This window comes from Homarus americanus, unplaced genomic scaffold (assembly GCF_018991925.1).
Source record: "Homarus americanus isolate GMGI-L3 unplaced genomic scaffold, GMGI_Hamer_2.0 scaffold39155, whole genome shotgun sequence".
Taxonomy (NCBI): Eukaryota; Metazoa; Arthropoda; class Malacostraca; order Decapoda; family Nephropidae; genus Homarus; species Homarus americanus.
Window position 1 is genome coordinate 10,356,600 of NW_024737042.1, and position 72,089 is coordinate 10,428,688.

Sequence of the window (72,089 nt, forward strand, 5' to 3'; positions counted from 1 at the left end):
TGGCCGTAATGATGCTTGGAATATTTTAATGAAATTTTTCTCAATACTTATTTCAGTACTCGCAAACTATTGGTATCTCAGGTGATTGGGTGGTGTTGTTATGTTTTTCTGGATGTACTTAATTACTGAAATTAATCCCACCAAATTTCAAGTCTGAGAGAAAATCATATTTCGGTGAAAAAACGCGTAAGGGTCCCCCCTTACACGTTTTTTCCAGGGTCGAGACAAAACGCGATAAATGCGATTTTGTTCAAAATGACAGTATAGGTACTCCTGAAGATGCTGGACTTGGTCCTATAATCGAAAGTTCGATTGCGGAATAATTAGTGGCCTTGTCGATGCTGGAATATTTTAATGAAATTTTCTCAATACTTATTTCCTCTATACTCGCAAACTATTGGTTTCAGGTGATTGGGTGGTGTTGTTATGTTTTTCTGGATGTACTTTAATTACTGAAATTAATCCCACCAAATTCCCCAAGTCTGGAGAGTAGTAAATCGAGTATTTTGGGGTGAAAAACGCTAAGGGGACCCTTACGCGTTTTTTCCAGGGTCGAGACAAAACGCGATAAATGTGATTTTGTTCAAAATCACAGTATAGGTACTCCTGAAGATGCTGATTCCGGTCCTATAATCGAAAGTTCGATTGGGGAATAATTAGTGGTCGTAATGATGCTTGGAATATTTTAATGAAATTTTTCTCATTACTTATTTCAGTACTCGCAAACTATTGGTTTCTCAGGTGATTGGGTGGTGTTGTTATGTTTTTCTGGATATACTTAATTACTGAAATTAATCCCACCAAATTTCAAGTCTGAGAGAAAATCATATTTGGGTGAAAAAAAGCGTAAGGGTCCCCCCTTACGCGTTTTTTCCAGGGTCGAGACAAAACGCGATAAATGCGATTTTGTTCAAAATCACAGTATAGGTACTCCTGAAGATGCTGATTCGGGTCCTATAATCGAAAGTTCGATTGCGGAAATATTAGTGGCCGTAATGATGCTTGGAATATTTTAATGAAATTTTTCTCAATACTTATTTCAGTACTCGCAAACTATTGGTATCTCAGGTGATTGGGTGGTGTTGTTATGTTTTTTGGATGTACTTAATCATTGAAATTAATCCCACCAAATTTCAAGTCTGAGAGAAAATCATATTTGGGTGAAAAAAAGCGTAAGGGTCCCCCCTTACGCGTTTTTTCCAGGGTCGAGACAAAACGCGATAAATGCGATTTTGTTCAAAATCACAGTATAGGTACTCCTGAAGATGCTGATCCCGGTCCTATAATCGAAAGTTCGATTGGGGAATAATTAGTGGTCGTAATGATGCTTGGAATATTTTAATGAAATTTTTCTCAATACTTATTTCAGTACTCGCAAACTATTGGTTTCTCAGGTGATTGGTTGGTGTTGTTATGTTTTTCTGGATGTACTTAATTACTTAAATTAATCCCACCAAATTTCAAGTCTGAGAGAAAATCATATTTGGGTGAAAAAACGCGTAAGGGGGGACCCTTACGCGTTTTTTCCAGGGTCGAGACAAAACGCGATAAATGTGATTTTGTTCAAAATCACAGTATAGGTACTCCTGAAGATGCTGATTCCGATCCTATAATCGAAAGTTCGATTGGGGAATAATTAGTGGTCGTAATGATGCTTGGAATATTTTAATGAAATTTTCTCAATACTTATTTCAGCACTCGCAAACTATTGGTTTCTCAGGTGATTGGGTGGTGTTGTTATGTTTTTCTGGGTGTACTTAATTACTGAAATTAATCCCACCAAATTTCAAGTCTGAGAGAAAATCATATTTGGGTGAAAAAAAGCGTAAGGGTCCCCCCTTACGCGTTTTTTCCAGGGTCGAGTCAAAACGCGATAAATGCGATTTTGTTCAAAATCACAGTATAGGTACTCCTGAAGATGCTCATTCCGGTCCTATAATCGAAAGTTCGATTGCGGAAATATTAGTGGCCGTAATGATGCTTGGAATATTTAATGAAATTTTTCTCATTACTTATTTCAGTACTCACAAACTATTGGTTTCTCAGGTGATTGGGTGGTGTTGTTATGTTTTTCTGGATGTACTTAATTACTGAAATTAATCCCACCAAATTTCAAGTCTGAGAGAATATCATATTTGGGTGAAAAAAAGCGTAAGGGTCCCCCCTTACGCGTTTTTTCCAGGGTCGAGACAAAACGTGATAAATGCGATTTTGTTCAAATTCACAGTATAGGTACTCCTGAAGATGCTGATTCCGGTCCTATAATCGAAAGTTCGATTGCGGAATAATTAGTGGTCGTAATGATGCTTGGAATATTTTAATGAAATTTTTCTCAATACTTATTTCAGTACTCGCAAACTATTGGTTTCTCAGGTGATTGGGTGGTGTTGTTATGTTTTTCTGGATGTACTTAATTACTGAAATTAATCCCACCAAATTTCAAGTCTGAGTGAAAATCATATTTGGGTGAAAAAACGCGTAAGGGTCCCCCCTTACGCGTTTTTTCCAGGGTCGAGACAAAACGCGATAAATGCGATTTTGTTCAAAATCACAGTATAGATAGTCCGGAAGATGCTGATTCCGGTCCTATAATCGAAAGTTCGATTCGGAATAATTAGTGGTCGTAATGATGCTTGGAATATTTTAATGAAATTTTTCTCAATACTTATTTCAATTCTCAAACTATTGGTTTCTCAGGTGATTGGGTGGTGTTGTTATGTTTTTCTGGATGTACTTAATTACTGAAATTAATCCCACAAATTTCAAGTCTGAGAGAAAATCATATTTGGGTGAAAAACGCGTAAGGGGGACCCTTACGCGTTTTTCCAGGGTCGAGACAAAACGCGATAAATGCGATTTTGTTCAAAATCACAGTATAGGTACTCCTGAAGATGCTGATTCCGGTCCTATAATCGAAAGTTCGATTGCGGAATAATTAGTGGTCGTAATGATGCTTGGAATATTTTAATGAAATTTTTCTCAATACTTATTTCAGTACTCGCAAACTATTGGTTTCTCAGGTGATTGGGTGGTGTTGTTATGTTTTTCTGGATGTACTTAATTACTGAAATTAATCCCACCAAATTTCAAGTCTGAGTGAAAATCATATTTGGGTGAAAAACGCGTAAGGGTCCCCCCTTACGCGTTTTTTCCAGGGTCGAGACAAAACGCGATAAATGCGATTTTGTTCAAAATCACAGTATAGGTACTCCTGAAGATGCTGATTCCGGTCCTATAATCGAAAGTTTGATTGCGGAAATATTAGTGGCCGTAATGATGCTTGGAATATTTTAATGAAATTTTTCTCAATACCTATTTCAGTACTCGCAAACTATTGGTATCTCAGGTGATTGGGTGGTGTTGTTATGTTTTTCTGGATGTACTTAATTACTGAAATTAATCCCACCAAATTTCAAGTCTGAGAGAAAATCATATTTGGGTGAAAAAACTAGTTTCCTGTACTTCAATTATGTTCAATAATTGTTCAAATGACTAAAAAATATAATATAAAACTTTTAAAATGATTGAATAGTACAACCTTCTTGATATTTACTAAAATGGTAAGGAATTTAAGCCCCAGAACCGATTACTGTATTGGCGGACTAATACGACAGCTAGTGTGCAAGCGAAAACATGTTGAGGGGCGCTCGTAAGGAATTTTATAATCGAGGGATTGCTCGTTAACCGAAGTGAAGAATCTTATGGGAGGTAATTTGTTAACCGGGGCGCTCGTTAACTGAGGGATCACTGTACAGTATAGTCTTCATTTACGCGGTCAATTGAACCCTTGGAGGTCCGCGTAAAGGAGAAACGCGTAAACGAAATAACAGAACATATGGGATTAATTGAAATAGAGACTGGGCCGACCCCTAAACTACACTTTTTACGACACAATAGTACGTTGTAGTAAAAAAACATCTTAATTTTATGATGGTATGCACACACAATTAATATTTAAGAGAAATAGTCGCTGGTTAATGTCCATTCAAATAACGGACTCAACTCCCCCCACCCCCCCTTCCCACTCTCGCTGGCTCCCTCCCTCCCAGAGAAATGTTTGGGAGAAAAGAATAGGTTTTTAGGTTTAGTAATAAATAATACCTCATACTATGTTTAGGATCATATAATTGACATTGCTGGATTCCTTGCAAGACTGCGAATAATTTGAATATAAACGTCGTATATTTTGCACAAAAGATACAATTTTTGCTCTCTAATAAAATTCTTAGATTAGATCTAAAATTTGTATGTCTAATGCAAGTTTTAGCTTGTTTATATTCAAATTAATCACTATCTTATAAGAATTCCAGCAATGTAAATTATATTCTGGCCGGGTAATTTCTATGAATTTTATGAGCTAAAAACAAATATCTTCAATAAATAAACAAATTATACTTCATCCAGACACAATACGTTACGTACGTTGTAGTAAAAATAACATCTTAATTTTATGATGGTATGCACACACAATTAATATTTAAGAGAAATATCAATAATATTAGGTTTTTTAACATTTACTTAGTAGAAGAGATGGCTGGGTACACGGGGATTGGGGTTGGTTCTGAGACAGAGGGCAGATTATTTGGCCCTCACCTGTATCACTATCTGCCACAGAGGCTTGCAGGGCCTCTTTGTCAAACCCCTCAAAGTCCATATCCTCACTATCACTGACTTGGGCTGGCTGTGGCGGGTGAAGAACTCGGTAATGTTTTGTTGACTGGACGACCTTGTGCGCACCCTACCCTTGCCGCTTCCCCCGTAAATGATGGAATGAACCACGTACATAAAAATTGTCGGTCTGGCAAGGTGCCGCATAAATGACCAAACGCGTAAATCAAATCCGGGTAAATTGAGACTATACTGTGTATATAATATATATATATATATACAGTTGAGTCAGGATTTACGTAGTTTTTGTTTACGCGTTTGGTCATTCACGCGGCACCTTGCCAGAATGAAATGTTTTAATTACGCGGTAAATTTCATCATTTGCACGGGTGAAGTATAATTTGTTTATTTACTGAAGATGTACAGTGGCCCCTCGGTTAACGAACTCAATCCGTTCCAGAAGGTCGTTCGTTAACCGAAACGTTCGTTAACCGAAACCATTGTTTCAATGGGTTTTTGGGTAATTGGTTCCAGCTCACCGAAAATTTCCTAAATTCAAAAAAAATGGTAGAAAAGTTCACTTACTTTGAGGTGTGTATGTAGAAGGCTCCTGGATGATGATGATGATGATGGGATTTAGAATGGGGGTGGAGGAGAAGGAAGAAGAGAAGGCATTGGGGTGGAAGAGAAGTCACCCCATGGTGCCATTTCACCCATAAAATTTTAGCTCTCTGGTTTAATTCAAGATTATTTTCTTTAAATCAACGCTGCACTGCATTATATATTGTCAATATATAAAATATATTTCAAAATGACCAATAATTTGCTTGGAAACACAGAAAAAAAGCGTTTAGTTGAAGAGAGTCTCAAGCAAGATGTTACCTCCAGTGAAAACAGAGAGAGACTGACGCCTGTTTGCTGTGTTAAGAGGCTGGATGCCGCGCATTAAACTAGTCACTTTACCTTCAATTTTGTTCAATAATTGTTAAAATGACTAAAAATTGAATATTAAACTTTTAAAATTATTGAATAGTATAAACTTCTTGATATTTACAAAAATAGTAAGGAATTTAAGCCCTAGAACCGATTAATGTATTGGCGGACTGATACTAAAGCTGGTTGCCCGGTCAGTGCAAGCGAAAACATGTTGAGGTCGGTTCGTAAGAAGTTCGTTAAGCGAATTTTTTTTCGTTAACCGAATTGAAGATCCTTATGGAAGGCAGTTCGTTAATCGAAATTACGTTAACCGAGGTGTTCGTTAAACGAGGGGTCACTGTATATGTTTTTAGCTCATAAAATATGTAATTTACATTGCTGGAATCCTTAGAAGATGGTGATCATTTTAAATATAAACATTTGCATTAGACATACAAATTTTAGATGTAATGTAAGGAGATGATGAAAATTAGCAAACATTTAATCTTTTGTGCAAAATATATGACGTTTACTTTCAAAATATTCCCTGTCCTGCAAGGAATCCAGCAATGTCAATTATATTATCCTAAATTTAGTCTGAGGTATTATTTATTACTAAAAATGTAAATATACTGTTTTAACTCGAACATTTCTCTGGTTAGGAGGGAAGGTTGGGGGATAGGGAGGGAGGGAGGGACCCAGCGAGTGTGGGAAGAGGGGGGGAGCGGGAGCGGGAGGTGGGGTACTTTGATTGACAGATAGTGTCTGGGTGAAGTATAATTTGTTTATTTACTGAAGAAATTTGTTTTTAGTTCATAAAATTCATACAAATTACCTGGCCAGAATATAATTTACATTGCTGGAATTCTTACAAGATGGTGATCATTTTAAATATAAACATCTTAAAATTTGCATTAGACATACAAATTTTAGATGTAATGTAATGTAAGGAGATGATGAAAATTAGCAAACATTTTATCTTTTGTGCAAAATATATGACATTTACATTCAAAATATTCCCTGTCCTGCAAGGAATCCAGCAATGTCAATTATATTATCCTAACTTTAGTCTGAGGTATTATTTATTACTATACCTTAAAATCTAGTGTTTTCACCCAAACATATCTCAGAGAGGGAGGAGCCAGCGAGCGTGGGAAGAGGGGGAGTAGAGTCCATTATTTGAATGGACATTAACCGGGGGACTGTATTTCTCTTGAATATTAATTGTGTGTGCATACCATCATAAAATTAAGATGTTATTTTTACTACAACGTACGTATTGTGTCGGAAAAAGTGGAGTTTGGGGTCGGCCCAGTCTCTATTTCAATTAATCCCATTTGTTCTGTTATTTCATTTATGCATTTCTTATTTTACGCGGGCCTCCACGGGTTCAATTGACCGCGTAAATGCAGACTCCACTGTATATATATATACAGTGGGGTATGCTATAACGAACGTAATTGGTTCCAGAATCTCGTTCGTTATAGCATTCGTTCGTTATAGGATTAATCCGTTCCAGGCCCCCAAATACAACCGCTTAACACTGAAAAAATTCTGTGGAAAATGTAAAAAATACGGTACTTTATCTTACCTTAGTGTTATTCAGCATGCAGGTACCCCTAAACACTGGCACATCACTATCACTTCCACTGGGAGTCTTGGCTTTAAGGTCCTCAAACAATTGTTTAGCCTTCTCACAAATTATAGCTTCACTAATGTTACCACCTGCCATTTCTTTCTCCTTTATCCACACTAAGAGTAAATTTTCCATCTCTTCAATCACATTACACCTTGCTTTGCTAAGTCTAAAGATTCCCTTAGCCACTTGCACAGTTTTTAACTCCTCTTTATTCTTCAAAATCGTACATATAGTCGATTTAGCCATCCCATATTCATCACTAAGTTTCGCAATGCTTCTTCCATTCTCACGTTTCTTTATAATTTCTTTCTTAGTTTCAAGGGTTATTAGCTTTCTCACTCGCTTTGGACGACTCATTGTTACAATTGTATACTTGTATAACAAAATAGTTATACAAATAACGCGAATTTCCACATCAAAAGACGAAATTTCAACAATAACAGTGGTGCACTGGCTACACAATGAGACAAAGATGGCGCCTGACGCTCTTGTTGTGGGTCGCGGTACAACAATATTCATGCGCCAGGCGAAATAGTCCGGTATTCATCCGCGTTCGTTGTAGGAGTTGCGTTCGTTATAGCATTCTCAATTTTATAGGTAAAACCATTCGTTATAGGAATATTCGTAGTAGGATCCGTTCGTTATAGCATACCCCACTGTATATACACTCACGGTGGTTCCTCGGTTAATGAACGGTTCGGTTTACGAAATTTCAGTTAACGAATTACCTTCCATAAGAATCTTCAATTCGGTTAACGAACCAAAATTCGATTAACGAAATCCTTACGAAAATCACGTTTTGTTGTGAGCATCAGCTGGTCAGCTGATGGGCTAGTCTGCCCAGTAATCTGTTCTATGTTTACATTCATTTCCAATGGAGTAAATATCAATAAAGTGGTGCTATTTAATATTTTTGCATGTTTTATATTAAAATTATTAGTCATTTTAACATTTATTTAACATCTTGATAACATATGCAGTACAGTCGGTCACAAGGTGTCAGTCTGGCTTTGTTTACAGTCTAGACAACATGTATTTTGTTGGTGTCTTGAATATTTTTGCATATTTCATTGAAATTATTGGTCATTCTGAACTTTAGTTAACATATTAATAATATATAGTGCAGTGCAGTGTTGATTTAAAGAAAATAATCTTGAATTACACCAAGTGAACCTAAAATTTTATTGGTGAAATGACGGCATCAAGCATGGGTCCCCTGAAAGGTTATTTCTCCTCCATCCCCACTTCCTTCTCTTCTCCCTTCTCCTCCACCCCCACTTCTAATTCCCATCATCATCATCAATCAGGAACCTTCTACATAGGTACACACCTCAAAGTAAGTGTACTTTACTGCATTTTTTTTTTTTTTTTCTTACTTTGTATGTACTTTTCTGTGAGCTGGAACCAATTACCCAATATCCCATTGAAACAATGGATTCGGTTAACGAAATTTTCGGTTAATGAACGACCTGGAACGAATTGTGTTTGTTAACCGACGGACCACTGTGTGTGTGTGTGTGCGCGTGCGTGCGTGTACACCTGCTCCATTAGTTACTGTTATATGTATGTATGTGTTGTTGTTGTTCTGGGCTGCATGCTTTGGTCTGATAGACAATCATTATACAGTACTTGAATTATATGTAGAGAAAATTATTTTTATTAAAATTTACTCTTATTTTGTGTAAGTGATAAAATGGTTTCAAAATGCAGGGCCTCAATCGTTTTGCATGATTATTTGGGATAAAAGATTATTACATGTTACATGTTCCGTTTTATTATGTTTACACATAATTTTGATTTATATATTCCATCACAGAGGACACAGGCACAAAAAGGAAGATACATTTAGTAAATTTGACCCAGAAATATAGAAACTAGAACTCAAAATTGGGTAAAATTAAATGATTGTATAATTCTAAACAGTGACTAGAAAACTCCCAAAGACATGCGGTACTTTCACAAGTTAAATGTACGAGTATATTACTGGACTAGTGAACAGATTACAAACCATTCCCAAACAGATGAAAGTAACCTGCCTGATCAGTGGGAACACTTGAGTTAGGTAATAATCTGATGATGCTACAATACAACCAGTAGTTTTGCTCATGTGTAACAAATTAGTTATTCTAAATACCTGTAGTTAATACTCAGAAAACACATACTAGATGTATCATCTAGTTAGGTAACTGAAAGCTACCAAAATCAAAAGATATATATTTTATCTATTAAATAAAAATGCACAACCAAACATCAATACAGTCTGAGATCCCAACATAGAAACATTACACAAACATCAAGAGAAGAGAATATCCCTACAGCTAACAATTTTATAACATTTCCCAATTCAACCACTTGGATGAAGATTAGTTTAATTCATGACACTGACAGTAACAAACTCCACTTATAATACCAAAAATAATACCTGTACAAACGGCATAGCATATGAAGATAAACTCAGTTCATGAAACTACCTTTTGTGTGGTGCTAGGTAGCTAAACATTAGACTGCATCCACTTGCCTACATCCTACCACTTAATTTTTTACTTTGGGTGTATACACAGGAGCTGTGTAGGTAGTTGGATGTCTATGTTACACACAGTCAGTGTAATTAGGAAATATCCAGTTACCTACATGGACTCCATTAATATAGGTACTATAAAAATTGAGAACAATGGGAATTGGCAAGTCCCCTGGATACTATTTTTTTTCTTTTCCACTGCAGCACAAGATGGCTGAAAAAAAAGAGCAAAGGAAGGCTGTCCTTTCATTTGCTGTCATTCACTCACTCCTGAAAATATGGTCTCTCTTATGGCATTCCCCATTCACAACAAAGCCTCGAGATATTTACCATATTTGGTTTATCTAGGGGTGAATGGTTCGAGGGAAGACTGGGATTAAGGTCACACCAAAATTGAATGGCACAAGCATCTAAGAAGAAATGTGAATGAATAAAGCATAACTTTACGAGAAGCCACCTTAAAATACTTTTACACAAAGTGAAAATCAATCGAGTCAGTGGGTAGTTATAGAACAGAAACCAAATTTCCAACTGAGTATTGCTGTTAAATCCCCTAAGTTTCTAGTCAAGGAGATAATGCATGTGTATTCACAGGTGGACTTGATTGATCTAACACTGTTTATAACTTAAAAAGTACAAAAGCCAATCGGATACAATTCATTATCTCCCCACACTGTCAATTATAAAACCAACATTTGATGCCCTGCCAGGTATTATTATCTGGTCTTGGGTTTCAGATGCCTGTCATTACCCCTATAACATGTCAACCCTAAGATACCATAAATGCCTATATCTGGTCATAGATATACTGTATAGTAAATACAACTGGTCCACTGTGAACCCTTACATGATAATGCTACAGTACAAGAACAAAAAGGTTACTCTGGCAACCTGGACTTTGAAAAAAATTCAAGAAAAATCATGTGATGAAAAAGTAAAAAAGAACTGCAACAAAAAATCTACTAAAATGCCTTACAAACTATTAAAGATTCTTGGAAAATATCACATCCACTACAATGCATTAAAACAGCTTTTAAGAATGTGATATTTGCTAATACTGGACTGTGAATGCAACACAAAAAAACAAACATAGCAATGGGGGAATAAACAGTAAATACTGTACTGTATCCTGAACATGGTAAAATAATTAACAAGACACTTCCTTCTGTACATCAGTTCACCTCATTCACATATAAAAGTTAGGAGTAAATGTTCTATCGGGGAGTGCTATTGTCTTTGGCAACAATAATCTAACCACATGATTGTTTATCATACATCCTCAGTCTTTGTGCACTTTTTATTATTATTATAAAAAAAATCTTATTTACCTTGCTTGTGTCTCTTTTCATGATTCCCAATAATAGCACCTGATAATTCCTTGCTCCACTTGATGTAAGATCCCTTTGATGACTGGTGTCAATTTACGACATCCACTCCAAGATCATGTACTGGTAATGTATGAACTAGAGCCTTGGAGGATTCACATTGTTTGAAAATGTATACTGTATAGTATATTCATTCATGCTTAAAGGTCGCACATGTAGACCTACCAGCCGTTCAGAACACTTCACGTAACATTACTTGGAAAGCCCCGAATCACATCAACCCCATGGCTAACAATACTTTTTTAGAGACTGTACATCACAATAGGCTGAATTATGTTTTCTAGCTTGCTTACATTCATTTTCATCTTTTTCTTATCACTTGTTATCCTAAACTTCATTTGTTGAGATTCTCTATACATTTCCTTGGCTCAAGACCAATATTTATTCTAATCTAAAAGTATAGTACCTACAGAGTTTCAAAGACTTCTATTTGTATATCAAAGTGTACATGCTGTGGCCTCTGACAATAGCAAAACTAAGAAAAATTGGAGAATGCCAACACACATTCTTAAAATTACTGTGGAAATTAAAGTCAATTCATTAATACTGTACTGATAAAATTTTCATCAAATATGCTGGGTTAAGCAGATGATGTGTTTACAGCACCTCTGATGACTTAAGCACACATAGTCTTTGGAAAACTCGGTTGTTCCTAAGAAACTTGTTTGTTAGGTCTAGCTACTAAAAATAACTAAATGCATTATTCTGACTTGAGAATATATAAATGCCACCAATGTAATTTCTTCAGTTGGAAAGAATGCTTATATCTTTAAACTAAAATATAATAAATACTGTAAATAAATATAAAACCGACATATGCTTGAGCAAATGTATTAAGTGCAATCTAACTGCATTGAAGTAGAGAGTGAAAAATTCTTAATGACTACTGTATTACTCTTAAAGATTTTAAATATTTGAGCAGCTTGTCACATCGTCCACTTTCAAAGCTACTATGAATATTTCGCCCAAAATTTCCCTTTCCTACAAAAATTTTACATTTGTCAACCATATGCTAAATGTTAAGTACGTACCAAATAAAATCTGACCAGATGTATGCCAAATGGTTATTAATCATTTATGTATAGAATATGATCTCTGGTATCTGTCCATCTTCAACAGAAGTGCCATTGTTGTTGCCAGCAGCATAAGTGAACTGAAACGTTGCACGGTCCCCAGAAGGGCATTCCACTGCTACTTTGCGGACTCCTTTGGTCCCATAGTGTGAATCAGGGCCCTGAGTGTAAAAATTAAAAGAATTAACACCACATGAAGTTAACTGAAAATATCATAACTGTTTTACACAACAATCTTACCCTCTGTGACTTTAATGAATAACAGCCATTACCAAACCATACAACAATAAGATCACTGAGGAAATGCTAAAAATGAGAGATGGATAAATGAATAACTAGAGTATAGGTTATGTATGACAGGAAAAGATACCATAAGAACACCAAAGAGCATGTATAGTTCCACTGTATAAAGGGAAAGTGATTACTGTATAATGAATATGAACATTACAGAGGAACTGAATCTGCTGAGAATAACAGGGAAAGCATGTGAAAGAATCATCAAGACATTTTTGGGTAAAAATAGTGTGTTAATGAACGAGGATGTGTGAATCAAGTGTTTGCCTTGCCAGTTAAGAGGGCACTTGGAAATCCTACATATTGTATAATGCCCACTTCTGACTGTTAAAGTAGGTTGGTGATACGAAGGGCATTCAGCCGTAAAAGTTGTTTCAACTTTGCCTGATGGCACCAAGGGCACCATGTCAAGTAATCATGGCTAACCCACTCGAGTGTGGATAATGGGCCTGAGACAGTGATAATGATGATGATTTATGGATCTGGAAAATACACAAGACAAAGTTGATAGAAAAGCAATGTGCAAGGACCTCAAAATATATGGGACAAATGGGGTATTATTATATGCCTTTTAGAATTTCTATACAGAAGGTGATGCACAAGTCAGAGTGTGCCACTGGTTCCCAATGAAAGTAAGATTAAAGGATTATGACACATCACCATGCTTGTTCACTATTTTCATGGATGAGATAATAAGAGGGGAGCAAGGTCAGTAAATAAATAAAATATGAGAGTAGGGCCAAGGCAACAGGAAGTGCTATCAAGAAGCTGCTAAACCACCTTTATTAAGATTTTAGATGGCATCATTCTCTGGCTGAATGCAAAAAGGACCAATGTCAAAAAATTACAAATTAGACTTTGGTCCATGTAACCCTGATTTCATGGGCCAAAGTCTAAATTGGTCCTATTTACACAGCCAGAGCATTGTAACTGTTTAAGGAGAATTTCAATCGCATGTCAACTACTATACCATATCATTTTTTCCTATCTTTCAGTAGAAGGCAGGCACTGGTCGGTCATATCCACTTATCAACACATCTAAAATACAGTACATAACATTTGCAGCAACCTTGGCAGCACAAACTCATGCAACATCTCACCTTTAATGTAGCATAAGCGGTGTAGTTAGTATTGGGCAACACCTCAACAGGTTCCTTGAACATGACTCGAAATGTGTTCACTGTACCATCAGACGTAAAGCTTGTGTCGTTGCTTGCGCACACCTAAAAATCAATATCACACAAAGGTAAGACACAACATTACAGTAAGATACAGAAATTTAGTTAAAGGAAAATGCGAGATATTAATTAAACTGTTTATCAGACAGATATACACAAGTTTCTTCCATTCTTCAAATCCTGTTTGGTCCACATGTGGCATGATAGTTCCTATGATAAACCTACTACTGCATGCATTCTTGAAGTTTTGAGCAAAAACTCACAGAAAAAACAATTTGTGTCATTGTGAGGTGTTTCACTAATTATCCTTATCTGGGTATAATATTAAGTTTTGCCAGAATATCTTGCAGTAATATTTAATGATTGTTAATTTTGTTTTGTATGAAAATGGCATTAACATTTGAGTAAGAAATAAAAAAAATTTGCTGAAGGTCAGTTACGTAAAAAACAGATTGTAGACATGGCTTAGTTATCAGTACTGCAGTTCTATCTGCTGTAAAATGGTCAGTTCCTCTCTATAATACACAATCTAATTATTAGCTTTATACCATAACTAACACTGAGGGAGGAGGGGAGGTAAGATGAATTAAAAATTCTATTCTTCATTTCTATGACTCAATTATTACAAATTCTACTGCTGAAGAAGGGGTAAACTTGGCCCTCCCTCAGGAGATGTATTCAACAACAGACTGTACTGTATGACTTGCAGAAGCACATGTTACCTGCGTCAAAGTATAGTACGGTACTGTACAGTGGTCCCTCGGTTAACTAACACAATTTGTTCCACAGAGTCGTTCGTTAACCGAATCCATTATTTCAATGGGATATTGGGTAATTGGTTCCAGCTCACAGAAAAGTACATACAAAGTAAAAAAAAAAATGCAGTAAAGTACACTTACTTTGAGGTGTGTACGTAGAAGGTTCCTGGTTGATAATGATGATGGGAATTAGAAGTGGGGGTGGAGGAGAAATCACCTTTCAGTGGACCCATGCTTGATGCAGTAATTTCACCAATAAAATTTCAGGTTCACTAGGTGTAATTCAAGATGATTTTATTTAAATCAACACTGCACTGTGCTATATATTAATTATCAATATGTTAACTAAAGTTCAGAATGACCAATAATTTGAATGTAAAAATGCAAAAATATTCAAGACACCAACAAAATCGATGTTCACTCCACTGTAAACAAAGCCAGACTGACGCCTGGTGGGTGGGTCAAGCGGCTGATGGGCGCACAAAAAAATAGATCCCTGTACTGTACATATTATCAATATGTTAACTAAATTTTAAAATGACTAATAATTTTAATAAAAAAAAACGCACAAAAATTAAAGAGCATAGCTTACTTGATATTTACTCCATTGGAAATGAATGTAAACATAGAACAGATTACTGAATTGGCAGACTAGCCCATCAGCTGATGCTCACAACAAAACGTGTTTGTCATAAGGATTTTGTTAATCGAAGTTTTGTTCGTTAACCAAATTGAAGATCCTTATGGGAGGTACAGTCGGCCCTTAAACATAAGCCGGGGTTAGGTAACAGAGATACCCGTGAATGTTAAAAATCCGTGTACTTTTGCTGCCACCCCCACCCCCCTCCCCTCAAAAACCCCTGGCCCCCCCATGTCCTTATTTACCATATATACCGGTGTGTAGTTCGAGTTATTAAGACCAAATTATTTGGCAAAAAATTGGGGGTCGACCTCTAAACGGGTTATAGTTTCGTTAAGTTGAAAAATATTTTCCAGTAAACAATGGAAACGACGCACCAACGCACCACCAGCTGTGAGTGTTGGTACAGTTGCCAGGGCAGATCTCTTGCATCATCATAGCAAGCCCAAAGTAGCCAAATGCATGGTATGGTATGCACAGGATGATGTAAAACAAAGTACAGTATTACCCCGCTTTACAAGGTTTCACTTTCCACGATTTCTCATTTACGCGGTACCTTGCCAGAACCTGACTTTCACTTTCCGCGGCGCATCTACTCATATACGTGTGAAGTATAATTTTTTTTTTTTTTTTAGTTCATAAAATTCATACAAATTACCCGGCCAGAATATAATTTACATTGCTGGAATTCTTACAATATGATGATCATTTTGAATATAAACATCATGGATTTTGCATTAGACAAACAAATTTTAGATCTAATGTAATAATTTGGTTTACACAAAGCAAGTATTTTATCTTTTGTGCAAAATATATGAAGTTTACATTCAAAATATTCCCTGACCTGCAAGGAATCCAGAAATGTCAATTATATTACCTTAACTTTAGTCTGAGTTATTATTTATTACTAAAAATGTAAATTACTATTTTCTCCCAAAGCTTCTCTGGTAGGGAGGGAAGGTGGGGGGGGAGGGAGGGAGGAACCGACCCAGCTAGGGCGGAGTATTTTGATTGACAGATAGTGTCCTTGAAGAATATTTCTTTGTTTATTTAATGAAGATACATGTTTTAGCTCATAAAATTCATACAAATTACCCGGCCAGAATATAATTTACATTGCTGGAATTCTTACAATATGATGATCATTTTGAATATAAACATCATGGATTTTGCATTAGACATACAAATTTTAGATCTAATGTAATAATTTGGTTTACACAAAGCAAATATTTTATCTTTTGTGCAAAATATATGACGTTTACATTCAAAATATTCCCTGACCTGCAAGGAATCCAGAAATGTCAATTATATTATCCTAACTTTAGTCTGAGGTATTATTTATTACTAAACGTTAAAATCTAGTGTTTCACCCAATCATTTCTCAGAGAGGTAGGGGCCAGTGAGCTGGGAAGAGGGGGGGGGGGGATTTGAGTCCATTATATGAATGGACATTAACCTGGCGACTGTATTTCTCTTAAATATTAATTGTGTGAGCATACCATAATAAAATTTAGATGTTATTTTTACTACAACATAGGTATTGTGTTGGAAAAAGTGGAGTTTGGGGGTCGGGCCAGTCTCTATTGGAATTAATCCCATATGTTCTGTTGTTCACTTTACGCGGTTTTCACTTTCCGCGGTACCCTGTGGGTTCAATTGACTGCGTAAATCGGGTACTACTGTATTCATTTTTTAAAGTTTATTTATAGATACTGTACATAAATTTTTGTTCATTACATTTGAAACATCAATCTTTGTTAATTAAATTTGAAACAAAAGAAAACTACGGTACCATATTTTCATTAAAATATTACATCAGAAGTATATTTTACCTTAAATGTGACTGAATGAATATATTCTCAGAAATAAATATGGAAATGTAATATTACAGTGGAAAGTGGGATAAAATCATGACGAAAACAATGACTTTCGCAAACTTTCGTTGTTCAAAAGATTTTACCGTAATTGCTTTTCGAATGGTTTTCAGTTAAAAAACTGTTGTACCGTACTGTAATACAATAATATTCTATCCTATCATTAGCCTCATAATCCCACAACTGAAAACCATTCGAAAAGCAATTACGGTAACATCTTTTGAACGAAAGAAAGCGAAAGTCATTACTTTCGTCACAATTTTATCCCACTTTCCACTGTAATACGTACGTCACTTCAGCAAAAATATTACATTTCCATATTCTCTCCATATAAATAGTAGTTTTGTTGAAACGTAATGTATTTCAATGTAAATTAGGATAAACTACATGAAAGCAAAAGACTTTACCTAACCTTCCTATGTTCAAGCTATGTTACTCGTTTTTTTATGAATAGTTTTTGGTTAAAATACTGTTATATTAGTGATATTCTATTCATACTGTGCTTGATATAATACATTCATGGAAATGTAATATTTTTGCAACTACAATGCTGATGTCAACACAAGCGTGGTTACAGCGAGACTGACTGAGTGAGGGAGAGCTATGCATGTGTGTGTGAGGTTGCGGAGCGGGCGGTGTCCCGTGTTCGGTGCCGCGCGTGATTTGAATGTACTTCAAGGTACAGAATATTCCTCCGGTGGGCAATCTGCGGATGCTAAACCCGCGTATGTTAAGGGCCGACTGTAATTCGTTAACCTTAATTTCATTAATCGAACCGTTCGTTAACCGAGGGACCACTGTACTGTATTATGATAGTTAGGCAACACATTTACTTGGAGGCTAAGTTATAAACACATCTACTATTCTGTTGTTGGATTTGTTTTAAAAATAAATTTTTACTCATTAAAAATAAATAATTCAAGCTACCGGGTAGTTGGAAAACTTAAATAACGTTTTGTAGATTAGAAGACTACCAGATTACAGCTTTGCATCTCTGAATTAAAATATAATCATAACGTTAAAATAATGGACTTCGAAGCAGGTTGTTTAATCAGGACTGGATGCACCCTCCCTCTTAATCTAGAGTTGTAGGGATAGTTACCCCACCACCTTCTTGTATTCACTTACTAAAAGAGAATTAAAAGCATTAAAGACCAAGAAGATGTATGGATGCATATTGATATAATCAAAGTGATAAGGAGAGTGCATGAAAATATGATGAGTGAATGAAACATTGCTTTATACAAAACAGCTCTGAAGGTCTCAGGAGATGAGAACTGGAGACAAGTGAAGGGGAGTATAATCAAGGAGGTGTGAGGGAGAAAGAGAAAAAAGTGTGATGGAATATTGTGGGGAAATATGCAAAAGGAGCAAATTCACAGTAACAGATGACATACTAGAGGGCAAAATGTGAGCTAAACAGGAACTAGATAAGAATTACAAATATGAAAGTGAAAGAAATATGAAGCACAGGGCAGATCAGGTTTTACTTAAGTGGAATAAATTGGGAGCCAAGAGATTGTTTTGAAGACTATCTAATTCAGGGGTGTATTGTAGCACCAATGGTGGAAATCCAAGGAGATGGAAGGATGGGGTGTGGGACATTTTAGAAGTGCGTATGAGACAGCGATGACTGTGGTGTCAATTGAGTTTTTGGGAAGAACATACAGCTTTTGTCATTATATGTGGCTATGTCACTTGCCACAGTGTAATCCAAGGCAATGCAACCGTCAACAACTCTACACTATAATGATTGAGAACAATAATTGCCAAATTTGCTAAAAATTTTATGGTGACTTATCTAAATGTATGATTAAACTATACATGGCTACCTGTCTGAGTTATTACATTCATAAAGTTGGACATGCATGCATACATATATACATACACACACACACACACACACACATTAAATTTTTATGTTCCCCCTCCAGCAATGCAATAGAGGACAATCAATGCAATTTATAATAGAGTAAGTTGTTCCTTAATAAAAAAATATTAATTGTTAATATGTGAGCTAAACACCAAGTGGAAGGGAGATACAAAAGCATAACACTACTGTACTGTACCTTCCCAGTGGCTGTGTGGATGATCTGGACTGTCACTTCATACTCAGAAGGACCGTGAATGGATCCATACATTCCAAAACCAACAACAAAGATGCGCCGATCCACAATAAATCTGAAAAACGAGAATCATATATACTGTAATGCCATTTCCAGCACAATAATGTAAATTTGCAAATAAATATCTTGTTGAATCTATCTCCAATAGTAGTTTTATTCTGTACCTGTGTGAATATTATCAGAGAATACAAATATCAATAAATGAAAAAACAATTCTGTTTCTTCCCACAGTGCTGTCTCTACACAATGACTACCATACTGAGTTACAGTTTTCCCAAATATGCATTAGACTTCTGGTAATGCTATATAATTACCAGTGAAATGTAACAAAAATTAAGTGTACTCTACCGAATTCTGTCACTAGTGCCAGAGTAACCCCAGCGTGACTCTATCTGCTGGAATCGGCATACTGTCTGTTCCTTGCCCGTCATACAACAGCGGGGTACATCCAGGAAGTTTACAGGGGGTTTGGGGTTTACCTGAAATATGGAAATCTCAAAATAGCTTTACATAAGGTATACCACACTAGTTCTCCTATGTGATAAATTATATTTTTAGATGTTCAGTTGGTACAGCAAGAGAATCCTAACTCACAGTAAAATGAAGAAAGAGCTGAACCACTTCACGATCTGTCAAAATCCCAGACTGTGCAGGACCTTGGGCAAATTCTTCAACTGTCATAAGTGGAAACCGCACCAATGACAGTGCTCTCCCTAACACTGCTCTCTGGTTGGCACTTGTTACAGGCACACCATCACGCTCACATTCAGCTTCAGACCACCTGTATATGAAACATTCAGTAATACCCATCAGGTTGACAATTCACTTGATGACTCACTGACCATTAGAAAATTATTCAAATAAAATAAAAATTGGATCCAAATACGGTAACATGAACAGTGTAAATAAAATTATCACAATGTGCAAAAGTTTGATAGTAATACAACACACACAAGCTACAATGGAAGGATGCAGGGTTTTGGTAATAGTTCAGACAACTGAGCTTAGTATGGTAACATTAATGAGAGAAAAGTAGCCATAAAGAAAAACTTCTTTTGACAACCCAAATCTTCATCACAGAACCTCCAAGACACACTCATGTTAAGAATTTGAATTCCCTTGGATAGTACACATTGACAGAATGACTCGCATAAATGTAATCACTTCATACATGCTGTGCCACTAATAATAATATCAGGTCATCCAAATATTACCTGACTGTCGCCTAAAAGCTTAGCCTCGCGGATCCAAGAGTATCTCGTTCAAGCACCAAACACAGGGTGCTGCTGTCAATATCTGTGAAGCCTTCTGCAGCCAATGAGTCAGCTGTGTTTTTATCTATCGTCTCCAGGCAAAGAGCAGCCAGTTGGGGTTCATCAAAAAGTCGGGCCTAGAAAACATTAAATGGATATAATACAATTTATATACCCCATGAGAGTTGACAACATTAATATTGGAGAGGTGCAAATTTGAGAATGTTATAGGGAATCCCTAAATATAAAAAAAAGAGCCAAATCCTAAGGAATACCAACTGAGGTAATCTACTGATAATATTCAATTATCTTACCTGAGTCAGAAGCATAAATGCATTATCAGAGGACAGGTTGCGTTTGAGAAAATCCACACAGGCTTGCTCAAGGGCAGGAACAGCATACTTTTTTGCTGTGTACAATACTGTCATCACAGTTTCAGGACCAATTTGAACTTCATCACTGAAATTTATAAATATGACTTTTGCTCTGGTAATTTTCTAAAATTTTTCTTTATAGTATATTTCAAACAGCAAATGATGATGAAAAATATTTTGAACTTGAAATGTGTATGTGTTTTGATGCAAGAAGACAGATAACAGTGGCCAGTGATCACCACATAAAAATCTACCTGTACAAGAACCGCAAGAGCGCAAGAAATGCCTGTGGCTCCACATCAGGTAACTCGATCTCCTCCTGATGAGTGCTCAGTTGGCCATTAAACATAGCATCAAACACAGCACTGCCAACTGCTAAAACGAACTTGTGTGCAGGTATTCGCTGTCTTGAGTCACCTTTCCCCACCAGGAAATGAACATCACTAAGAATTTCATTATTGAACAGGAATGCAAATCTGTAATGAAGAAATTATTTCACATTAACACCCTAGTCAATATAGTAACTACAATAGTCATAATATAAAGAAATTAAAAAGCAAATAAATTTTTCAAAACATGTGTTAAAGGGTTTACATGGAATTCTTAACATATGGATGAGTTCAGATACATACATCTGCTACATTGGCCCAGTATCTAATAACAACAAGGGATAATGTTAAGAATTCAGTCTTGAGATACAGTAAATGGAACAGTTCAAAGAAGAAATTCATTTCTCTAATTTAAATTTAATACTCACTTAACTTGGTAAACTGTGACCTTCGTACTAAAATTAAAATTTAATTCTCTCAGAATGATATACACGTATGTACTGTATATTAATTTTCTAAGCAAAACAAAGAATCATGTTTGAAAACTGTTAACATACAAAACTTGTAGTACCAAATAAGAATGTCCATACAGACTTCTGGACATTTAAAACTCTCAAGTAGGCCCTAAAGTGTTACACTATCACATCTGTCCAAAACACAATCTTCCATACTACATAGGATATACTGTAGCTAAGATGCAAAGAGCGATGCCTACATGAGATATAAGGTAATAGCTCCCAATATTTGCAGAAGGTCCAGAGGTAAAATTCTGACTGCTGACTGTTCATGTGTGTCCTGACACAGAGGAAGGTGTGTGTATGCAACACTCAGTTGATTTAGAGACCTATTTTGTGAAATACAGTAACTGAATATAATCATAAAAAATTATGTGCAACTTGTTACGTGTACAAGGGGGTGTACTGTATATACAGTATCTGCATTACATAAGCAAGACTTTATTGCATATGTTGTGATATAACCTTGAAAAAGTTACATAAAAAAATTACAATTAAGGTTCATGTCACTAAATACCTTCCACAACTCTGAGCTTCTCAGTCAACCATGGTTGATAAAAAATTTAGTTTGGTGTACTGGAAGGAACAGACTTTAGGTGTTGCACAGGTGATTCTGAAAGAGGTTAACGGAATCATAACCCAAAAGCAACCAAGGATATTCCTGAATATCAAAGCTTTGGAGTTACAAATATAAGCATCAGCTAAATGTTGCCAAACAATTGTCCTGAAGTGAATGGCACAATAAAAATAAATAATAAAGAAAGAAATATAGTTATGGTGCAAAAATGTACAATCTCACCATACAAGGAATATTTCTTTTACTTTCAGTCCTCTTCCCATTTAAAAAGATGTATTCTGCTGTGATGCTCCTCTTCTGCAGCAGTCCCAAAATTTGGTTTATCCCTGTCACTGAACACATACCAGCACCTACACCTTCCCAAAAAGTCCCAACACTGTTCTCTGTTTATTCACACACACTGTTACTTCCTGGCTGGCCATCATCCCCCTCACTTCTAGCACGTCCTTCACATCATCCTTCTGGTCTTCTTCCTCCTCCTACCAGCCACCTCTAACTTATACACACTTCTTACTAAACTTCACTCCAATACTTTTAATATGCCCACAACACCTGAGCACACCCAGATCCACTCTCTGATCAACACTTCTTACATTTCCACATCTCCTTATTTCTCTCTCTCTTATTCTTTGCATCCTCTTTACCCCAATATACTGCATTGTCCACAAGCATGTCTTTTATTTCAGTTCTAGTTTGTTCCAGCCTCATGCATCTTGGTTTATGTTTTACACCCATAATAGTGTCACTCAACAATTATCTTTGCCTCCTTTCTTTCCTATAATTCCCAATCTACATATTACTTTTACTTCCTTTCCTACTCCTACATTGTGCTTCAGTTCATCCACTCCCAGATACCTGAGAATCTTTTACTTCCTACAAAGCTCTATCTCCAGCCATGTCTTCTCTGTATATAGGTATTTATTTTCATCACTTTGATTTTGTTTACATACTCTCATCTTTCTCCTGTTGCATACTCTTCCAAAGTCACTCACTAACTCTTGTAACTTTGCTTCCATCTACAGACTTACACCTCTCCTTATCATTCTTACTTTCACCTCTTACTATCCCATCCATTAAATTACCGTACTGAAAAACCTTGGTGACCTTACATAGGTATCCATGACATAATCTTACTCTCACTGAGGATCTGTTCTACCCAACAATCACCTAACATATGCTTCACTTCCCTATAAAAACTCTGGATAGTGTTAAAACAATTTCCCCCATCACCCCACACAGTTTTATTACTTCCCACATCACTTTTCAATCAATTTTATCATGTTTTTTGTTTTTGTTTTCTTCATGCATATGTACCACTAACAAATAATTACTGTAGCCTTTTCCAAAAAAATTTTGATCATCTTCCTTGATGCAAAAACACTCTCTATATGTACTCTTCCTTTCCTGAACCCTCACTAACTCACTCCTTTTTATTCATTCACAAACACTATATAACTCCATATATATCACCATCCACCTCTTTTGCTCTTTTTCTCTCAGATTATCCAGATTTTACTCCCCCATTTTACCCTTCAGCTTGCTTTAGGCAAGACAGGGACATCCAGGTTCTTTTCACTCTTTATATTTTCAATTAATCTCTCATCACACTGATCATATCTACTTTACCACCATATGTCACATTTAAATAATATGCTTTGCTTCTTGTTAATAGGCAAATACAGGAAGGTGAGATTACAAACCCCATACTTTACCCCCAGATTAGGAGAGGTCAGGTCCCAAGCAAATAACCTACTCGCATGAATGTACTATACATAACACAAAATAATATTAATAGCATGCATTTGTATTTGATTTGGTATAACTGGGTTTATGTGTATCCTGCCCAGTGTTTTAGAGACACTGCAGTCATACCTTTCTTTTACAGTTGTCATGGTGGCTTGCCAGTTATACATAGGCCCTCCATTACTAGTTGTAATAGCAGATGTGTTAGTGCTAGTAGAAGTGGTGGTGGTAGTAATGATGTTTGTGGAGGAGTTGTTACCACTAGAAGTACTGGAGGACACGTTTGAGACTTGAGTTGAAGAACTGATAGTGGTAGTGGTGCCAGTTGCAACGACAGAAGCCAGAAGTGGTGGTGAAGAACTGGTGGATGAGACCTGAGAAGGAGATGGTGCTGATATTGATGGTGGTGGTGGTGGTGGTGGTGGTGGTGGGGGTGGTGGAGGTGGTGGAGGAGGAGCAGTGCCTGGAGCTGCTGGAGGGCCAGCTGGCATTAAACCAACAGGTAATGTGGAGGGATGTGTGACAGATGAGGATGGAAGCACAGGCGGAAGGTGTGGAGGCACAGCTGAGCGAGCAGAGACAGGGGACGATGGAACACCAGTCCTCCGTAGCACACCAACAGCACTGGCTGTTCCAACATGATTGGTGTGCAATGTGGGAGATGCCGGAGAGGGTGGTGGGGCACTGGTGCTTCCTTCACAGCTGTTTCCTGGAAGAATGAAAAATACATATACAGTACACTTCATTTTCTGCCCGAGTTAATAAATTTAATCTCTACCCTCGTTAGTATACAGTCATGTGCCGGTTAACGTCCAGCCGAACAACGTCCGATCGCATATACGTCCGTGCCCCTCCTCCCCCAAAAACAACACTTCCGTGACGCCTGCTGGACCACCACTCCACGACCCCTGACGGAACAGCGATCCTTCCCATACTGGCCAAATATTATGTGTTAAAGGAATATCCTTCCTTAGGCTTTAGTAAGCATTTGCCTCCAGGTGTAATGTTAACCTACATCTATTGAGGATAAAATCTTTCACCTACAAATTGACAATAATACATTTGCTGTAATCAGACATATCTAGTTGCCTCAACGCAACCCCAGTTGCAATTTCAAATTCTGTGTCATTACTAAGGAATAACGAAGTCTCTGGTGCACTGCACTCTAAGATTAAGAGAAAACGGACTCAGGCATCCTGAAGCGAGAGAAAACGGACTACTCTGATGGGGGACACACGCACTCACACGTTCCACTCATACTGACAGACTTGACACTCACTTACTTGACAAGTTTTACCAACCATTAGTTGTGTACGTTATCCAGTGAATTTAGTCAATATTGTACAGTACAAGTACACTGCAATACAGTGGTCCCTCGGTTAACAATGGACCTAAGTGCAAACCTGTACTGTACATGTACTAAATGATTACGGTACTAAAATTGTTATGTCTATTGCAAATATAGATTGTTTATACAGGTATTCAAATAAATCACTATCTTACAAGAATCCCAGCAATGTAAGTTATATTCACCCAGGTCGTTTGGGTGGCAAATTATGAGAAGAGCTTAGTCACTCTTAAGGAATGATAAATAAACTCACAGGCCTTCAGCGCCAACTGTCAAATCATATCTCAAATAAATAAACAAACACCAGACACTCTGTCACCTCACCTCCCCCCCCTGCTCCCCCTCTTCCCACGCTCGCTGGCTACCTCCCTCCTTGTGTTCCCAGACAAAAGATTGGTGATTTCTTGATGCTTTAAGGTGTTTATTTTACATAATATCTCAGACTAAAGTTAAGATAAATATAATTTGCATTGCTGAAATCCTTGCAAGACAGATTAATTTAAATATAAATGTCATATATTTTGCTCAAGATAAAAAAATTATAGTACATTAGTGTACAATACTGTAGTACATTTTATAATATAAAGTTTTTCAACTTTATTTTTGGGTAGATTTACATAAATTTCTTCATTTATTTTCATCCATTTACATGCACACACAATACTAAAAGAAACATAAAAGAAATAAATGACCTTAGTGCAAAGCTGGAGTGCACATGTACTAATTTGATTACGGTACTAAAATTGTTATGTCTGGTGCAAATTATAGCATGTTTATATTCAAATTAATCAACATCTTACAAGAATCCCAGCAATGTAAATTATACTCACCCAGGTCATTTCATTGGCTTTTTATAAGAGAGAAGCTTAGTCACTTAAGAACTGATAAATAAACATGCGTTAGACCTTGGGCGCCAACTGTCAAACATACCACCTCCCCTCCCCCCACGCCCCCTCGCTCGCTCACTCCCTCTTCCCCATCTGCCCAGCGTTGCTGGAATCCTTGTAAGACAGTGAATAATTTTAATATAAACGTCATGTATTTTGCACAAGTGATAAAAATTAATCACCTGTATCACATTACAGTTGTGATTTAAGAGTAAAAGTGTATATGTACGTACGTATATAGTATTCCACATACACGTAAGTATAAATACAAAGTTTATGTGATGATCGGACAACGTCCATTTCGGTTAACATCACTTTTCCAAGAAAGTATCTAGGACGTTAACTGGCGCATGCTGTATTAAAGGAGGTTTATATAAAAATGTAAATTCCAACAATACTTTCAGTGTATGTCTTATGCTATATTCAAAGCAGAATCATATTTGCAAAGACTCACCTAAACATGAGTTTACTATACTGTACATATAAAGATCGTTTAGGTAGTGATCACCTTACAAAAACTCACATGTATCATGTATTAAAATATATTTATATATATATATATATATATATATATATATATATATATATATATATATATATATATATATATAAACGTATATACTCATCTATAACCCCTCGTTTATAGGTCGACCCTGATTTTTTGATCAAGAAATCGTTAATTTATGATATTCCTCGTTTATAGTTTGACCCACGTTTTTGAGGGTAATGGAACAGCAAAACCTTCAGTAAAAACATTCTATGTCCTATAAACTGAGGCTCGCCGTGCCTGAAACACGAGTGCCGAAGGCAAATTGTTTACCATTTATTATTACGACACTTTACACTGAAACGCGGGTAGTTTCAACAAAAATATTGTATATTTCCATTCAAATATTTATTCAAGTCAATTAGGAGGGAATATTATTGTAATACAACAGTTTTTTAACTAAACTATTCGAAAAGCGATTTCGGTAACATCTTTTGAAGGAAAGAAAGCGAAAGTCATTGTTTTCGTCACGATTTTATCCCACTTTCCACTGTAATCTGTACGTAATTTTAGCAAAAATATTACATTTCGTGAATGTATTATATCAAGCACAGTATGAATAGAATATCATTGTAATATAACAGAATTTTATCCGAAAACTATTAAAAAAACGAGTAACATCTTAAGAACATCGGAAGCTTAGGAAAAGTCTTTTGTTTTCGTCATGTATTTTTATCCTATTTTACATTGAAATACATCACGTTTCAGCAAAACTATTTATTTCCAAGAATATATTCATTCAGGCGCAGTTTAAGTGAAATATCCGTGTGATGTAATAGTTTTTTAACTGAAAACGATTCGAAAAACACGTACCCTCTAGCCCCGTTCAAGGAGAGGACTAGGAGAAGCTGTTTGGTGCTGCAGACGATGACAAGGAAAATGATTTTGATGGATTTTAATGAAAATATTCAGAAATATGGTTTTGTAGTATTTATTCAAGTCAATTAGGATAGAATATTATTGTAATACAACAGTTTTGTAACTGAAAACCATTCGAAAAGCGATTACGGTAACATCTTTTGAACGAAAGAAAGATAAAGTCATTGTTTTCGTCACGATTTTATCCAACTTTCCACTGTGATACGTACGCCATTTCAGCAAAAATATTACATTTCCGTGAATGCATTATATCAGGCACAGTATGAATAGAATACCGGTGTAACATAACATTATTTTAACCAAAAATTATTAAAAACGAGTAACTTCTTGAACATCAGAAGGTTAGGTAAAATCTTTGTTTTCGTCATGTATTTTATCCTATTTACATTAAAATACATCACGCTTTCAGCAAAACTACTATTTATTTCCGGAGAATATATTCATTCAGGCGCAGTCGGTAAAATATACATGTGATGTAACAGTTTTTAACTGAAAACGATTCAAAACACGTGTACCGTCTAGCTGATACACGCAACAGCTGGTGGTGCTATGTGATGCGCTCGCGCCGTTGTAAACAATAGGAGGTTGAAGTAGATTACGGTATTATATTAAGTGTGAAATATCGAAAAGTTTTATTACGGTATTTTTGTAGATCAATGAGAACTGTGATACCGTGATATGATATGATAAGTTAGTCTGTGCTAAGAACTTCAACATAGACCACTGAAAGCACGCTAAGGTAATTTCGCCTATTGTAAGTTGGTGAGCTTCATTTGCTGAAGGAACTGCACAACTTTTCATAACTACAGGCTCGGTTAACGTAACTCAACTGCTCCAGAAGGTCGCTTGTTAAACCAAACGCTTCAAGAACCCAAACCATTGTTTCAATGGGTTTTGTAATTGGTTCCAGCTCACCTAAAATTTCCTAAATTCAATAAAAATGGTAGAAAAGTTCACTTACTTTGAGGTGTATGTAGAAGGCTCCTGGATGATGATGATGATGATGGGATTTAGAATGGGGTGGAGGAGAAGGAAGAAGAGAAGGCATTGGGGTGGAAGAGAAGTCACCCCATGGTGCCATTTCACCCATAAAATTTTAGCTCTCTGGTTTAATTCAAGATTATTTTTAAATCAATGCTGCACTGCATTATATATTGTCAATATATAAATATATTTCAAAATGACCAATAATTTGCTTGGAAACACAGAAAAAAAAGCGTTTAGTTGAAGAGAGTCTCAAGCAAGATGTTACCTCCAGTGAAACAGAGAGAGACTGACTTCGTTTGCGTTAAGAGGCTGGATGCACATTAAACTAGTCACTTTACCTTCAATTTTGTTCAATAATTGTTAAAATGACTAAAAAATAGAATATTAAACTTTTAAAATTATTGAATAGTATAAACTTCTTGATATTTACAAAAATAGTAAGGAATTTAAGCCCTAGAACCGATTAATGTATTGGCGGACTGATACTAAAGCTGGTTGCCCGGTCAGTGCAAGCGAAACATGTTGAGGTCGGTTCAGAAGAAGTTCGTTGTTTAATTTTTCGTAACCAATTGAAGATCCTTATGGAAGGCAGTTCGTTAATCGAAATTACGTTAACCGAGGTGTTCGTTAAACGAGGGGTCACTGTAATTGGTACATAATTTACTTTTCCATTGTTTACTGGCAGTAAATGGTAAATATTTTTCATGTCTGAAGCTAAAAGTTGCTCCTCGCCCTTCCCAACATGCACGGGTTCAACCTAACAAAACTATTACGCATGTATAGGACGACCCCCAATTTTTTGCCTAAAAATTTGGTCTTAAAAACTCGAACTATACACGAGCATGTATGTATGTATGTATGTATGTATGTATGTATATATATGTATATATGTATATATATATATATATATATATATATATATATATATATATGTATGTATGTATGTATGTATGTATGTATGTATGTATGTATGTATATATATATATATATATATATATATATATATATATATATATATATATATATATATATACATACATACATACATACATACATACATACATACATACATACATACATACATACATACATACATACATACATACATATATATATATATATATATATATATATATATATATATATATATATATATATACAGTTGAATCCCACTTAACGCGTCAATTGAACCCAGAGGGTCCTGCTAAGTGAAAACCAAGTAGTGAATAACAGAACATATGGGATTAATTCCAATAGAACCCAGCCCGACCCCCAAACTCCACTTTTTACGACAAATAACTATGTTGTAGTAAAAATAACATCTTAATTTTATGATGGTACATGCACACAATTAATACTTAAGAGAAATAGAGAAATACAGTCGCTAGTTAATGTCCATTCAAATAATGGACTCAACTCCCTCCCCTCTTTTCTCACACTTCTGGCTCTTCCCTCTGAGAAATTTTTGGGGAAAACCAGGTATAGTAATAAATAATTCCTCAAACTAAAGTTAGGATAATATAATTGACATTGCTGACTTTGTAAGACCAGGAATATTTTGAATATAAATGTCATATATTTTTCACAAAAGATAACATATTTACTCAGAATAAACTTTACATCTAAAATTTGTATGTCTAATGCAAAATCTATGATGTTTATATTCAAAATGATCAGCAAATTGTAAGAATTCCAGCAATGTAAATTATATTCTGGCCGGATAATTTGTATGAATTTTATGAGCTAAACAAATATCTTCAGTTAATAAAAAAAAATATTCTTCAACACTATCTGTCAATCAAAGTACCCCACCTTGCCTTCTCTTCCAACCACGTGGTCAGTCCCCAACCTCCCCACCCCCCACCAATCCTCCATTCAAGAGTTTTTAACATTTAGTATTAAATAATACCTCAGATTAAAGTTAGGATAATATAATTGACATTGCTGGATTCCTTGTAAGACCAGGAATATTTTGAATATAAATGTCATATATTTTGGACAAAAGATAACATAATTACCTAGAGAACAGTTTTTATCTAAAAATTGCATGTTTAATGCAAAATATATGTTGTTTATATTCAAAATGATCACCAAATTATAAGAATTCCAGTGTAAATTATATTCTGACCGGTAATTTGTATGAATTTTATGAGCTAAAACAGGCAGGTGGCGGTGGGGGTAGCGACCAAAAATAGCTTCGAGCGGACACTCACCGCTATATGATGAAAAAATGCGTTATGAAAGTTCAGCTTTGGCAAGGCACCGCTGTATATGCTAAAACGCTATGAAAGGCTATAAGCTGGGTATATATATATATATATATATATATATATATATATATATATATATATATATATATATATATATATACAGTAGTACCTCATACATAAACGGTCAATTGAATGTTAAGTGAACAACAGAACATATGGGATTAATTCCATAGAGATCAGACTACCCCAAACTCTACTTTTTCCGACACAATACCTATGTTCTAGTAAAAATAACATCTTAATTTTATGATGGTACATGCACACAATTAATACTTAAGAGAAATGAGAAATACAGTCGCCAAGTTAATGTCCATTCAAATAATGGACTCAACTCCCTCCTCTTCTCACATCACTCGCTGGTTTTCCCTCTTTGAGAAATTTTGGGAAAACCACTAAATTTTAATAAATAATACCTCAAACTAAAGTTAGGATAATATAATTGACATTGCTGGATTCCTTGTAAGACCAGGAATATTTTGAATATAAATGTCATATATTTTGCACAAAAGATAACATATTTACTCAGAGTAAACATTATAACTAAAATTTGTATGTCTAATGCAAAATCTATGATGTTTATATTCAAAATGATCATCAAAATCTATGATGTTTATATTCAAAATGATCATCAAATTGTAAGAATTCCAGCAATGTAAATTATATTCTGGCCGGGTAATTTGTATGAATTTTATGAGCTAAAACAAATATCTTCAGTTAATAAAAAAAAAAATATTCTTCATGACATTATCTGTCAATCAAAGTACCCCACCTTGCCTCTTCCAACCGCCAGGTGGTCGGTCTGTCCCAACCTCCCACCCCCCACCAATCCTCCCTTCAAGAGAAATGTTGGGTGAAAAACTAAATTTTAACATTTAGTATTAAATAATACCTCAGATTAAAGTTAGGATAATATAATTGACATTGCTGGATTCCTTGTAAGACCAGGAATATTTTGAATATAAATGTCATATATTTGCACAAAAGATAACATATTTACTCAGAGTAAACATTATATCTAAAATTTGTATGTCTAATGCAAAATCTATGATGTTTATATTCAAAGATCATCAAATTGTAAGAATTCCAGCAATGTAAATTATATTCTGACCGGTAATTTGTATGAATTTTATGAGCTAAAACAAATATCTTCAGTTAATAAAAAAATATTCTTCACACCGTCCAGATGGTCAGTCGTCCTCCTCACCCCACCAACCCTCCCTACCAGATGTGTGGAAAACCAGAATATTTACCTTTTAGTAATAAATAATACTCAAACTAAAGTTAGGAGAATATAATAAGGATTCCTTGTAAGACCAGGAATATTTTGAATACAAATGTCATATATTTTGCACAAAAAATAATATATTTACTCAGAGTAAACATTATATCTAAAATTTGTATGTCTAATGCAAAATCTATGATGTTTATATTCAAAATGATCATCATATTGTAAGAATTCCAGCAATGTAAATTATATTCTGCCGGGTAATTTGTATGAATTTTACAAAAAAAAAAAAAAAAAATTTTATACTTCACCGCGATATGATGAGTAGATGAACCGTTAAGTGAAAGTGTAATCGAGGACAATCACAGTATATGAGAAATCGCATGCTTAAAACCGTTTAAGCGGATATTATTGTATATATATATATATATATATATATATATATATATATATATATATATATATATATATATATATATATATATATATATATATATATATATATATATATATATATATATATATATATATATATATATATATATATATATATATATATATATATATTTTATAAGGCACTGGCACTGGAATGACTGCAGAACCCCTCTCTATTATCGGAGGCTCTGCAACCCCATTAAAACAGCACTGTGTAATTTCACTATAATTCCCATATTATTTAGGCTCATTTGGTGCTGGGTTCATGAAAAAAAAAATCCCACACTCAACCCCAGATAAGTTATTATGATGTATTAAAATTCCTGCTGCTCTGTTTACATGGATGAACAATTGTAACCACCCAGCCTGCCTGGTAAGGAGCTGTAATTGAAATTTTAAATATTCTAAATGTGTTTAATTATTTCAAGGTCATTAATTAATACAAACTTCTCAAAGTTTGAATTTTCGAACACAGATCCTAAACCAGCATGTAATGGAGCACCTTTCTATGAAATCTGAACCAAATTTAAGGTTTGACCTTATGTGCTGAAATGCAAAGTCAGGAGTTTTTGAGGCAACAAACGCCTTTTTTCTAGAAAGTGAAAACTAACGAAGGCCATATTAAAAAAGGGATATAGTACATACAGTGGGGTATGCTATAACGAATGTAATTGGTTCTAGAACCTTGTTCGTTATAGCATTCGTTCGTTATAGGATTAATCCGTTCCAGGCCCCCAAATACAACCACTTAACACTGAAAAATATAATATTAAATTGTAAAAAAGTGCATAAATATGCATCTAAACCCTTGAAATAAAGAATATCATTAATACTTGTACAGAAACAATAAATTAGTAAAAAAAAAAATAAAAATTTATAATGTTCATGTAGGAGTTTGCGTCAGTATAGCATTATCAATTTTATAGGTAAAACCGTTCGTTATAGGAATATTCATAGTAGGATCCGTTCGTTATAGCATACCCCACTGTACATACATTTATTGTGCTTCATATGCAAAATAAACATTTCATTGAAGATGTTTAAATCAAGAGCATTTTATACAATGGAGTAATTACAGTAGGTACTTCTCTGCCAAACAATATATGGAAGAAATTTTGAAAAAAAAATCAATTATATGGAATTTTTAATATAAAAAAAATTATTCTCGTTGGAGATGCATATTTCTTAAAACACGTTAAGAGACTAAGAGTGAGTTACCAGTAGTTTAGTTGCAACATATAGGACATTTTGAAATACCAAGTGACTAGTGGGCCAATAGCATACAACTAGTAGGCCAAATACACAGGGTAGCTAAAAAAAGTCCCTGATCTAGTTTCAATATTAGTTACAATGTAAAATGAGATTAAATCTTGATGAAATACAGTAGAATAAATGATATTTTTAATACTGGATCCACATTTTGAACTTCTACAATTAAAGTGATCTAATGCAAAATACTTGGGAACTCTTATATAAGTCAAACAATGAAATAACACAAATATATACAGTACAATAAACCCATAGATGATCTAGGAGACCTGTAATGTAACATAACACTTTTCAATCTTATTATATAAAACTCTGAAACAGTGAGTCTAACCTGTGGACAATGGTGTAGCTGCAGAGTGAGCGATGTTGGCTTGGTGGTTGGAAGGCAGCCCTGGGGAGGAGCATGACGAGGAGGGAATGAAGCTGTCACCTTTTTTCATTCCTCCTGGAGTATACACCAGACACTCCTCAGAGGAACTCAGATCAGGGTCAAGCATGTTACGCAGCCGAGAGAACGCACCGTTGCAGGGGGGTGTTACCTGACCAGGACATTGTTGTAGTGTTGTCACACTCACAACCTGTTACAAGAAAATGGTGTACATCAATAAGCTGTTGTTACAAACTAATGCTACATTAATTAATTCATACATAGTGATAGCATTTCCTTTAGAAATACAGTACTGTAGTTTACAACTTTGTCCTGTTAGAAGGAGCCACTTTAAGAAAAATTTCAATAGAAGAAAATGTTCTCATTTCTCAAATATCAAAAACCATTAGAGCAATTGTAAATTTTATACTTTCACCTTTACAGTTTCTTCAACCAAAACACAAACCTATGTCACCACCTTGCAGCCGACCAAAGACTAATTTACCATAAATATTATAAGGTGTTAGCAACAACTCAATAATGTAGTGCAGAAGGTGGGACAAGAGGTGCAGTGAAGCAGATGACAGAATGCAGAATGTTGTTAACTTTAAGACTAGTATCCTGTAGAGCTAAAGATAGCCTTGATGGCAAACACAAAACCTGAATTAACGCCCCTCCCTTCCGCAAATAATCATCACTGAATATACTGTAATCTTAATTTATATAAATTTTCACATCGTAATGTAAAAGTGACGCAAATTATAGCACCCTTCAGGATAGTATCTGTTTGCAATATAAAACAATATTTTCCCTATGTTACAGACACGTATTTTCATTGGATTTGCTGCAAAAGTAAATGCATAAGTAAATAAATAAGAAGTCAAGCTCTGTATTTACTCAACCACCACAGGTCATTTATATAATGGTAAACAGCATAAATTAGATGAGTGTCATACAGACAGCACAACAAATTGTCTACAGTACTTACATATGGATGTTAGACATGTTATCTTGCAGAACAGTAGTTAGTTGTACTGTCACCTCACAACTTTGAGAGGCCAGGATTAGTTCCCAGGTGGTCCAATATGCTGGGCAAGGTTTTGTAAACCTCCTGCCTGCTTTCACCTATAGCAAAAAGTTATGGTTTAACAATAAGTTGTATTTACCAAAATTACTGCACAGTAAAATGTTAGGACTTAGTAGAGTACAGTATTACAATTCCTGTAATACAGTACAGTATTGTATACTTACGTATGGATGAAACTGATGAAAGATGTTTTGTTTGAAGATGCTGCCCACAGTCCAGAGCAAGTAGGACGTGATGTTGACATACACTTGCAACACACAATTCTTTCTTGAAGGCAATTTTATATAAATTTCTCTTTAAGCTACAACAAAAAACTAAATATTTTATCAAAAGAACTATAAAATATAATACAGAGATCAAAGGACGTGCATCCATCACGATCAGTGGTGGGTAACTGACCACAAGGTACAGTCACAGACTCTTCCATGGAACACCCAGCCAGACAACCAGACAGGTAGAATCAGCTGATGATCTGGTAACAGTCTGTGTGTGCAGGGGTGGGAGGGAGAGGAGGGAGATGGGGAAGTACTTGAGTTCCGGGTTGCATAATATAATCACATATTATTTCGCACACAAAAGATTGATGGAAGTGGAAGAGGTGATTATGGTATAGGAATACATATTTACAGTAGCATTATGTTGTTTGATTTATTGGGGTGTAATTGGTTATCTCTAATCTAAGGCTCTAAAGCCAGAGAAACACGTAACCTTTACCTCCCCGATTACTGCTACTCTTCCTCGGGTAAGGACAGTATGGGAAAGCAGATGCCAGTCAATGATTGATGTCGACCAATTTCTTAGTTATAATTATTTTCAAACCGACATAACTTTAAGCTGATGCACATTTTTAGGCGATTCAACTGCTCTTATATGCACATTATATTTCATTAAAGCAATAATAGCATACTGTATAATGAAACCATATGCTGTCGTAAATCACGTTTCGATCTAGCCTAGCACAAGGTAAACCAAATGACCTCTTTACACTTATCGTTTATGATGTTGGGAAGTTACCTTGTGGCGCTGGGCCATCTGTAGCGCACTCACTCACGCACGCACACTCACACACACACTCACACAAACCTTATCCTTTATTTTCACAAGTAATGAAATTAATAATGACATGTGACGTAAAAAAAACAAGTGTTTAGAGATATAAATGCATCCGCCCCTGAATGGAATACAAAACAAAATAGTGAAAACAATGATAATTTGCTTGTTGATCACGTAACAAGTGTCAACAGCCAATCAAAACTCATCCGAGGTATTGTCGCGACCCTAGAAATCATAGAACTCAACAGAAAGCTCTTAGACTTCAAGATGAACCGTCGTAACACCCAGCTAGCTTTGAGATGTCGCATTGTGAGCCTATGAGAAGCTGGACTCTTTATCCCAGCCGTATCCTGTGAGCTTGGAATATCAACCGCTACTGTAATCAAGTGGATTAGAAGATGGGAGGAGAGTGGCAACCTGAATGACCTTGGTAAGTATTACTGATCAGACTGACATATTATTGGTGATTACACAGACAATCAAATATATTTACTTAGTATAAAAAATTAGTCTTTTAATCAGCATTTTCTTTTTGATTGAGAGAAACATCCCCGACCACGAGTGACTACTCCTGAAGATGAAACAAGGATCTTGAGAACAGCTGAGGACAACCCTTTCAATAATGCTGTTGCAATTCACGAAGATCTGCGGCTGGATGTGAGCGCCAGAACTGTCCGGAGGTGGGTTCATGAGGAGGGTATCCACCACAGGATTCCCGCCAAGAAAGAACGACTGACAGAGGAACACCGTGCTGCCAGAGTTGCCTTCACTCACTGACATGCTGACCAGTCGCTGGAATTCTGGGACAGAGTTGTCTTCACAGACAAAAAGACCTTTCCATCGACCAATCACGGCAGAATACACATGTGGAGGTGCAACAACACTAGGTAACAATAATACAACATTTTGTCCAGAGCACCAATTAACAAATGCAATAAAACACACAAATACAAAGGTTCGACCTTTTATGAAGTCTTACACTTATGGTAACATTTCAGGAACTGCTGAATGTAAATTACATGCAAAGGTTATAAGTCAAGTAAACCTGCTTTTTAGACCTGCTAAAACTACTACTCCAAACCTATGATATAAATAAATACTACAGTGCTACCTCTACTCTCTCGGCAAGGCACACATCGATAATGACTATGTGTATTTTATTTGTCCAGCTTTATTCTAAATAAAATACCAAATTGGAACCCATGAAGTTGCTAGTTATATATTAAGCGAAAGTAATTTGAAGATAATTAAAGTAAAGGATTCCAGCAATATTGATAAGTTACACAAATTATAATGCATCATGACATTAAAAGCTGCAATTTTCTAACAACAGGCATGACCGCGAGCATATTTACGAGGAGGCTCATAGTGAACGCAGCACCTGTATGTCTGTCCATGGTGTGGGGGACTTGGTTCAAATCGACAGGAGATTTACAGTACAGAAGTATCTGGACATTTTGGAGAATTTTTTTTTGCTCTCTCTGCAGAAAAGATTAAGAATGACCATTTACAGTGCAAATAATCAAACATTGTAATACTTTCCTAAATTTAATAATCCCTTCTACTTCCATTACTTTGAAATGTATAAAATAAAATATGATTATATTATGTGACACGAAACTCAAGAACTCCCCCATCTTCCCCCCTCCCCTCTCCCTCCCACCCCCACACACACACACTGTTACCAGATCCTCAGCTGATTCTACCTCTCTGGTCGTCTGGCAGATTCCGCGACTTTACATCTTGAGACAAAGATTAAGCATGATTTGAGTTGCCAAGTATTCAAATATCCAATACAAAGTACAGCATGTCCTGATAATTCAGGATTTTTAATTTGCGATCCTCTTATTATTCGTGGATGACACCCTGGATGTACCCAAGAAAGTCTGCGGGTAGTTTTAAAGTTAACTGCATTTTCGCGGCTGGGACAGTGAGCCATTTGTTCTAGAGACAATAATTTCCTTTACCTATTTTGTATGTGTGTGTGTGTATACATACATACATACATACACACACACACACACAAAATACAAATAAATAATAATAGGAAAATCCTCACAAATAATCAAAAACAAGACAGCAAAATGTATCAAAACGTAGAAAGAAATGTGAGTCTACCCTCAAGTCATCTCTGTGCTTTGTTAATAAAGTTAACTTCACTAACAAAGCACGGAGGGAGGACTTACTGTATGCCGCGAAAATTAGGAATGTTGAGGAACATCACCCGGGGTCACCTTATTGAACGTAGAGGAACGTCACCCGGGCTTAAAGGGTTAAACATTATTCTCTGACAGCACCAACAAAATCTTTCTTCTTTTTGGCTATACCAACAATGCCACCACCATTTTATGACATTCATGTAAGCTTTAAAAATACTGTAACTCATATTTAATACAGTAAAACCCTCTTAATCTGGACTCTTTATCTGGATTTCTGCTTTATTTCGACTGGCAAACCACTCCAGACTAATTTCTGTTAATCTGGATTGAATCTGGATTAACATGAAATAGTCCAGATCTACCCACGTGGTGACAAAAATAAATAAAAACTTTTGAATCACTTGACTCACTAACCTACAATATACTGTACATTCTTGTACAAGCTGGACATACAGTATTTACCACAGAGTTAGTGATGCTGTTGATGGTTGATTTTTTCAAGTTATATTTCTCCATCAAAACTTTTGCAGACACACCTTTATCATGATCTTCCAAACTGCTAGCTTGTCTTTCACACTAAACTCCTTTCTGGCCCTCTTCTGACTTCCCTTTAAAAGTGTCTTACCTTTGGGAGCTATGCTAATTAGTCCAAAAAGTCACAAATAGTCCATAGGAGTCAAACGATGCACACACAAGGGCTGTAGCAGTGCAATTGGCTTGTCAACAAAGTGGCTGGGGCTGGAGCTCGTGAGGGCCAGACTGAAACCCGGATTTTTCCCGGTTGATCCAGATTAACCCTTAAGCCCCGGGTTAGGGTGCCGCTGGCAGTACCCCCCACCCAGGGGTAAATCAGAAAAACCAACTTTTCCACAAATTATTTTTAACCTTTTTAAATGATGAAACAATAAGATATAAGTAAGAAAAACTATATATTGACCCTCTAGAAACTTCCCTGTGGCCGCAGTGGCGAGGGAGGTAAGTGGACAGTGTTGTTTTGACAGCCGACGCTCGTGGTCACCTACGCACTTAGCAGCTATTTTTAGCGTGCCTTGGTGTCCAAGATGGCCAGTAGTGCATATATTTACTGATCATAATACTCATTTGCAGTAAATAATTAATTTAGAATATTTTATTTGCATTATTCATAAAAAGTGCTTGGCAACACACACACAGTCGGTCGCCAGGCTGTCTTTGTGTTTGGTAGAGCAAGTAATGCCTAAAATAATAAAAATTCCACAAATAAATATATTTATAACAATCATAGCATTATTTTCCAGTAATACTACACTTCAATACAACTACACTACTTTTAGCAATATTACTTTGATACAACATGATAAAATGAACAAACAATGAAAATGAAACAAACAAAAGTAGGTAATTCCGTTCAGGAAGTCCCCCTGTGGCCGAGCGTGTGGCGTGACAGGTAAATAGTCACGCTGGAACCTGATAACCCGCGATGGGCATTTAAACAGTAGTGGGAAAAGGCGTGCGTTCTGGAACGTCACCCGGGGCGCGCGAGTCGGACATTCTGGAACGTCACCCGGGGGGCGCTAGTAGGGCGTTCTGGAACGTCACCTGGGGTCTAAGGGTTAAATACCTCCAAAATCATTTTCTCCAGAAATTTGCTTAATATGGACCGGATTTCTTTCAATTAGTTTGAATTAAGAAGGTTTTTACTTAATTTCAATCTCCAGTTATTAAAAATGAGTGTACAGTGGTCCCTCGGTTAATGAGCACAATCCGTTCCAGCAGGTTGCTCGTTAACCAAAAAACTTGTTAACCGAAACCATTGTTTCAATGGGTTTTTGGGTAATTGGTTCCAGCTCACCGAAAATTGCCTAAATTCAACAAAAAAGGTAGAAAAGTACACTTACTGTACTTTGAGGTGTGTATGTAGAAGGCTCCTGGATGATGATGATGATGATGATGGGAATTAGAACGGGGGTGGAGGAGAAGGGAGAAGAGAAGTCATTGGGGTGGCAGAGAAGTCACCCCATGGTGCCATTTCACCCATAAAATTTTAGTTCTCTTGGTGTAATTCAAGATTATTTTCTTTAAATCAACACTGCAATGCATTATATATTGTCAATATGTAAAATAAATTTCAAAATGACCAATAATTTGCTTGCAAACACAGAAAAAAAGCATTTAGTTGAAGAGAGTTTCAAGCAAGATGTTACCTCCACTGAAAAGACAGAGAGACTGGCGCCTGTTTGCTGTGTTGCCAGGCTGGATGGCGCGCATAAAACTAGTTACCTTACCTTCAATTATGTTCAATAATTGTTAAAATTACTAAAAAATTTAATATTAAACTTTTAAAATTATTGAATAGTATAAACTTCTTGATATTTACTAAAATATTAAGGAATTTAAGCCCTAAAACCGATTACTGTATTGGCGGACTAATACTACAGCTGGTGGACCGCCAAATGCAAGTGAAAACATGTTGAGGTCGGCTCGTAAAACTCGTTAATCGAGGGATTGCTCGTTAACCGAAGTTAAGAATCTTATGGAAGGTAAATCGTTAACCGAAATCTCGTTAACCGAGGGACCACTGTAAAGAAATTGCCTAAATTAGGAACTATCATTTAAATAATTGTTAAAAAAATAGCATAAAATTCAAATAATGTTTATGTATAACTGAGAGAATTTATTACTTTCATCAGAAATCTACAGTAAATTTTGCAGAATTACACCTCTTGGCAACTACCACTATGCCATCAGAGTACTTGCCTAAATGTGCGAGGTTAGTAAGATTACATAATTTGGTAAATAGTATTTTTAACTAGCCATGCACAGAAACTACTACTGTATAGAAAATAGATTTTTATAGTGTAATTCGTCATGTTTCATATGAATTTCACCTTCACTTCCGTCGGAAATGAGTAGCTATCGAGATATGCCCCCCTCCCCTCCCATTATACCAACAATAATGATTGAACAAAGTGGGCAGGGCTTTGAAGTTGAGGGAAATTGTGGGGTAAAACAAGCAAAAAAATATGATGAAACAAAACACCCCCGGTGTGTGAAAAGCACAGATGCAGAAGGATAAAGTGATACCACTTGAATGAGGAAACGGTGCAATATGGACGGTGTTCGGACACTGTATACCCACAATTAAGAAATCTCTTCCCCTTGAGGAGTGTCTGTCTCTTACTGCAATACTGTACCAAGTATGCCGATCTTTACGATACTGACAGTCTGAACCACACCTTGGACATTTGACCATGAACCCTTAAGATGTCAACAGCTGATGCTTCGTTCTAAAAAAACTCACTGAATTACCGGGTACTCACCAATCCACCAAGGAGCAACCTTCACAGAGAGACGCCATCTTGCAACTACGCAATTCAATTTTCAGAGTTTAATCAGGCTCATAAATCTTCAGCTGATTGGCTCAAAAGTACCAGTATCACGTGACATCCAAACTTCCACAGACTGGCTGAGTAATTAGTAAACAATGGATTTCCCAAGAACTTTTACTATATTTAAATTAAACAGAAAAGTAAAAATAACTCAAATACCATAAATTTCAGATGGAAACGCAATACGCATAGTATTTTTATTTGCTCTATCTCCTATACAGTATAAGATTCAATATAAAGTTCAGTGCATAGCAACTTCAAAATACAGTATTAACCCACAGTTTGACTAAAGCATTTGAGGTAAAAGTGAGTGATGTGGTTGTTGGGAATAAATCATTACTCAAGTGTTAGTAAAAAAAAATCCTTTTATGGGATCCTTACAGGTAAGTTTCTTTTAACTTATAATATAACTATCAAGTTGGCAAAAAGGGATAAAATTAGTACAGTACCTGTATACACATATATACAAAATGAGAGAAGTGTCCCTTCCCCAACAATGATCCTTCAGTGAGGCTATGGGGCTAAACCATTAAAGATGATACAAGCAAAGTTCGATTTAAATTTATTGGTTTATACCATTTGGCATCCCTAAATAGTTAACCCAACACTCACGCCAAGGGACTGCAAGTGACACCACCGCATTACCGCCGAAAAGACAAGGTAGTGCACGCCTCAGTGGCTTATATCTAACAAACAAAGAATTTAGACAAGAAATGTGTCATCATATCAGAACTCACTTATGATAGTATATTAAGAAAATAAACATCAAAACAAATAATGCGTCGGCAGGTTAGTCGTCAATATTAACCTTATTTCGATTTGTAGTCTTAAATTGAAAATGAAAGGACCATGTGATAATTTATATTAGGTGCACACTTTCCTCTACAACAGATCTCCATTATATGCATTATACATGTATTGTACTAAAATTTTGGGATAGATCCCATCAAAAATTTCACAATACTGTTATGCAATGGCATCCATTCTCTGCATCTTTATATACAATATGTAACTTTTAACTTGATAATAGCATGTATTAGAAAATAGAAGAAAGACAGTTTTACCTGGCTCTTCAGATAATTTCTCCTAAAAATCAGATGAAGAAAACACACAATAGTTTCTACTCTTCAAAACTGCCAGTAACATTACCCAAGATCATCTGCACAAACAAGTAAAAATATTAAATGGCCATACAGTACGGAGTGGATATTTTGCTGTGACCGGCTAAGTTCCTACTAATGCTATTTTACCATAAGTTCACTTTGATTGGCTAAGTACTTTCTGTTTAATATGACGGGGGTCCGTCCCCTGGCTAGGAAGTTAGGTAAGGCTTGGTAGGTTTTTTTTGGTTAGTTAGGTCAGGTTATATTAGGTTCTAGTCAATGTTGCTTCTTTTTATCATAAGTTTCCATGCACAACAGAAATAGGGTTAGGTATGTTTACAGCAACACAACGATCGCCTCACGGTAAAATAAATGCTATATGCCGCAAGTCACGGTCAAATATACTTATCGCGTTGTTCACGGTAAAATAGCATTAGTAGGAACTTACCGGTCGCGGCAAAATATCCACTGCCAATACAATATACCTCTACTCAGTAACCCAACAATTAACTGATCATATTAATGATCATAATAATTCTCAGCAGTTCTATCAGTTATGACTAACTGGTCTCCCTAGAGGTACAGAGAAGGCCATCCCCCTTAGGTCTAATGTAGTACAGGAGGAAACCCGTATACCCAGGAGATGTAAACAGAGAACCCAGATATCAGATGAACAACGTTGTTATCGAGAAATCCGACTGTGAGAAAGATTTAGGATTAATGATAAGTAAGAATCTTAAACCAAGTAAACAATGTGTATTTGCTCGAAACAAGGCTAACAAAGTACTTGGGTTCATACAAAGGAGTGTTAGTTACAAGACTAGCGAGGTTATCCTAAAACTATATCTAGTGTTTGTGAGACCTCACTTGGATTACGCAGTTCAGTTCTGGTCACCATACTACAGAATGAATATAGAATCCCAAGAAAGAATTCAGAGGAGACTAATGCCGGGCATTAGGAACCTTGAGTTCAGAGACAGGTAAAAGCATCTTAATTTGCACTCCCTCGAGAGACGTAGAGTGATGGCGATATGATCGAGGTGTATAAATGGAAGTCAGGGCTTAACAAAGGTGATATTACACAGGTACTCAAACTATCCAACCAGGAGCGAACTCATAACAATGGTTTTAAATTAGACAAATTTAGATTTAGGTGTGAGATAGGTAAAAACTGGTTTGGAAATAGAGTAGTGTATGAGTGGAACAAGTTACCAAACATCATCATTAACTCGAATACGCCCAGTATGGGCCAATAGGCCCATTGCAGTTTCCTACATTCTTATGTTCTAAGACCAATATTATTATTTAGTGTAATAGACTCACAGTAGACAACACCCTTCTTACATCCCACCCATGAGAGCATCAAACTTAAGTCACTCTGGTAATAGAGAGTGCACTAATGTTGTATCATTGTAGGTTAATACTTTGTTTTTATCCCAATAGGTATTTCAATTTTTTTTACCATTATCACTAGGAATCTTTTTTAGTTAGGAATCGAGCCCACCCCCTGGATAGGTATGTGGCAATAGTAGGTTAGGTTAGGTTTAGGTAGTAAGTTAGGTTAGGTTTGGGTAGTAAGTTAAGTTAGGGTAGGTTAGGTCAGGTCCCTCCCCCAGATAGGTACATAGTAATAGAATACCCTCTTTTGGTATGAGAAATTATTTTCCTGGTGTATTTTGGTGTTTTTTAGTCAATTCTGAATGCCATTTCTTGTGGAAATGAGCCTTTTTTGGGTGTTATTCGATTCCTCATAATAATTTAAAATAAATTAAAAAACCAGCTCAATTTCGCAAGAAAGTACACTACAAAAATAGGTAAATTTAAAGAAGTTCACACAACTCTGTTAGAATGTCAAAACTATGTTTTTCTAGTGTTTTTTTTTTGTGTTTTGATTAGTTCTCACCTTGATTTCAGTCGGAAATTGCCCGTTTTTTAGTTATCGCCCCCTTCTACCCCAACAAGATAGGGGATCCTGTTAGGAACCGGAGTTTTGGGTGGGGAAGAGAAACAATCATTTTCCGACTAAAATCATGGCCAAGTGAGTACAAAATACACCAAAAAACACTAGTAAAAAACATATAAACCTACCCCTTTTGGGATGACCTGACCTAACCTAACCTATCCTAACCTATAAAAAAAAGAACGAACCCAGACCCACGGTGACTCAAACAGGGGGCTTCGACCCCAGACCCCTAAACTCTATGTAATAACCTTAGAGTCACGTGGTCAGCCTCCAAAAGAATATAAATAGCCGTTAAGAGTATTTTTACCTTACTCCGAGTCAGGGACCAGAATGTGTCGTGGGTTCCTCTGTTCTCTAAAGTTTCCTTATTTTTAGAATGATGTAATACAATAAACTTCCAATAATCCAAATCGCACCCAGCACATTATGGCTTTATGTTGCAACTGATTAAAAATGTCCAGCATCCCAGCACCCAAGCCGAATATTGGGCGCGAATTGGCTGAATCAAAATTTGAGATTTTTTTATTGTATTTGATTCGGTGCCACCCCCCCCCCACATTTGATTGGCTGCGGCCACTCCCCGGCACATGCACGAGAGGTAAGCCATCGTATGAACACACACAATTTGAGTAATAGCATAGGGGCAAAAGGTGCTCTGATTTTATTATTTTTAAAATTCAATAACTTCCTTATTATCAACTTGCGACAGAAGTGTAATATAAGAAAATGACCATAGGAAAAAATAGTTATATCGATTGAGTAAAGTGAATTTACGGAATTCTGTGGATGCTGTAAACTGCAATATTACCGGAAGATCAATGGAATAATATAGAGAAAGATTTGGCACGCACTATCTCCGTTATTATACGTTTCCGACGGCAATGTAATAGAAGAAAATTATCTTAAAATTAGAAGTCTTTTTAGAATATGATAACTGATTTGGGGTAGGAATGTTGTGTGAACTACTATAAAAATACCACAAAAATATCCCATACCAATTCGGGAAATTGGGGGTAAAAACGATTTTTTAACCCATTGTAAACAAATAGCATTACTGTTCACAATTCATAGCTTGAATTTTAGCTCCTTGGCCACAACACATGACTACAAATAATGAGGGACCATGGACATAGAAAAATCAGAGTGTACTTTGACACTATTAATAACTACGTACAGTTATCAAACACTAGACAAACTGTATAACTGCTCATATCATACAACAGTTGTTGCCATCCAGCTTTTACACCGAGGTAAGTTTTCTCTGGGGTTAAACAAAGCAGACATGGAAAACATTTTATCCAGAGTGAACAACTGAGGCAATTGCGTGGGTAAATCATACAATTTATCTCCGTGATGAGATAGATACCTTTACATATTATGTGGCAGCATCAGTGAGGGTGTGGCCAGTGTTAGGAAAGGCAGCGAGACAATCAGCACTGCCTCGCCTCGCTGAGCAGCTGCAGCCGCTGCCTCAACTGTTTTTAATTCTCCATACAGCTGGCAGCGGCTACTCTGCTTCTCAAAATATTTTAAACCCAGTTGAAAAAATGACCGTAAATTCATCATATCTAAACTAGCATCAACTCCAACTCATTAATCTTGATAATCACAACCATAATATAGAATGGATTTCAGTGTACTTAACTGCACAATAAACTGGTGACGACCAAAGCGGAATTAATAAATATTTGTTTACATATCAGGCCCCTGTACCTTACCTTCACCGCTTTCAAACTAATCATTTACTTATTTATCATATAATGCATAGTTATTATGTAGTATGTACAATATGAAATGCCTACTTGCATTTCGAATAGTAAAATGTTTAACTGCAGCTCACTATAAAGAGACTTTTACCCAAGCAGAGTCTAATTTCCCTAATGGCCACCCAAACTCTACCACGGCTTAAGCTGATATAGACTCAAGCTTCTATAGACCTTGGGTAGACTGTTCCAATAGGTCTACCACCATCTGCATGATGTACTTCATTTTGTAATCCTGTATGAAACCTTGGTGAGCTTGAAAATTATGTCTGTTAGTGGTTTCTAACTTTCTTGTGACACCCACGGAATAGGCCACCCGGGCACAGGTCATCGACCCACAAAGGGGCCGAGGGGGCGAAAAAATAAGAGTAAAAAGAAATTAAAAATAGAATTGGGACAGATTGTATGAGTATGGAAACACAGAAGGCAGAGCATTCCACAGTTTGGCTGTGTGAGGAAAGAAGGATGTACTATCACGGGTTATTCTAGTGTGACTCTTATTTTTTCGCCCCATAGGCCCGTTGTGGGTCAATGACCTGTGCCCGGGAGGGGCTCTTCCCCGTAAAAAAAAAAATCATCAGAGAAACGGTGGACACCGCGGACAAGACGAATGTTGCCGTGTTTCGAGCCCACGGCCTTGCCGGCGGAACACAGGATGCCAACGGTAAGGAGGCGTTCATATGTCCCAACAGGATGAAGAAACTGCACTATTTGAGACTGAATTGAGAAGGACCTAGGTGTGTATGTTGACAATGAGATGAAGTACTCGGGCCATTGGAGTACTGCTCTCATATCTGGGGTGGCTCTTCTTCTTTTCAACTGTTAGATAAGGTGGAATCAAAGGCATTTCGTCTTATTAACTCTCCTCCTTTAATTGATAATCTCTCTTCCCTTGCATCACTCCCACTCTTTTACAGGACTTTAACGGGCAATGTTCGGTGGATTTCTTTTCTTTTTCTTTTATTCTCTTCACCAATTGATGGGCTCGTTAGCCGCTTGGGCGATCGGTCACGTCTCTGTTACACTGTTGGCAAGTACTGGGCATGCACCGGCTCCTGAATGTACCTAAACCTGCTCCAGTGTTGGTCAAGTCTGGTCTTGAAAGAGCTCACACTCGGTGCAATCACAACACTTTCTGGTAGATTATTCCAAGAGTTCACAGCTCTCACTCTGAAAAAGTTTGCCCTCACGGTTTTCTGGACTTGCGGCTTCTTCAATCTTGAGCTGTGACCCCTTGTAGGGCGAGCGTCCACCAGCTCCAAGTAAGGACACTCGACTGAGTAGTGCCCCTTGAGATGCTTATACGCCCCTTGCCCGTCTGTAGTATAAGCTCGGCAAGTTCAGGCGCTCCAGTCTCTCAGGGTAGCTGAGGTGCCGAAGTGCAGGCACCAGTCTGGTGGCCCTCCTTTGAACATTTTCAACCAACTGACAGTCCCTAGCATATCTCGGGGACCAGACGGGGTGACAGTACTCCAGATGGGGAAGCACTTCACTCTTGAAGATCGTTACGAGGGACGGACCGTCTAGAAATCTGAACGACCTTCTTATAAGACCCAATAATTTATTTGCCTGATTTACCTTCTTCTCGCAATGGCCCGAGAACTTCAGCTCATTGTCAACATACACACCTAGGTCCTTCTCACATTCAGTCTCAACTAGTGCAGTTTCTTCATCCCGTTGGGATATATGATACGCTTCCTTACCTTTGGTACGCCCCAGGTGCATCCTCTTACACTTCGTAACATTGAATCTCAGCAGCCATTTCTTCGACCATTCTTGGAGCCAACAGAGGACAAAGTGGGGGAGAGAAACCATAAGAGGGAAGTTTAGAAAGCAAAGACTTGTGCCATACCCTGTCAAATGCTTTGGAGATGTCGAGGGCCACGACGAAAGTTTCCCCATAATCCCTCAGAGTGGGTGCAGCCAGTAGATCTCGCCTGGCCAAAGTCATGGTGGTGATCCGACAAAAGAGAAAGGCGTTCAAGGTGACGGAGAAAATGAGTTTAAGAGTTTCGAAAATCTTAGAGAGGGATGAAGTTAGGGCAATGGAGCTATAGTTAAAGGGATTGGAATGGTCACCTTTCTTCGGGATGGGCTGAACTTTTAAATGATTTGCTCATTAGCCGCTTGGGAGGTCGGTCACGTCTCCGTTACGCACTGTTAGCAAGTACAGGACATGTACTGGCTCCTGCTCTAGTGTTGGTCAAGTCTGGTCTTGGAAGAGCTCACAATCGGTGCACTCACAACATTCTCTGGCAGGTTGTGCCAAGAGTTCACAACTCTCACTCCGAAAAAGTTACCCCTCACAGTTTTCTGGACTTGTGGCTTCTTCAACCTTGAGCTGTGACCACTTGTGGGGCGAGCGTCCGCCAGCTCCAGGTATGGACACTCGACTGAGTAGTGCCCTTTGAGATGTTTATACACCTCAATTAGGTCACCCCTTGCCCGTCTGTAGTATATAAGCCAGGCAGTTGCAGGCTCTCTAATCTCTCAGGATAACGCTGGTGCCGAAGTGCAGGCACCAATCTGATGGCCCTCCTTTGGACATTTTCAATCAACTGACAGTCCAAAACATGGTTAACTTGTGCATGGGCCTGAAAGTACATTTTCCTTTCCAATTTATGGTCATTATTAATGACCTTTATTACAATATGAGTGGCAATGACTCATTACCACTCATATTGCAATAAAGGTAAATATAGTTGTTCCGCCTATTCTCTATATTTATGTGAATTGCTCTCTTTCTGTGTGTATTTCCCATGTTTGCTGTCTTCTCTTTCACAGGTGGTGGTGGCTACAGATCTACTGGCTGCCTTGGACCGTCCTGAATGTTGCTAGGCTGTGTGCCAGATCATCTATCGACAGCCACACAGACCTACACATTAAAGACAAAACGTTGTCACCCACCACAGGTATACGAAATACCGCCTCAGAACCTGTGCAGTTGTCACACTTTCTTTAAAGCAATATATTGTCAATCAGATGACATGGTAAGAATGGAGCAGAGGGCTAACACCTGAAGGAGTTGTTCGATTTCGTTCTTTTTTCCATAGACGTTCTTTGGATGATAGTAAGTAATAAAAACGACACGACAATGCACAGAACCTAATAGAACCTGACCTAACCAACCAAAGAATCCTACCTAACTTAACCTTACTTCCTAGCCGAGGGGCTCCGTCCCCCAAACCTCTCGGCATATTAAACAGAAAGTACTTACTTTGATATCTGGTACTACTGAAAGCAACTTTCTTGAAACAGCATGGATGTAGAGTACGCTCGGATCGAGGGGCTTGGTTGATGTGTGAAAACAAAGAGCGCCTACACAGCATAATTTTCGGCGGACTATTTACGGTAAATAATTAATTTCTTCGCGTACAAAGCACGTAGACATCATTTTAGTGTCATACGATCAGTTTTTCACCTTGTTTTACCCAGCAATTTCCCATATCTTTCATACCCTACCCACTACAGGTGATTTATGATCGTAGATAGCGAAAAGCTAAAAAGAATAAAATCCTTATAATTAAAATAAAAAGTTATTATTTTTATTACTTAATATCATCCAAAGAACATCTACGGAAAAAATTAATGTAATCGAACAATGTACTGGTGTTTGCCGTCTGCTCTCCACTATTACTGATGATAAGCAGTTTTTTCTTTCATCCGTCTTGTTTCTTTTAACCTGTATTTCTTAAGTATTCATGTCTAATTTTTTTATCATTATTTGAAATTTTAAATGTATTTTGAAAATGGGTAATTATTCCAATTCTAGAAGATTGCTTGAGGTCATGTAGTACAGTAGTGAATTTTGTGCTTTTAATGTCTAAATGCTTATGTGCCTTAATCCTCTATTTAATAGCATAGATTTGAAACATTTACTTAACCTCACGCTTAAGAAACCTCAGTATCCTTGAAAATGAGAAAATAAAAACAAAAAGGCCACTTTTACACATTTATTACAAAAATATATTATTTTATCTACATATACAATCAGTAACTGTGATTAAAATATAAAACAATAATTGTGTATATAATCTCCATGATACCTTTGCAAAGCATCCAAACCTTTCGGTATGGAATCAAATCAATAGTATCTAAGCCTTTCAATGTGGAATCAACCCCCCAGAATCCCGGGGAGACGACAGTTTATTTAAACGAACGTAAGTCACCTTATAAGTCCTTCTTAAAGATATATTTTTTTTTATAAACCTCTCAATATGGTGTTTTCGTTTGAAGACATCAAATTTGGAACCATAACACTTACTGCACTTGTTTAATTATACAAATATGATTGTTATAATATTGCGCTTGGTTACACTGTTATTCCAGGTCTACAAGCAAGGTCACCTGCAGGGAGTAGTTGCTATGTTTTTAATGTTTACTACCATAGGACAACCCCAGCGGGAACACTCTGCACTTCTTAATGGCATGGCTGCTGTTCTGGGAGTTAGTGAAGACGTGGTGCTCTCAGCTTGGACCCAGATTTATTAAGTTTCGTATTTATATATATATATATATATATATATATATATATATATATATATATATATATATATATATATATATATATATATATATATATATATATATATATATATATATATATATATATATATATATATATATATATATATATGTATATATATATATATATATATATGTATATATATATATATATATATATATATATATATATATATATATATATATATATATATATATATATATATATATATATATATATATATATATATATATATATATATATATATATATATATATATATATATACTATTTTTTGTTTTTACTTTTATCCTCTTCACCAAATGATCAGGTCGTTAGCTGCTTGGGCGATCGGTCACGTCTCTGTTACACTGCTGGCAAGTACTGGGCATGCACCGGCTCCTGAATGTACCTGAACCTGCTACAGTGTTGGTCAAGTCTTGTCTTGAAAAAGCTCACACTCGATGCAGTCACAACACTTTCTGGTAGATTGTTCCAAGAGTTCACAACTCTCACTCCGAAAAAGTTTGCCCTCACAGTTTTCTGGACTTGCGGCTTTTTCAATCTTGAGCTGTGACCCCTTGTGGGGCGAGCGTCCGCCAGCTCCAAGTAAGGACACTCGACTGAGTAGTGCCCCTTGAGTTGCTTATACACCTCAACTAGGTCACCCCTTGCCCGTTTGTAGTACAAGCTAGGCAAGTACAGGCGCTCCAATCTCTCAGGGTAGCTGAGGTGCCGAAGTGTAAAAATACTTATAAAATTTGATGGTTAAATGGTTTTAAATTGCCCTCTCAAGCGTCACAAAATGTGTTCTCGTTTTACAGTTTTGAGAGAAACATTTTATATATGAATCTTTGAGATGCGGACCCTGGAACATACTAAGTCGCACTAACATTAGGGTAGTATGTTTCTTATCAGGTAATGGATGGTCACAACGTGGTCTTTATCACCTGACAGGGGATGATGTGGTCTTTGTCAAGCTGTGGACGACTATACATCACATGGATAATCTCGTATAACTGATCAGCTTGACGTATCATTGGGAGCTGGGTATTTTTATTATACGTTAACAAGTGCTTTATTATATTTTGAAACAGGTAGGGAGGTAAGAAAATTTGTCTCATATGCCACAAAACGACTAATAAGCATACAGTGTTTTTTTTAAGCACTTTGATGAGAATTTGGTCGTTTTCTGTTGTAAAGTGCCAAATAAGAATATGATCACTTTAAGGTATTGTGAGCCTCCCTTGAAAGAATCTGACTGCGAGATGCTGTGAGAAGATTAATCCCCTTGTAGTGTTGAGGCACCTTCATGAGAATTTGATTGCTGAAGTAATACTGCGAGGAACCCTGAGAATTTTAGTATTTAGTGTAGTGTTCTGAGAGCCCAATTAGAATTTAAAAATTTTACGTGATGCTTTGAGGTATGTCGATGAGGATGTGACCTCCAGGTCCGAGGTACAGGACAAGCAAGGGTGAACTAGTATCTGGACAGTTTCAGGAAGCCACGTTGTACAGGCTGGACTATCTCTGACACACACGGCTAGAAGCTACACTTTGGTACTCACGTCAACGTATTCAGTTTTGGGGACATTTAATGAACATACACGTTTCACTATATTACCACTTGTATCTGCTATATTCATTGCTAGTAATGGTATACAGTACACTAGCTAGACATTGCTAGGAGAGGTTCTCACATACGTCGCTATGAAAGAGGAAACATTAGCTATACGTGTGGATGATGACATTATAAATACGGTGACCCGCCTGCTGTTGCTGGTCTCCTGTGCAACTTACTTTGCTTACAACTGAACTGGGCTAGTTGTTTGATGTTCAGTTTCCATGTGGTTAAAGTATACATTTTTCTCATATTGTTTTTACAAAATGATTTCTTGGGGAGTCATACTGTATATGCATATAAATTTTGATGAAAGTAAAAAAACACATTTGAGCATATGCATACTAGCAAATACAATCTTTTTTTTTTTTAGAATATATAATATTCACTTATTGCGAATCTTCTCGCGGACAGCCTGTGTCTGTACGACCAGAGTTCTCAGTCCTCTAACACTCCAGCATCCTGGCAGGTGGGTGGATGGAGGTCACGTCATCTTAGGTGGAGGTCTCGTGTTGGACAAAGACGACTCGAGGGGTAACATTGGCACTGTGGATCTGCACCTCCATCTGCCCGTTGGCACCTTCCCCGGGGCCTCCCTCACCCTCCTTCTCGGCCTCCTCCTCCACCACCACTACCAACCCTTCCCCCTGCTCCACTCCTGCAAGTGGGGGCTGCACAGACACAGCTGGAACGTGGGCATATTCATGACCTGGGCCACGACTGCAGCACATGAGACGGGTGATGAGGTCGTCGTAAGGCTGCAAAGAGCGCAGTGGAAGAGGCAGCCAGTGCCATGTGCGCAATAGAGACGGCAGACATTTGGGGAAATGTACCTGAGCTAGATTGATAAATGCAACAATGAGTATAAACACAGCGAGTGGGATAAAGACACTGTACATAACGACCGCCCCTCCAAGGGACACCACAAACACGAACAATGGTACAATGCAGAACGTCATCACCATGTAGACAGCAGCAAACCAGCGGTACTTGCTGGTGATTCGACCTAGCGCGAGAGCCATCCGCACTGGGAGACGCATGAAGGGAATGGGGTACCACATCAGCAGACCCGTCACGTTGAAGAAGAGATGGACGAGAGCGATTTGAATGGCAGGACGGAGGCTGGCTGAGTCGGAGGCGAGAGCAGCCAGCAGAGCTGTGGTGGTGGTGCCTAAGTTTGACCCCAACGTAAGGGGGTAGACACGCTCTACGCTGATCATCCCGAGACCCACCAGCGGCGTGAGCGTCGAGGTGAAGATGGAGGACGACTGGAGGACGAAGGTGATGATGGCACCAGCGATGATAGCCAGGTAGCCTGTGAGCCAAGGCACCCGGGGAAGGTTAGCGTTGAGCACGTGCTGCACCATCCCCGCCACCGACCCTGTGATGACAACATGTAACTGTGACAACACCACACATACTCTGACTCCATCTCTGCTTTTGTTTATTTATCTATAATCCTTCATATTTATCTCTTCATCTATATTCTTGCATGTTACCATCTACTGTATAAATGTTTGTACTTACTGTATTTAGGTGTTTTATTATGTATCTATTTTCATAACAACTTATCACTCTATACGTATATTAAATTATACTTATTTGTCTTTCACAATCATCTTATCTATCATTATACTACAGTGACGTGTAAAGGGTTTACTGACACTTAGACTAAGGTGTGAGGCTGACCTTTGAGCATAGAGCTGAGGGTCTTGACAATGGCGATGAGGCAGATGGTGAGGAGGAGAAGTGAGGCGGCCAGCAACACCAGACCCACACCTGTGTCACTCAGCGGCAGGTGTGCAGCTACTGTCTGGCCTGCAACACACACACACACACTCAGCGTTAGTTTTATAGTCAAACAGTTGCAAACCTGTATGTGTATCAGGCCGGATTCAGGAGTGGGCAGCTGCCAAGGGGCCTCCACAATCTGGGGCCTCCACATATTACAATATTTTATTTATTTGTTTATTCATTTTACAATATTTTATTTATTTGTTTATTCATTTGGATTAATTTTATTTTCATTCTTTAAAATTCATGTTTATCTATTCCATCAAGTAAAACTATGTTCAGCAAGAAGCGTGATAGAAATTAGGCTAGCTATTTGGACAGAACCATTATTTGAGTAGAGGTTTATCTGATTAATAATGCAAAGAATCATCTCTCTGTTATAACTAATAATATATTCTTTTCTATGAAGTCTCTTGAAAATTGTTGACATGTGCGGTAGTAGCTATATCAGGGCTGGTCGACTTGAAACCACATGAATGACTCTAGTCATGTCTCACTTGTGTGTGTATGTGTGTGTGTGTTGGGAATCTGTACACTATCAATAAATATGCAGTTAATTAAAATTTTCTCAATGTTCTAATTTCCTCAATATAACTGCATATGGCTTCAAAATTCTCCAAAGAAGTGTTCAAATTTCAAAAATTTCCCGGGGGCCTTACAGCGCCTCCCGGAACTCCCAGATGTTTAGGCTCGCTTCACTCGCCACCCCACCCTCAACATCCAGATCCCATACCCTGCCACATTATATACTGGAATGCCCATTGCTTAATGTATATAGAAATGCCCATATAAATAATGTCCCCAAGCAAATAGAGTGGATGTTTAAAAATAGGAAAATAGATGAAATATTAAAGAAATATAGAAATTTTGCATCTAGAATATAACTATGTACTATAACTGATTATATGAAATATTAGGGATTTATGTGAGTCCTGAGAGGGACATTCCTGGACTGGGGTGGGGATGACTTATGTCACTTCATCCCTTTGAGATGTATTAATGTTTTTTGTATCTCAATAAACGTATCTATCAATCAATCAACCCCACCCTCTTGGGTAGTTATAATGAGGGGGGCCTCCACAAAGAAGCTGCCCATGGGCCTCCACAGGTCTAAATCCGGCACTGATGTGTATCGTCATAGAACAAGTCAACTGATAGGTAGTAGGTATTAGGCAGCTACAACTAGGGAGGTACTACCGCCTGGGAAGATATTGGCAGCATAATGTGTTGTCTAATGGTAGACCCTGCTGCCATATGGCATCACAAAAATTGTGACCAAGTCCCAGGTGGCTGATCTGACTTTCTGCCTCATTTACACACAATTGCAGGGTCTCAATTGTTTCACTAACTATCCCCGTAAAAACAATACAGTATAACAGGGCAGGCTACACCAGATACACTTCATATTTACTTAGCAACATTTCAGTGTATACAAATCACAACTATCGTCGATAGAATATTCTGAAAACTCCTGGGAAGTTTACATTATAAAAATCAAAATTACGCATGTCGTAAAGAGTATGTAAAATGAAAATGATTTATAAAAGTTAATATTGTCACAGAAGATTTTAAGGATTTCATAAAGATTAGGATCTGATGCTTTAACAACCTAATATTAGCCAAACCTAACCCCCCCCCCCCCAATTAGCAATAGGGTGTTTTTTAATCAGGTGAAATTTGGTGTACTGCTGTTCCTAAGCTTTATGAAATCCCAATTTACTCTAACACTATAATATCCTAATATTCACAAAGCTATAATATGAAATACCTTGTGTGAGAAGCCTAATACTGTTTACACTAAGAGCACCGAGCACAAAATCCTTACACTACGGAGACCTGACAATGGTAGTTAAAAGATTTTCAGTAAATAGAAAATGTGTACCGAGTATTTATAAATAAACAATAACTTTGGTACGTTACAGTTAAAATCAGGCATTCTGTGGGGCGCTTGTGATGTAAGTTTTACCGACTTTTTGGCATTGTGAGGATGATGAGTGACTCACATGTAACATAGTGTGAGGAGAATGACTCACATGTAACGTATTGTGAGGCGTTGTGAGGGTGAGGACACAGTCGTTGCAGTAGAGTGGCGTTCTCGTAGGCTGGGTCCTTCATCGTCCACCCCGTCAACACAGACTTGTCCAGCTGCAACACACGTCAACCTCCATCACACACCAACATTAACACAACTCTCACGATTACAATATATATATAGATTAATAGGAGACAGATACTTATTAACATAAGAATTCTCAATGTTTGCTTAGCATATATTGTAATTCGTGCAATATACAACACACAAGATATAAATACCGACCATAAGGGATAATTTATCAGATTATATATTATTACATGATTATCAATTGGTGGTATTGCGTGATGACTTTGTGAGTGTGTGTGTGTGTCAAGTGCATCGCTTACCGTGATTATCTTGTCGGTGAAGGGCTTGGTGATACTTGAGAGGAGTTCGACCTTCATATTGTTGTGCTCGAGGGTGACAGAGGAGAGGATGGCAGTAGTGAGATGGTCGAGATAGCCCGTGGTCACCTCGAGGGGCAGCAGCACCATCACACACAGCCAGTTGAACATGTCGTGAACCACAGCACCAGCGAATGCCCTCTCAAACTGCTCCCTGTCCCCGATCTGTGACGTATGCATGGGGTGTGGTCATCCCTCAAAACTACTTAATGAATTGTGTGTGTGTGTGTAGGAGGTAGGAAAAGCCTTGAGTATACATATTTAAACTCGAATAAATATTGTAACATTATATAAAACTTGTAAATAACATAAACAAAAATATATACATGATCCCTATGATGTAATTCCTGATGACGAGAATATAAACAAATATGTCTTAATACAGTACAAGCGAGGTATACACGAGATGAATGCAGGTACACAATAATGAAAGGTGTAAATAACAACAAGAACCAACGAAAGGCGATCATTAAAAGAGTCGAGAGTTAGAGAGATAGAATGAGAAGTCAAAGAGAATCAGAAAAAAAAAGACAGTTAGAGGAGTAGGAAGGAAAAGATCAATAACTAGGGGACGGAATCATAAAGAGGGAGAAAAAGTGAAGAAAAAGAAGTGAGACTCACTTGGCCGATGCTGACAAGGGTGTTGGTGACGGAGGTACCAATGTTGGCACCCATGATGATTGGAATGGCTGTCGGCACGTCCAGGACTGTTCCGAAACAAAACAGATTTATTTTCTATTTATGCCATTTATCATTAATGCAAGCATTTTCAAAACTAAGGTACAGTGTTCAGAAAAAATATATCTATAATAACATTGTTGCTACATATAATTTTAAATTATTATTATCATCATCATTATTATTATTATTATTATTTATTATTAAAATAACTAAATTATGTAGTAGGTAGTAGGCAGCTATCAAACAGGGAGGTACTACCGCCTGGGAAGATATTGGAAGCATAATGTGTTGTCTAATGGTAGACCCTGCTGCCATATGTGACCAAGTCCCAGGTTGCTGATCTGACTTTCTGCCCAATTTACACACAATTGCAGGGTCTCAATTGTTTCTCTTACGTTGACAACACAACATACATATATAATTTTTCACTATTGATCTTTTTTTCTTTTTTATTTCTTTGTGGTTCTTTGTTATTATTATTATTATGAGTTATTATTATTTTATTTTTATTTTTATTATAAATTTTATTTAATATGAACTAATTATTATTGCTATTATAATCACATTTTCGACCCCCAGGCCCGATGTGGGTCAGTGACCTGTGACCGGGTGGGCTAATCGCCTAATCCCTGAAGAAAAAAAAATAAACTGCAAGTTCCACAAGATGTGGGTTGTAGTGTAAATTAATTGTGAGTTTAACGGGATAAATACTTTAATTAAAATTATCCAAAATATTATGACATCTGGCCACAAACATCCTTCCTCCATCTAGCAACTTGTGTCGCCTAGTGAAAGGTAAACATCCTCTATATTTTTTATTTTTTTTTATGGGGAATAGCCCACCCGGGCACAGGTCATCGACCCACAACGGGGCCTGGGGGGAAAAATTAGAGTAAAATGAAATTAAAAATAGAAAAGAAAAGGATTATATTAATCTACACCACGAAGATGCCGGTAAACCAGCTTTATGAAGTGAGACAGATTGTATAAGTATGAAAACACAGAAGTAGGCAGAGCATTCCACAGTTTGGCTGTGTGAGGAAAGAAGGATGTACTATAACGGGTTATTCTAGTGTTACTGACATCCAAAGAGAAACGGTGGGCACCGCGGGCAAGACGAGTGTTACGAGCCCACGGACTTGCCGGCGGTACACAGGATGCCAAATACACAGAACATTGCCCGTTGAAGTACCTGTAAAAGAGAGAGTGAAGCAACATTGCTGCGAAGAGAAAGGGAAGAAAGATTATCAACGAAAGGAGGAGAGTTAATAAGGAGAAATGCCTTTGATTCCACCCTATCTAACAAAGGGATATCTATGAATAAATTTATTGTTGAAAAGTATAATATTGAATGAACATTGGTGGAAGTCAGAGTAGACGAATAAATGTACAACTTAAGCCTTGGGTAAATAAATCATGATGAATGGAAGACTAAGTGGACACATAAAAAGATGAAGTTGACGAAGAGTGTTGGATGAAAAAACAAGCTGACACGAAGAACTGATTGTGACAGGGAAACAGAACCTAACCAAAAAGAACAGTAGATCGTCACGGGGAGTTAGGTGTGTACTCACAGTTCGCAGACACCATGGAGACGATGATGGAGGAGGAGGTGGAAGAAGACTGTACCAGGACCGTCACCAGCACGCCCATCATCAACCCCACCACAGGGTTACTCAACAGCTGGGACTGCTGGAACACCGCACCTGCAAACGCACCAACATTACATTATCTGCACTCACACACACTTGTATTTAAACACCATCTTACGCCAACACAAATAAACACGAGAGGCTTCCACTTAAAAGAGAAAGTGTTAAACAAAACAATAGCGATATGGTGGTGGTGTATTAGTGCTTCCATGTTGGTGAGGAGTTACACAGACAATAAAAAAATACTTCTGAGGCTATAAATATAATATATAATGTATACTCATATTATGTAATATAGAAATGAAACGTGAGGACTGAAGGTACTCACTGGCCGTCCTGCCGCCGAGAAGCCTGAACGAGCTAGCCAGGAGTTTGAGGGAGCAGATGAAGAGGTAGAGCAGAGTAACCAGGGAGACCAGCTTGAGGCACACCACGCCCGCCCGCACGCCAGCCTTGCGCGCCCCCACGCCACCCTTTCCTGCTGCTGCTTCTGCTGTTTGTGATAGTACATAAGTCATTAGGTATTGTTATTCAATCTCACCGCTGTTCCTAGGCCAATTGGTTAGCATCTGAGTGAGGGAGTCAGTGAGGACAACTTAGTAAGGTTCCCTCATACACACCAACATAAACCTCCTACATACACACTCATCATTACCATTTTTAACCAGTGTTACATGAACTGCAGGATAAGGGTGCAACTTGTCTCCAATCTGGACACCACGCTATCAACCGCCTGTCATAACATCCCCTACGCAGAAGACGAAGGTCCTTGGGAACATAACTCACCAACCCACCGCCCGCCCACACAAGAGGGAGGGACAGAGCCGCCACCTAACACTGACGCCCCAAGCCTTCTGACGTCACCTACAGTGTTGATTGACTCACACGACGAGGACTTGACGTTAACTATTGGGGTCCGGATTCCCAAAGATTTATACATTATTTTCCCACATAACTGGGTGTCTAAGAGTGTCTGAATGTAGAGTTATATAAGAGAAAGTATATACCTGTAACTGGTTTCTTCAGATGGAAATGCTCTCTTTCCCTTTCTACACACACACACACATACACAGGGGAAGGATGACGACAGCATAATTCGGTATAAACCATAAACCGAATCCAACTACCCTTCACCACCACCCAGAGCCCACCAGTAAGATAACTCGAAATCAAGAGTGTCCAACGTTTGTAAAGGGTAAATAGAAACTAACTTCGTACTGATGTTACCGTGTATTAATGCGCTTTAACAGATGTCTTTTAGTGCGTGCTGCAGGTTTGTACATGGAGCTGTTTTCTGGGCTGGAGGAACAATAGGTACTATATTGGCTAGGCTTGGTTAATTTTTTCCCTTGAAATAAGCTCATTATGTATACAGTATTACAATCTTTATGGTAATGTGAGACGCTGCGTCATGATCGAATATACATGAGAAAAAATATCCTTACCATTATAGAAAATTATTTTTTTCAAGGTAAATGGTGCTTGAACTAATGATCTTTACTATAGACTTCGAATTAATTAATCTGTCCTATTTTCATGAAGTAACGAGAGCTATTTAATGAAATGTAAATACAGTATAAGTAAACGTACCCGACGTTTTGGGTAATTACACTCTAGAATGTTTACAAAATTTATTTTTTTTGTAAAATTATTTCATATGTGAGAACAATTTTAAATTTTCTGTTACAAATTTCCTTACCTTTCAAGAGTAACATCTATGTTCTTGTGACAGTCGGGTGGCTCTTTCGTACTCAAACTTAATATGTTGAAATGTATCTGTATATTCTCGGCAGAATAAAAAAAAAATTATTTTAGGTTTCCTCATTTTATATAACGATCACTTTTTATCTTCATCGTATGGTCGTCAGACGCCTCTTTCCCTTCTAATGGAAGTTGTATATTTTGCCATTTTTAACAAAATAAAAAACACAGAAGATGAGTTAACATTCACAGACTCGCTTCGTCGATGCCAATATGCTTTTCTCCCCGAACAAATACACGAAGTATATTTATAATACTGTACTCCTGGGCATGACTGGAACCACAGGTCGTTGCGTATGTTGTGGATCTCTCCCCTACAACAGGTAGCCGCATTCCAATGCTACAGTATCCTAGCAACCAGTGAGCTCCTCGGGGGTCGCCACCTGTGACGTCTACCCTAGCAACGGAGTCAAGCAACCGGCGAGTTCCCACGGGTTTACTTCCGGCTGCTGTGTATATAAGCTCTCAGTCTCTCCATTGAGATTCATTCTACCCTACGCTCCTGAACACGCAACACCTCCTCCAAGCAAGCTCCTCACTGTCCAGCTCTCATTCAACCTGGAGGACAGCAACACACAACATCTCCTCTAACGAAGCTCCTGCACAGATACCCCCTCAAGCACGCTACTCACTGAACGTGTCTTCTGAGCAAGCTTCTCACCACACGGCATCTCCAGCACCAGACAGTCTTGTGTATAATATATTTTATATAAGAAAACCACCACCTAGAGTTTCCATCCATCCCATCCTGAGTGCTAGACAACATAACCTCACGTAACCCTACAAATGGTGACCCCCGGAAAAATGCACTCACACAGGATGGAGGAGGAACGGATCACTCTCCTAGTCTTCAATCACAACATTGAAGACTGGCTTATCCACACAGAGGCAGCTCTCATCGGCTCTACAGCTATTGTCTCTACACCGCAGGTTAGACACCCTAGAGCAGCACTGCTCCCCTAAGCAGACACCAGCTCCTCTTCCTGCCCCAAGCACCACGTCCTACCTACACCAACACACCCGTCCTGCCTCAGACGCCGCCCCCGGCTTAGCAGTACTCCCTGCCATTGTCGTGGACCCTGCTGCTGTCATGCACCCTGCTGCTGTCATGGACCCTGCTGCTGTCATGGACCCTGCTGCTGTCATGGACCCTCTTCCTGATGCAGCCCCTGCTCCTGACCCAGGCCCACACACCCCAGCAGGCGCATCTGAGGACTCTGTACCTGCTGCGAGGGAAGCACAACATTCATCGCCTCCACAGCCCTCCTTCTCCCTCTCTTCTCCCACAGATCTCGTGTATCTAGACAGTCGTCTCCCTTAGCCGCCGGCTCATCCACGCCCTCGCCGTTATGTCTCACATGTGGCATACAGCCCAGCCGACAACAAGTCTCCTGCACCGCCCGTTCTGCCTCACATGTGGGATGCAACCCTGCAGACAACAAGTCTCCTACACCGCCTGGAGGGAAGGGGGAGTATTGTAGTGGATCTCTCCCCTACAACAGCGTAGACAGTATCCTAGCAACCGGTGAGCTTCTCACAGGGTCGCCACCTGCTACGTCTACCCTAGCAACGGAGTCCAGCAACCGGCTAGTTCTCACGGGTTTACTTCCGGATGCTGTGTATATAAGCTCTCAGTCTCTCCATTGAGATTCATTCTACCGTACGTTCCTGAACACGCAACACCTACTCCAAGCAAGCTCCTCGCTGTCCAGCTCTCATTCAACATGGAGGACAGCAACACGCAACATCTCCTCTAACGAAGCTCCTGCACAGATACCCCCTCAAGCACGCTACTCACCGAACGTGTCTTCTGAGCAAGCTCCTCACCACACGGCATCTCCAGCATCAGACTGTCTTGTATATAATATATTTTATATAAGAAAACCACCACCTAGAGTTTCCATCCATCCATCCCGAGTGCTAGACAACATAACCTCACGTAACCCTTACAAGTACTACTAGCTGGGCAAAAAGGCAGCATCGACAGTGTGTCCCTGTGCTACCATGGGGCACGTAATCACATACAAACGCCTAGACATCCCTACCTTGACTCTTCCCCAGTATGCCCCTCAAAGTCAAAAGTATGTAAAAGATACTCTAATACCTAGCTATTACTGTACATGTTACCTAGCTTATTTTTTAAGTGATAGCTACATCTTCATCAACTCCTAGAATAACAGAAGAATTAATAGTATTTTAGAATATTTCATTACCGAGTACAATAATTCCTCTAAGAGCAATTTTCATAGATGGTTTCCGACGAAAATGTGAGGAACTCGATCAATTGAATCACCACCTTACGTAACCCTTCAAATTAGTGGAAATCTTTGTGAGAGATGAGCCGCGGGGGAGCTCTGTTGACTACTTGAGTGTGTGGAGGAGGACCAGAGAGGCTCGGAATACCCACCCTGAATAGGTCCTTCAGGTGGCGATAACAGTGTGTACAAGTGAGAGCTTATTATGGCTATGGATAAATCACATTCCTTTGGTACATGAGTTAGACGAGGGATTGTGGTAAGTAAATCCACTCATTCATCTCAAATAATGTAATACTTATACTAACCTTAATACTTATTAAACCTTAATGTAGGCCTATCGGCCCCGGGTAAATTGCATACGGGAACTGATATTTAAATAACGGTGAAATTGTTACACAAATATTCTTATGTGAACTAAGGCGAGATAACAATTTTATAGTAAATAAATGAGACGCAGTCGTTCCTCTGTTTCTAACGTATTACCATTCAAAGTAATTGACAACAGAGGAAGGCCCCACTATTAAGTTCCCACAAGCAGTGATCACTTCTGAAATTGTAAATATCAAAACAAAACTGACTGTCTGTTCGGTTAAATTTTATATTATTTGGCTGAGCATTCATATGGCATGACAGATTTTCAATTGAATGTTCTGGCACTTTAAATAAAAAAAATGCATTTTTTTTAAACGTTCATCCGCCGTTCAACATGTTTGATGCCGAGTACTTTAACAAAAATAAGTTGAAATTGTATACGAATTGCTCAAACCTGTTGCTTTACTTATTATGTAGTTGTTTCACCTTTCGCGAACATTTATGTCTTTATTACTACAGGACAGTTTTCAAAGTATTAGAGAAAAGGCAAGTTTCCTTCTAATCCTTAACATAACCACACACAGCCACATACAGCTTGATGAGACTGTGTTTACTGCAACCTATACCTTGTTGTTTCAGGGCGAATGTTTAATTTACCTACAGGCATCCATCTTCGCAATCACCTGGTTTGTTACATAACTCAGCAATACAACTCGTTTATGTTTATGTTCAACGCTTCTGGTAAGGGAAACATTAATGTTAACTCCGAGGTAAACGCTATCAAGCTCCCTTGTTGAACTTAAATTTTGTCACACGTATACATCAGCTGAACACCGTGAGAGGTCCTATGTAGGTACTCTGAAACTGATAATACTTAGCTATCATGTAAATAAAAATAATGTTCTAAGCTATGAAATGAATTACACCGTTACTATAATACAAAGTCCAAGGAATATTGGTATAATTATAATTAAATTATAATATTCAAACCAAGAAATACGTTCAGTGCGATTGTACAAAGTACCTGGGAGTGAACAGTATACAAATTCAATGATAAGAATGCCTGGATAAAGGATCGCCTGTGGGTAAAATTAAGCTGTTTGGATCCAAGGAGCAGAGAGATTAGAAAATGGTCAAGATGGTCTCCGTTCTGCGTTGGTGGCAAACTGCCAGAGCCGTGGTTAAACATTTACGAGCAGAAAAAAAGTGGGCGACCTTCAACAGCGAACACCACACTCAGGTCGCTGACCAAGCTTCAAGGACATAAACATGTCCAATACATTCAAATATTTATCCTCTAAAAACTGATGTGCAAGTGGCCAATGAGAGTTATAAGTTGATTATGGGTATACGAGTGACGAGGCAGTTAAGTAAAAGTGAAGGACCTTAAAGTCCACGAGACTAGATAATTTGAGTACACAAATTAGACTTGGAGAATGACTAGAATAACCGTGGCCCCTTGTGAATCCACAGTAAAATCCGTCATCAGGCTATCCAAAACATGTCTGTACTCACAGCACCTGCGCAACGCTGCGCCACCTTACGTAACTTTAAGCATAACCTGGGACTCCAGCGACTCACTCAGCCTAGAGCTCAACAATTATTTTTCTTCGTTCCATCAAAAGCATGAACAAGTATCAAAACAGACTTCAGTATTTTCAATATTTCACTGGAACCTTTCCCGAGTCAATGTTGGATACCGTAGTTAATATTTGTAAGCAAAAATAAGTGTTCTCTATTTCAACTCTATGTTATATACTCCTTCAGAACATAACTTTAAGCAAACACAACATACAAAATACTTTCTCCAAGTAAACATGTTTACTAAACTGAGTGTACACGATAAATAATACTAGCATAGTTGTCCCTCCTGAAAGAAAATGTACCTTCCAGCTCCAGCCAGTCTGCCGCGCTCTGGTGTCGCCTCTAAACCGGCTATGACCAGTTCACCTTACCGGTGTTTCCAACGCTAGAGCATCACATTAGCTCTATCAAATACATTCGTTCCTCTACTGGCTGAGGCTCACAGTTAGAGTTAGTTTATCATCTAGAATTATGAAATTCCTCAAAGGCTTCCTGAAAAATCACGTACTGTATTACGTTTGGCTTTTACGTGTTAAAGTCTCCGGATCTTTTACACAACATTTCATTTAAATATACTTATTTCACTGCTTTGCATTCACTTTTAATTTCAAAATTAACGATTCGCTCCTCTTTGGCATACTCTCAGCAGCTAGCTCATCTATATAAAGTTACCGAATTGTAAATGACTTTCGGAAAATATTTGAGTGTTTGTTCGTATTGTTGGCCACCTGTATTCACACAGCATCTAGTATATAACATTACTTTTCGCCTATTTCCAACACTAGAATATATTTTATTTCCAATTAAAATAACAAAATACCGCTGTATAACGAGGCCAGCAGTGACGAGTCAAGGAGGGAATCGAGCGCTAATATCGATTTTGGTGTCCTCCGTCCTCTCCAATACCCTCGCCTCTAACCTCGCCAACTTCACGTACGTCTAGTTAGTACTGGTGTAGCTCAAAGAAGTCAGGAAAAAGGACGAAGAGGAGTATAGTTAGTCCTGGTAGCTCAAAGAAGTCAGGAAAAAGGACGAGGATTAGGAGAAAGAGGAGGTTACAATGACAGCCTTTAGGAAAAATGTGAGTATTGGGTATTCTATGACGTAAAGGAATGGTGGTTGTCCTCCCGAATCCAGGTAAAAAAGTCAAAGGTAAAAAAGTCACAGAAAAAAAGTCACAGGAAAAAAGTCACAGGAAAAAAAGAAAAGTTAACTATCGAATTCTCACATTTTTTAAGGTTAATATGTCAATCAGTTTCAGTAACCTAACCTAACCTAACCTTTATTACCGGCCACCATAAATTAATTGACTTTTTTTCCTGACTTTTTTTCCTAGCCAAAATTGTGACTTTTTTCTGTGACTTTTTTTCCTGTGACTTTATTACCGGCCACCGTCCTTCCCAACCTCACCTCTCCATCATTTGCTGTGCAAATGAGGAGCTCAGTATTTCCCCTGATGAAAATGCAACCAAATTTTAAATGTGTACACTAACGATGAAAGAATAACGCTAAACGATGAACAAAAATTGCCATTGATGCTAGTTCATATATAAATTAATGTTAAGGTCGTTACAATTGGTTACTTAAGGCTCGATATATATATATATATATATATATATATATATATATATATATATATATATATATATATATATATATATATATATATATATATATATATATATATATATATATATATATATATATATATATATAGCACCTTAGCTAAGGTGCTCCATTGTTTCCCTTTTCCCTGTATGATTTTATCAATATATATATATATATATATATATATATATATATATATATATATATATATATATATATATATATATATATATATATATATATATAAGCCATTAATGTGTGGTAATTTAAATAATCTATAGAAGTTTTAAATAATCCATAAAAAATATTCATATTGCAAAAGTATAATCCTTTCTCCCATATAGCCGTGTGCATGTCTTGAGTACTAATTATGGTGGTCCGCAGTGATTATGTTCCAGTCAACAGCAGGATTAGTGACAGCAGCTCTGTGGCTGACGTTAGTTCGCTCCTTTCTCACCTGTGTGGTGGCAATGGCTGTGGAAGGAGGTGTAAGGAAGGCTCTGTGAGTCAGTACTCAGGGATTACCACGCGGCCGCACCCACTACACTCACCCGTTCCCCTTCCTACACCCCAGACATTATCGATCCTAAGTATAACCGTGTTCGTCTGGACTTGAGTTCTTCTGTCATCATGTATCAACTTTTTTTCCGTAATATTAGTGAAAGTGTGACTGATTTTATGAACTAAGAAGCCAATATCGCATAAATGAGCTAGTACACAAATATTCAGCGATGAAATAACTAATCTGAATTTGTTGTTTAAGTAGCGCTATATTCTCTGCCACAGTAATTCTCAAAGTTTTTCGAGTGTGACCCAATTTTGAATACAGTATGTCGGTAACTTCGCGACCCATTGATTCAAATACAAAAAAATATATCAAATTTATTGTCATATCAACTAGAAATTTAATAGCAAGGTACAACTAGCAATAAAATAAAGAGGGTGAGGGTTCCCATTGTGTACCGGTGACCTAGGGTTTCAATAAAAAAACAGACAAAAAGCATAACTGTGCTGGGTCATCCCGGCCTATATAGTGAAAATCGGCGCGACCCACTGCGTTTAGATGATACAAGTACCCTATTGCTGGTTGGCTGTAAAGGTGTATTTTAGGGTTGTAGCCAACCTTAATAATTATTTGTCTTCGTGAATTAATACATAAAATACAAATCCGGTAAATGAGGGAAAAACGACTTTGAATTTTTTGTGGAAGCGGCAAGTGGGTCAAATTCTTTGGCCCAGTCGCTTCGGCGATATTAACAAAAACCATCACTGAATAATATCTTACTTTTGCAGAAGGAACCACTGAGTACTTCCAAACTCGAGTACAATCATGGTTTTCGCCAGACTGGGAATTTTAATACATCTACTGTACATTTGAAAATTTAATGCATGTATGCACGTAATTTACTATAAACTTATAGAACGATACATCATGTTGTATTTAGTATAGATGATCTTACAAGAATTTTCCATCTCTTTCAAAGTTTATACGTTAATAGAATGAGGGTAATATAAAAGATACAATAACTATAGAAAAAACTAACCATAAGTAGTTGAATATTTACGAAGAATTGTGGAATTCGTTTATATTCCACGTTTTCAACCACTGCCGACAAGTTATCGGGGTTACTTTGTTGTTGTAGGAGTTGTAGAACTGTTGTACAAGAACAGGAGAATCGACCCAGAGGAATGTGAGTTCATTATTGCTGGATATGACTCATTTACGAACCTTCATTAAGAAACTTGCAAGAGGGGTGTGGTTATCTATGCTAGGCAAGACCTTAGAGCCAGCCAGGCGAGGATACAGGGAGAGGATGTTTTTGAAGAGACCAAGTGGTGTAAAATTAAACTAAAGGGAGGGGACTTACTTATCGTCGGGTGTAACAACAGATCCCCAAACTGTGGCCCACTAAATCAAAGGAACTTAAGAGCCTTAATAGACAACGCGGCGATGCTCAACCCAAGCCACCTCCTTATCATGGGGGACTTTAACTATGGCGACATCGACTGGAGAAACGAGTCCACCCCAAATGACTTGAATAACCCTGCTACTCTTTTTGTAGAAACTCTGAGAGATAATTTTCTGTTCCAACATGTTAGAGACCCGACACATTACAGAGGGGAGCAAACACCCAAGCCACTTGACCTCATCATAACAAACAAGGAGGGTATGGTGGCCAAACTGGAACACCTTGCCCCAGTTGGCACCAGTCACCATATAGTGTTGTCATTCAGATTTAACTGTCACCTAGTTCAGGATAAGGCCAGGCCAAGGTGCAAATATTACAGGGGAAATTACAACGGAATGAGGGAAGAGATGAGAGGTATCAACTGGCCTGACTTATTAAGGTACAAGAACGCACACACTACGCTGAATATCATAACTAGTATAGTGACCCATTTGATCGATAAATATATACCCAAGACCAAACTCAGTGCCTCTGGGAATACGAGGGGATCCCTACACATGAACCATGCGGCGGTCGACAGAATTAAGAAGAAAACCCAGAAATTCCAGACGTGGGTTGGGTCAAACGATGAGCAGGACAGGAGGATGTATGCAAGAGCCAGAAACCAAGCAAAGATGGAGTGTAGAAGGGCTGAAAAGAGTTCCAGAGGCTGGTTGCAAGCGAGGTCAAATCAAACCCAAAGGCGTTTTACCGCCATGCAAAGTCGAAATTGAAAACGCGAGTAGGAATATCAGACCTGAGGCTGGTGGATGGTAGTTACGCAGATTCTGACAAGGATAGAGCTAATGCATTGAACAGCTTCTTTTCATCGGTGTTCACAAGAGAGGATGCAATTAACCTTCCTGCGTTTGAGGACAGACGGTTCGACACAGCACTGACCCACATTGTGTTCACAGAAGAGGGTATTAGAAATAAACTGTCCAGGCTAAAGGTCCATAAGAGTCCCGGTCCTGACATGGTGCATCCTGGAGTGCTAAGAGAGTTGTGCAACGAGCTTGCAGAGCCCCTGAAGATCCTGTTTTGTAAATGCCTGGATGAACAAGAGGTCCCCAGTGAATGGAAAGTGGTTTATGTGAGTCCTATCTTCAAAAAGGGCGATCGTTACTCCACGAACAACTATAGATTGGTGAGCCTGACCAGCATATGTAAAGTACTTGAGAGTATTATCAGAGATGCCGCAATGGAACACCTACTACGAAACAACCTTGTAAAGGATTGCCAACACGGTTTTATGCCGGGGCGCTCCTGCTTAACACAATTGCTCAAGGTATTGGATATTTGGACCAATATTCTGGAACGGGGTGGTAATATCGACAATATTTACCTAGATTTTGCCAAGGCTTTCGACAATGTTCCCCATGAAAGGCTGAAAATCAAACTGGAAGGGTACGGAATTCAGGGAAATGTCCTAGTGTGGATAGAAGACTTTCTACATGACCGCAAGCAGTGTGTGGTGATTAATGGCACGAAATCGTAATCCGTACCAGTCACAAGTGGGGTACCACAGGGCAGTGTATTGGGCCCGCTGTTGTTTGTTTGTTTCACAAATGACATGCCTGACGTTGTACACTCCTCCATACAAATGTTTGCCGATGACGCCAAGTTATTTCGGGAAATCAAGAACGAAGCGGACTGTGAAGAGCTGCAGAAGGACCTCTGTGGGCTCCAAGAATGGTCGACGAAATGGCTGCTGAGATTCAATGCCACGAAGTGTAAGAGGATGCACCTGGGGCGTACCAACGGTAAGGAGGCGTATCATATGTCTCATCGGGATGAAGAAACTGCACTAGTTGAGACTGAATGTGAGGACCTAGGTGTGTATGTTGACAATGAGCTGAAGTTCTCGGGCCATTGCGAGAAGAAGGTAAATCAGGCAAATAAATTATTGGGTCTTATAAGAAGGTCGTTCAGATATCTAGACGGTCCATCGCTCGTAACGATCTTCAACAGTGAAGTGCTTCCCCATCTGGAGTACTGTCACCCCGTCTGGTCCCCAAGATATGCTAGGGACTGTCAGTTGGTTGAAAATGTTCAAAGAAGGGCCACCAGACTGGTGCCTGCACTTCGGTACCTCAGCTACCATGAGAGATTGGAGTGGCCTGAACTTGCCAAGCTTATACTACAGACGGGCAAGGGGTGGCCTAGTTGAGGTGTATAAGCATCTCAGGGGGCACTACTCAGTCGAGTGTCCTTACTTGGAGCTGGCGGACGCTCGCCCCACAAGGGGTCACAGCTCAAGATTTGAGAAGCCGCAAGTCCAGAAAACTGTGAGGGCAAACTTTTTCGGAGTGAGAGTTGTGAACTCTTGGAACAATCTACCAGAGAGTGTTGTGACGGCACCGAGTGTGAGCTCTTTCGAGACAAGACTTGACCGTCACTGGAGCGGGTTCAGGTACATTCAGGAGCCGGTGCATGCCCAGTACTTGCCAACAGTGCCTGACAGACGTGACCGATCGCCGAAGCGGCTAACGAGCCGATCAGTGGTGAAGAGGATAAAAGTAAAAGTGATGTAATTTTGGATAAAGATGGTCAAAACTCAAGAACAAATTCCTGCAATGGCAATATCACTTCTAGGCAGGAAATTAAACATAAAGCATTATCACCATATATCGCATTAGAAATTAAATATTGTAATAAAAAGCCTCTCAGTACAAAAAAAGAAAGTATGAGTCTCAAAAATGGCGTCTCTTGAATTACTGCAATCAAGCATCATTTACTGGCACATTCAAGGGCAGTAAATGCCCCGCTCATGACATTTATATTTTTACCTCCCTCATTATAGGACGCCTCATCAGTTATTAAATACAATTACGAAAAGCATTTCATAAAAAGTGAAATGGTCTGTGTCAGATATTATTTCCACGTTCTTGTGTCAAAATTTAAAATGATACCAGAGGGAATTATAAAAAAAAAGAGAAGACATTCTGCTAAACGCGAGGGTACACACAAAAGGTATCAGGGGAAACAAAGAAACCATCACTTGTATAGAGTCTTCTTGTATTTTTCTCCCGACAAAGTGTAAAGGAAGGAGACACTGATCGACCATCACCACAATAATTCTCCTTTTGTGACAGTTGAGACGAGTAGTGGTGGAGGGAGGCGTACAACGTGGCAGACGTCTGCTCACTCAAACCTGACCTACTTTTGCTAAGTTTTAGGTGTTTGGGGATTCGGCAGTCATAATGAGAACACTTTCTTGAAACGAATGTAAATGGAGTTGTTGAAACTCATGTCTCAGGAGGCTGCGGCAAAAACAGTGATTTTGAAGTCCATCCATTCATACGAGTGACTTTCGGAGCTCATGTAATACTCATCTGTAAACACGTGTCTGTACGTATATAGGTAATTTACATTAAAA

At 37.8% G+C, this 72,089-nt stretch overlaps 2 protein-coding genes across 3 annotated transcripts in view; both read right to left on the bottom strand.

Annotated features, from left to right (window-relative positions):
• Nucleotides 1–8,920: 8,920 nt before the first annotated feature.
• On the bottom strand, nucleotides 8,921–46,317 carry LOC121872701 (BTB/POZ domain-containing protein 1-like). Its single transcript, XM_042375699.1, is given in 12 exon segments — nucleotides 8,921–12,299; nucleotides 13,533–13,655; nucleotides 18,952–19,063; nucleotides 19,357–19,487; nucleotides 19,603–19,789; nucleotides 20,223–20,398; nucleotides 20,576–20,720; nucleotides 20,890–21,111; nucleotides 23,929–24,508; nucleotides 33,978–34,224; nucleotides 35,002–35,138; nucleotides 46,113–46,317. Coding segments are annotated over 10 exon segments (2,001 nt in total). The 5' UTR covers nucleotides 34,144–34,224; nucleotides 35,002–35,138; nucleotides 46,113–46,317; the 3' UTR covers nucleotides 8,921–12,140.
• A 6,272-nt stretch (nucleotides 46,318–52,589) lies between these two features.
• LOC121872703 (sodium-dependent phosphate transport protein 2A-like) overlaps nucleotides 52,590–72,089 on the bottom strand; it is a 22,567-nt gene continuing 3,067 nt past the window's right edge. Inside the window, exons 3-9 of one of the 2 annotated variants that reach the window (XM_042375703.1) lie at nucleotides 59,567–59,728; nucleotides 59,161–59,292; nucleotides 57,527–57,612; nucleotides 56,849–57,070; nucleotides 56,461–56,572; nucleotides 54,323–54,451; nucleotides 52,590–54,014 (exon numbers count right to left, since the gene is read on the bottom strand). In XM_042375703.1, the coding sequence (XP_042231637.1) occupies nucleotides 53,128–54,014; nucleotides 54,323–54,451; nucleotides 56,461–56,572; nucleotides 56,849–57,070; nucleotides 57,527–57,612; nucleotides 59,161–59,292; nucleotides 59,567–59,728 (1,730 nt within the window). In that variant the 3' untranslated portion in view covers nucleotides 52,590–53,127. Of the gene's footprint in view, nucleotides 54,015–54,322; nucleotides 54,452–56,460; nucleotides 56,573–56,848; nucleotides 57,071–57,526; nucleotides 57,613–59,160; nucleotides 59,293–59,566; nucleotides 59,732–72,089 lie in introns of both variants that reach the window. The other variant, XM_042375701.1, reaches the window with a different exon arrangement.